The 72,089-nt window shown below is 36.9% G+C and overlaps 1 protein-coding gene across 8 annotated transcripts; it reads left to right on the forward strand.

Annotated features, from left to right (window-relative positions):
* Positions 1–13,107: 13,107 nt before the first annotated feature.
* On the forward strand, positions 13,108–51,589 carry MTX2 (metaxin 2). Of its 8 annotated transcripts, XM_087882042.1 has the most exons (12): positions 13,382–13,507; positions 14,809–14,899; positions 27,178–27,225; positions 28,216–28,262; positions 33,019–33,090; positions 41,451–41,523; positions 45,511–45,587; positions 47,961–48,053; positions 48,432–48,470; positions 48,867–48,992; positions 49,954–50,030; positions 51,100–51,589. In XM_087882042.1, the coding sequence occupies exons 5-12, from the start codon at positions 33,088–33,090 to the stop codon at positions 51,257–51,259; spliced, it is 648 nt and encodes a 215-aa protein (XP_087738168.1). In that variant the 5' UTR covers positions 13,382–13,507; positions 14,809–14,899; positions 27,178–27,225; positions 28,216–28,262; positions 33,019–33,087; the 3' UTR covers positions 51,260–51,589. The 8 variants fall into 8 exon arrangements, with proteins under 8 accessions (XP_087738173.1, XP_060544013.1, XP_087738170.1 ...); XM_087882044.1 differs by lacking the exon at positions 33,019–33,090 and having other exon boundaries at positions 13,345–13,507; XM_087882043.1 differs by lacking the exon at positions 14,809–14,899 and having other exon boundaries at positions 13,399–13,507.
* Positions 51,590–72,089: the final 20,500 nt, after the last annotated feature.

A 72,089-nucleotide genomic window follows, 5' to 3' on the forward strand; every position in this document is an offset into this window, starting at 1 on the left:
TAGGCACTCCTAGGTAACTTGAACCTCTTTTCCCAACCAATGGAGGTGGCCTCAAAATATCCTGGAAGAACTGTAGACAAATTATTCTTTTCACTCTGATAGAAGAGGTAAATTATTACATGAATATATATGTGTGTGTGTGTGTGTGTGCGCGTGTGTGTGTGTATGTAGGTCTTTGGTTATTCGGGTTTTCTCCCGCATAAAATTGGAAGTGTCTTGGCGATGTTTCGACGAAGTCTCATTCGTCATCTTCAGGCTGGTGTCTTCGGCTCCGTGCTTCTAGGAGCAATGTGTGATCGCAGCTGTTTCTTCCTTTTAACTGCTAGTAGGGGTGTGAACTAATTGGGTGAAGCTTGGCTGTGTTCTGATTGGGTGGAGTTGTGTTCTGATTGGTTGGGGGCTTGGCTGTGCTCTGATTGGATAGGGAGTTGGCTGTGCTCTGATTGGATGGGGGTGTGTTCTGTTTGGATGGGAGCTTGGTTGTGCTCAGGTTCGTCTGAGTTGCAGGGGGGTTTGAGCTGGTGAGCTGGTTTGCTGTTGTTTGGCTTCATGTTTGTGGTCGTGCCACATCTTCATGGTGGGTGTCAGTTTGCTTCATGTATGGATTGCAGGGGTTTAAAGTGGCTAACGATACAGTTGTGGTCTGGCTTCCAAGCCAGACCAAGCCCCCAACCAATCAGAACACCCCCCCAACCAATCAGAACACACCCCCACTGGCAGTTAAAAGGAAGAAACAGCTGCAATCACACATTGCTCCTAGAAGCACGAAGCCGAAGACACCAGCCTGAAGATGACGAATGAGACTTTGTCGAAACGTCGCCAAGACACTTCCAATTTTATGTGGGAGAAAACCCGAATAACCAAAGACCTACATACAAACACTCGCGATATATAGGGCACATAGAACTGCTCCCCAGGCAACTCTCAGGTCAGGTTTGGCCCTTGGCCCTCAAAGAATCTGTATCTGTGTTCTACAATAGGGGTCCCCAATCCCTGGGCCACAGCCTATTCGGAATTGGGCTGTGCGAATGGCTGGCTGGAATGTGCTTGCACGCACGCAAGTGCAGCTCAACTTCTGCGAGCAGCAGGCTAGCAGGCACTCACATGTGTGTGCGCTGACCTGCTGCTTATGCAAGTTGAGCTGCGTGCATGCTGGCCTGTCACCTGAGCAGGCCAATTCCCCTCCTTCCCCCAGCCAGGCCGCCAAGCCACAAAGATTGGGGAGCACTGTTCTACAGTACATTTTAAAAGAATACCCAAACATTCAAAACAATTGTGGATTAAAAGAGCATGAATATTTAGTTCCCTCAAAAGAATATAATGGAGTGAGTTTCCAAAAGTTGGAAAAATATTGACAGTAATAGAAGCAATCTAAGTGAGATATTTAGAATAAAATCTTTTTTCCCTAGGGAGAGAATTTTTAAATGAATGCAAAGAACAGAAATTAATCATTTTGCTGTTACCTTGGACAGGCAAGTGGGTAGATGGGAGTATATATACTATCACTCAGTCACAATTTAGCTGGTAGATTGGATTTCTCCACTATTTTATTATGGGCACATCTCACCTCTCCAAGGATTAGAACAGAAAATGTCAGACATGCCAACACAAACTGATCAACTTTTCTGATAAAACGACCAGATTAGACCAGATCATGCAGGAAAAACTGTTTTTTTATTCCAGCAAAGCATTTGACACCTAATAAAAATGATGGTAACATATGGGTTCAACTACCTTACCACTAGATGGATACAAAACCAATTGAACAATCATACTCAGTGACTCCGTGTCAAGCCTGAAGAAAGACTGGAGTGGGGTACCATAGGGCTCAGTTCTAGGCCCTCTGCTATTCTATATATTTATAAGTGACTTGGATGAAGGGCAAATTTTTTTGATTATCAGCTTCGCTAACAATATAGAGATAGAGTGATAACATATTTCTGAGAGGACAACTTCAGGAGGATCTTGGCAAGCTGGAACAATGGGCAGAAGCCAACAAAATGATTTCAACAGGGACATATTCACAGTTTTTCATTTGGAATATCAAATGAGTATACTGATAGCAATGGCATTGATGACGTTACCTACTTGGGTATTAAAATGTCTGCAAGCAAACAACCAAGCTCATAGCTGACTTCATAGTTCAACCCTGAGCTACAGATATTCTTGTCTTTTGGAATATGGGTATAAAATAAGGAGATTGCATGAGTCAGCAGCATGTGCAAAAATGCTGTGATTGATTGTTGAAATCCAACAGAAGCATGACTTTGCATTTTCTTATGTATAGTTTTTGATGTTAATGTTTATATTTGGGATTGTTATTTTTGTGGAGGCTATTTTTTATTTAATGATTTTGATTGTTAGCTACTCAAAGCTTTGAATCTGAGTGTCCTGGTGGATCTCAATACAGACACAGGACCTGGGCCCCTTGCCATCAAATCTCACAAATACCCTTTTCTTCCCTAGGAATAAAAATTCAAAATATATAAATAAAAACCTTTCTTGACACTCAACACCTTGCTGCCTGAGATAACTGCTTCACTCTTCCCAATGGTAGGTCTATTGGAAAGGAAAAGGTATTTTTGACATCTTTTACATTTCTCCCCAGCTACAATAAGCCCCTTTTGTTCCAATTTGGCAGCAACACACAAGATAATTCTCTTAGAGGGAGAAAGGTTTAATGCAAGGTCTATAATTGTATTAAAGTCTCTCTTTCTCATTCTCTCTGTATGATAAAAAGATAATTTAACATTCGACTCTGTCTGTTCATATATAGAAAACTGCTTATTTTTCCCATTATAGCATAGAAGTAAATGTCTATGGAGATTTGTAGACATCCAGGTCAGCTGGCTGAGGAATTCTGGGAGCTGAAGTCCACAAGTCTTAAAGTTGCCAAGGTTGGAGACCCCTGATCCAGGTCATAGTTGTCCCAAAGGTGCTTTTTCAAGAGGCAACTGGACTTTCTTATTTTTCTTTGAAGATGTTTTGTTTTTCACCCAAGAAGCTTCTTCGTTCTTCATTCTGAAGAAGCTTCTTGGATGAGAAGCAAAATGTCTTTGAAGAAAGTCCAGCTGCCTCTTGAAAAAGCACCTTTGAGACACAGGATTTAATAATATTTTACACAATAAGATGAAGCAGGTCATGGTCCTTCTCCCAAAACTACTAAAGATGCAATGTTGGATTAGAAACTTCGTTACTTCTTTGGACAAATAAGGTCTGTACCCTGAAATCATCTCATTTGCAAGAATAAGTTTCTGCCAAAGTTTGTAGTGGTAGACCAGAGCTAGAGAGAACAATCAAAAAGTAAGACTCATCCTGACACATAAGATAGAGGATAGGAAGTAGCAGAGATAGTGATATAACAAGTGGGATGGCTAGAAGCCCTAGTCTCTTTTGATACATGCTTTAACTTCTCCAGGATAGACTAGCACACAAATCACAAACCTCTACTTAGCATTATGCCTGAGTACTCTATAATGTAACATTGATTACAGAAATATCATTGCCTTAAAGATGCTTAAGTAATAAAATGGCAAAAGGATCTTTGTAGGGAGAAATAATTGCAAGATGATTGACATGTTTTCTTTTAATGCAGTCTATTACTTGAGTCCATCTCCTCATCTGGTGAAAATTGGTGTCTGCTTCCATGGAAGGAAGCCAACTGACCCGAGAGGAGAGTGCTCTGTTATACCTTTTTCGGAAATGATTGTCCTATGAATGAATCCTCCTCATAGAATTTGCTACGATGACAATTTGGCTCTAATCTTCCCTTCCATTCTTATAAACATTAGATGCTATCTTTATCTCAATCTACCTTCTCCAATCTGATATCCATCAAGTACGCTGTGATTCCATTCTCAGAGTTATGGTGCCTACATATTATCAAGCACGCCAAACTGGAGAAAGCTGAGCTAAAACAAACATGTCAGCTTTCCTTTATTTTTTAAAATTTAAAAATGTATTTATTTTAGAAATTTAGAATTTTGTAGATCATTTTCTAATCCCAAAAAAGAAATCTTAAACAAATCTCTTAACTATTATAAAACACGAATCTTCCAATCCATTTCAAGGCTTTTTATTTGAAAATGAGAATCCATCCAATTTTTAACCTGTGCTACAGAATGTATAACATATATAACACATTCTCTTGTTATGTTTTACCAGAATTTCCAGAAAATATCTCGACTGAAGACTATTGGAATTGTGGACAAATAAAGATGTACAGGTAGATGTAAATATATCTAAACTAATAGCATAACTACTTGTGATGCTAGGCAATAAGCACTCTGCAGAACACTATCCTTGTGCCAAATATTATGTCTCCCATTTCTTATTCTGTTTGTGGAAAGGACACATTGCATCTTTTCATCATTAGAAACTGATAACAACCTCCTAATGAACTGCTCTTTTACGTTTCTCTCTCCCTCCTTCTTTCCCTCTGCATTGTGGAATTAGCATGTGTCTATGTTTGCAACCTCTGTGACACTGTAATCTAACACCACTGTGTTATGGTTAGGTAGGGCTGTTATATTTCCATGATCAGGTTTTTTTTAACAGCTTATCTGCTGGGAGAGGCAGGATTTATACTTGGTGAGGCCTTAAATCAGGGGTGGACTTCAAAAATTTTAGCAAGGGGTTCTCTGCCTTGTTGCTGGGTGGGCATGGCCACAGTGGGCATGGCCTAGTTAGCCTCCTGCACCATGGGGTGGGGGCGTTTTTGCCCTCCCCGGGCTCTGGAGGTTTCCCTCGAGCCTCCAGGAGGGCGAAAACAGCCTCCCCAGGCTTCAGAGGCCCTCTGGAGGCTGGAAATGGCCCCGTTTTCGGCCTTCCCGAACTTCCGGTAGGCCCATTTTTTGCCCTCCCTGGACCTCCGTGAGTGGGGTTGGGTGAGTGGGGCCAGCCAGGAGTGGGATTTGGGGGTTCTCCAAACTGCACAGAATCTTAGCTAGAGGTTCTCCCGAACCCCTGTGAACCCCCAGCAACCCACCCCTGCCTTAAATTATATAAAATTTGGAGGCTCCTTGTTAAAAAGTTACACCAAAAAGTTTCATTAAGGTGTGTACCAAAACAGGGCCTTGGGTCGCCACAAAAAACCTGAAGACATAAATATGCCTTTAATGATTTAATAGCAAGATATTTAAAGTGAAAAAATACAAATTACTTTCAAATGCATTTTCTGATTACATATTTATCATTTGGCTGGCTTCATGTCTCTTATAGATTATAATATAGCATTATATTATAATAAAATATAGCATATCCTGGAAACAATACTTAATGCAATTTTTAAAATAATTTTAAGATTCAGTAATATATATAGAAAATGCTGACAAAATAAATAATCAAAATCACTTGTAATAATCAAACTTGTTTGCGAAGTCAGAAAACTGGTATAAGACACAACTTAAAACATTTTCTTTCTTGTTTCTCAAAAGAAAAATCATGATTATATTCTCAAATGATATGCTGCACAGCTGATAGTTTTCTATCCACATTAAATTAATTGCATATAAAGCCATTCTAAAACTACACATAAAAATTTGCTACACCAGATTTTCAAAAATACAGTACACATAAAAAGCCACATAAAATCTAACAGTTTTTTAAAAATATGATTTTTTGTGAGGCTCTGTGGATTGTAAGCCCCTAAAACTGTAGCTTCTTTAGTTTATGCCTAAATCTGGCACTGGGAAGATGCAACCACTAAGATCTGAGAAGGAAAATTCAGTTACCTTCTTCTCTCTTCTTCCGTGAAAAGAAAGCACTAGTTTATATAATGAGTTATGCACATGAGCCATACATTTCAGTAGTGGTATTCACTTAGCTTTGCTACTGGTTCAGAAATGTGAGCGCGTGCACCACCTCTGCACATGTGCAGAAACGTCTGCGCATGCACAGAACCTTTTGCGCATGCGCAGAGCGTCTGTGATGACGTCCGGGCAGGTGGGTGGAGCCTCCTACCGCCACTACCAGTTCGCCTGAACTGGGCAGAAGCGATAGAATCCCACCACTGATACATTTATTATAAAAACAGATAATTAAAATATAGTATATTTAATGGTTTCTTAAAAAGCAAGGTAGCTAAGGATTACTAGTAAGCAAATGGCATATATATGAAAAAATGAACTTGTGGAGGAGGCAAGGTCTGATATGACTCAAAGGGAAGAAGAAGAAGAGGATAGACCAAACCTCTGGAAAAAAGCAAGGAGTGGTTTCATGTAGATGTTAAATAATATAAGAGAAGCATAAAGGACCCAAAATATCTCATAAGACAACAACTGTTGTGTAGAACAAATTCTCCAAGCCATGAATGGGATATGGTAGAAGGAGAGTGTCTCCACCACTGTATAATTGTGTGTGATATTATGAGAGAAATCCAAAAGTACAAAAGGGTGGAAATTGTGTTATATTGTCATGAAGTAGATTGATCATTTGGCATTATTATGGTTAGAGACGGATGCCTATTTTGACTACTCCTTGTTCTGAAGTTTTCGCTCAGAAAGAATAAGAGCTACTGCAAAACATTGTCCCTGAAGCTCCATTGAGCAAGATGATTTAGAAGGATGCAATGGTTGGAAGTTATTAAAACTCATTAACAGTTCAAATGAATCAACAAGGTTGTCCATCCCCATTCAGTTCCCAGCATAAGTCATCTACCAGGCTGACCTTGACTGGTTCTCTTTCAAAGCCAAACAGAAATCTGAACTGGAATAAATCCAAAAATCAATATTCTCCAATGTCACCTGTGTACATTCTATGACCTTTTAAAAAGATTTATGATGTGCTATATTAATCGCACAAAAGTTATATGATGGCTCCTCCCCTACATATTCCATGTGTGTCAGCCTATAATCCCCACCAACCTCAACTAGCATTTCATTGGTTGTGGTAGCTGAGGGTAATGACAGATATAGTTCAATATTTCTAGAGAGTACCAGTTGTATTGGAAAACAAAATCCTGAAGATCCAATAATCACTTATAGACAGTCAGTCTTTTTATCTACTACTGTTACTAATTGTGAACCTGATGCAAGATAGATAAAAAAATATTTAAATATAACTTTTCATAGATGTGTATCAACTAGGTGCACATGTAAACATGCAATTTGGGGAAGCTGGAGTTGTATGTTCACAAAATTGTTGGCAAAAGGAAATATATTTAAATATATTTAAAGAGAAAGCATATTGGTTAGTATTCTATAAGACTGAGGAGGAAATTCTATGGCTGTTGATCTTCTGTCTAGCTTGTAACAGTCATACATAGACAACTTGTCTTATTACTAATGATGGGGACCTATAATTCAACTATCATCTAATAAATTCATAGTTCACCATCTATGTTTTATGACATACAAATGGATATATTAAACTGTCTTCATAACGGAGTTTGGAAGCCATTTTTATTTGACTTTGCTTATGATTGAAAGGTTCTGTCAACAGATATAAAGATTTAGATATTATACCTCAACTCTCTCTTTATAAAAAACAACTTTATATCCCTTCAAAAGGATTCATTCAATAATTAGTTAGCAAGATTTAAATTTATGTTTCTGTTGTTCAATACTACCCACTGTGCTTGCTGTTAGATTGATAGGTATAAAAGACTTGTTCAAACAACTTCAAATGAGATACACACAAATGCATATCTCTTTTCTAATCTGCTTCTTGTGGTTTCTAGGAAATTTCAGCATATGGAATGAATTGTTTGTGTGCAAAAAGTCCATTGATTAAAACCCCCAGAACCAGATTTTGATTTATGTGATAGGTTATCTTTTTTTTCTTGCTATGTGTATTCATTTAATTCTTTTCAGCAGTAAAATATGACAGTTAAATATTTGTTTCCTTCCTTTTGAGCTATTTTAATATACATTTGCATTATAGAACTGATTGTTTTGTTTTTCTATGGGAATCCTGGAAAAACCTACTTTTAATGAGGTAGATCAATCTGGTGCCTTCCAGGTGTGTGGAATTTCAGTTCTGAACAGGCTGAGAATTCTTGAAGTTTTACAGATTTGGATGTCATCAGTTTGAAGAGGACTTTACCAAACATTTTAAGTTTGGGTGGGGGGGGGTTATGTCAACATAAAAAAAAGGGAACATATATATATGCATAGACATGTTTACTTGCACACACATTTATCACCAATTAGGATTATTGTCTTAAAACACCAATTAAGCCAAATCATTTTAAACTGCCTATCCAAATATTGCATTATTCACGGGCCTTGCCATAGCTAAATATTCAGATCCCAAAGATGATTTGCCAAATGACTTTCAAGTACGTGTGCAGCGTCAGATAGTCTGTGAAAATAACTAGCAATATTTCAAAATCTTAGTGAAACCGTTCTCCCCCAAAGCAGATTTAGAATAGGTTGCAAATTTTCTGGATGTTTTATCCCCATCTTATTATATCAAACTTAAAGCAAAACAGTGAAGATGCTTCCGTCTTCTATACTGGGCCCAATCCCAACAATCATATGACTCATTGAGCAGCTTCTTCCACTTCTTCAATTTCATCTTTTTGGGCAATATGGAGAATCAGCCCTAATGTATATAACCTGTACTAATTTATCAGACATACAGTATCTATCTAGCTTGTTTTTCATGATAATGTTTAGTAGTAGTGTATCCATGAACTTTTAGAATTGAAAATATATTATGGTATAATAATTCTGTTTGCCATATCTACATAATCCCTGATATAAAACAATTCAGCATTGCCAAAAATGCCCGAGACTGAAATAAGGTGATGTCACATTAATTAGGTATCTGCAATATCAACTCTATCTACAATTTGCAAGAAGCTGTTGCAGCTATATAACTCGATTTCCAACTGATTCTTATCAAAGATTTAAATGACAAGAGCATTGAGCAGAAAAGACACTGACAATCCTGATACAAGGTTTCTGTCACGTGGAAAATACGAATTATTTTCTTATGCCTTTGTCCATTATTGCAGAAAGTCAGTCGCAAGATTTTATCAATTGAAGAAATGTCCTTTCTTTTTTTGTGGCTGATCTCAAAGGGCAAACATTTAATTCATGTGCCTGAAATCTTGAGAATTAGTTGGGAACTAAAGATTGGCCTTCAGGCTGTAGACTATATAAATAGCAAATAGGCAGAAATTGCACTGGATGAAGTTAGTGCTATCTACAGAAAAGATTGTGAACAACAGATCCTGCGGGGGCTCTGAAGGGGGAACAGGAACAGTTGAACTACAGGGCTGCTGTAAAAGATGTCTGATTACCAGAGCTTATAAAAAATCTTGCCAAAATACAAGTGGATGAGACTTGCCTCTTAGTTTTTCTAGAAGACAGCAAGGATATTTTTAATGGGAGCCAAACTAAGATCCATTTATCCACTGGTACATAGAGTATAAGAAACCCATAGTCTCTCTTTGTAATATAGTACTTAGCCAAGAGAATACACTAGTTTGGAAACTTCATCACAGTCAGCGCGAGCAATTTATTTTCTAATATCTGAAAGATTATGGCTAGCAATGGTGACTGAGAATATACTGGGATGTGATCAGCAACACTAGTTGTGCAGGAAGTGTTTAATCAGTGCATGATCCAGCACACTCCAGGTCTGAGTACAGTTACGGTAATATCTGATACCTAGAAACACTAAAGAAAAAAAAAGCTTAGAGTGCACAAACTAATTTTCTTGTCAAACAAAGCCTTCACTAGAGAGATTATGCGTTAGGCTCAGTATGGCATGCTTGTACCATAACTGTACAATTAGCAGGTTTAGTTTATGTTTTCTAACACATGGGTGGCCAACAGTCATTCATAAGTAATTTATTTCCCTTTCTAAAATGACTTCCAAAAATGACATTTTGTGATGGGGAAATTTTAAAATTATTCTCATCCTGGGCAAAAGTTCATTTTGGGACAACTATATTTTGCAACCACAAGTTTCCAGCTATGTCACAATTATGAGATTGAATTTAGCTAAACAAGGCCAAAAATATTTGCTTGGACAAGCTTTACTAGTTGGCTTTAACCACAAAATCCAGTACTACAGTTGTTTCTGGATGATGAGTGAACTTCTGTTGTATGAACATTTTGTAAAATGTATTTGTATATGCTGGAACTCTCAATGAACAACAGAGCCAACAGATAAAAGGCTGAAGACAAGTGTAATAAAGTATACATCTTACTTTATTCCAGTTCTTGTTTTTTTTTAATATAAAAGAGCTCAAAAAGCAGTAACAAAAGGAGAAAAACTTTTATTTTATATAATAAACAGTTATTCTTTTCAAGGTCAAACACCATTCTTCATGGTCCACACAACCTGATGTGAAAATCCCATGAAACCTTTCATTAGACTGCTCTCTCCTCCCTGCTTCATTGAGAATTGGAAGATTAGGCCAGAGATAATGAGTAGCTCACTGTGGAAATACAGTAAGGAAGAGCCACACTGAAATTAGATCTAGACAACGCGGTAATGAAAAGCATTGACCAATATTGCAGTATTATAACTGATGGGGATATTTATCATAATTTTGTTCATTATGATGGATTGTTGGTTTGAGGATTAGCCACATAACTATCCAGCAAATGGAGGCAAGGCATATGTTTGAAGGTGATGACATTTACTACGTAAGTCATGACGGATGTAAAACCGTTAGTAACATAAACAGTGTTGGCTTCTCAAATATTGCTGACAGTTTAATTCTGCTTCTGCTATTAAAATGAAATATGAAGTAAGAAAACAGAAAGCCTGGAGACATTGAAATTGTTCAAATATATACTGTCAGCTTTACTGTTAGTCAGTGCTGTTTAAAGTCATATCTATGAGAGAATTTGTATCTGGGTGAATGTGTGTAATATGTACTTATACCAAAATCATAGATCTCCAGTACTGCAGCTCCCTAATAATAAGGTAAAATACAAACATATAATTCCAAAGTATGTATTTTCATAAATATTCTGAACTTTGAAATTTATATATATTGATGTTGGTCAATATTTTGGCCTGGTGAGCATATTTGTAATTTTGAGACCATAATGTGGACACTTGCACAAATGGCTACCATGAAGTAGTTTTATTATTTACAAAATGGCTGCAACAATAGGTGTGGCCATTCACAAAACATTCCTTTACCAGAATATGGCATTTTAGGCAGTTCCATTGCACCAGTTCTTCCAGCTTCCAACAATGCTCCCTGTCATGATAGCTCAGCTTTCGGGTTATGTCCCCTTCCCCGCCCCTGTCAGTGGATACACTTTCCCCCCCACCCCCAAACATTTGGCTATAGCTGTTTACCATTTGTCTTTTACAGGAATGCCCATAAACATATGAAGGGCCAAAAGATATTATTGTAAATCAATATGATGCTGGAGACAATTATTTTGCTTTGCAGTATGCTAGTCTTTCATTTCTAATCAGTTCTGAATTAGAAGAAACCATCTTTAAAAATATGAAGTCAGATGAGGACAACCTGGTGGGATCCCAAGGGAGGCAGCCACTGCTCAGTCACAGGTGCCACTTAGATTTCCTTGAGCAGTATTTCTACTGTGGTTTGAAGGAAGACACCAATGAATAGTAAAACCTTATTTGTTACCATAGATCCAAATATTGTAAATTTTTTCTCCTTTGCAAATAAAGGTTAGAACAGACAGTATAAGGAAATTTAAAAGGGACAAATCACGCAGGACACAGCAACAGGACAGCTTTCTTCGGTACTAATGGGAGTTGCCCCACTTTTTGCTTTGCCTTCTGGGAAGTGGGGATGGTATCCATCTTCTGCTTCTTGGCCCAAATTCTGTCACTGCTCCTTCCATTTTCTAAGCATGTTGCCCAGCCTTCTGGCTTTTCAGGAAAATGTCAAGACCTGCCTCTTCCAATTGGCATGATATGAACCATGTGGTGGTTGGGGGCTTGAGGGCACTCCCTCCCCAGCCCCTTTACATTTTTAACCTTTAAATTTTTAGCCTCTAATTTCATATTTATATATTCTAGCCTCTAATTTCATAATTCTACTTTTAACTATTTTTAATTATGTTTTTTTACATTACTGTATATTTTTTATTTGTAAACCATTCAGTGTCACTGAGGTAAATAAAATGTCCTATTGAAGCCCTAGAAAAAATTTACAACTGTTAACATAATAACTGAGTTGAAAGGGACCTTGTAGGTAATCTAGGCCAACCCCCGCCCAAGTAGGAGACCCTACACCATTTCTGACAGATGGCAGTCCAGTCTCTTCTTGAAAGCTTCCAGTAATGAAGCTCTTCTGAAGGCAAGCTGTTCCATTGGTTGATTGTTCTTACTGTCAGAAAATTTCTCCTTATTTCTAGGTTGAATCTCTCCTTGATCAGTTTCCATCTGTTATTCCTTGTCTGGCTTCCAGGTGCTTGGGAAATAGGTTGACCTCCTCTCTGTGACAGCCCTTCAAATATTGGAACCCTGCTATCATGTCTCCCCTAGTCCTTCTCTTCATTAGACTAGCCATGTCCAGTTCCTGCAACCCTTTTTCATATAGTCTCCAGTCCCCTAATCATCTTTGTTGCTCTTCTCTCCACTCTTTCTAGAATCTCAACATCTATTTTATAGTATGGTGACCAAAACTGGACCAAAACTTAGAATGCCAGTATTCTAAGGCTTTATAAAGTGATATTAGTACCTCATGTGATCTTGATTGAATCCCTCTGTTAATGCAATTTAGGATTGCACTGGCTTTTTTGGCTGCCACTGCACATTATTGGCTCACATTTGGTCCATTAAGACTCCAAGATCTTTCTCACAATTACTGCTGTTAAGCCTGGTTTCTCCCAATATATATGTGTACTTTTGGTTTTTCTTGCCTAAGTTCTCACAAACTAAATCAAACTAAGTACCTCTGCTATGTGTAATTCTCCGGCTAATTACAAATTCTTTTTATTCCCTTGAAAAAAGCACACCTAAAACTTCCTATCTGTTGAGCTATCATTTGACAGGGACTGCATTCCTAGGTGGCCCCTAAAGGCTGCCCTCCCATGCAGGTGCCTGAATGGATCTGAGGGTTGGGGCAATCAACTTTGCGGGAATTTTTATTTCGGGATCGGTACCCACTCCCCACCTTTAGCCCTTCGTCAAAAATGCCGGGGGGGGGGGAAAGGCAAAAACAAATTGGCGCATTTCGCGATCAGCGAACCCATCAGAGGCTTGCACTTCGGCGGACTACAATGCACTTCACCCAACCACGAATCTAACACACCGGGGTGCGAGTCATGGGAGAACCGGGACCGCAACCCCTTCCTGGCTCAGACCCGCAGAGGCGGCAAAGCACGGCTTTCTCTTCGCTCTTCTTGCAAGCAGGCGCTTTGTCCTCCGAGGGGCGGAGCAGGCCCCGGATGCACTTTTCCCGCAGGCTGGTCGGCGCAGCCGCCGTGCTCTTCGTTGGGTGTCCTTAACCTTCGGCCGCTTGCGACACGGCCTGGTGGGGACGGGAGTGGAAGGGACTCTCCTGTCGTCGGAAGGATGTCACTGGTGGCGGAAGCCTTCGTGACTCAGATAGCAGGTGAGGGGGGGGGAAGCAGCGGCGGGAATGGGAGCGGAAGGGAAGCAGAGGCAAACGTCCCTCCTCCTCGCGGGGATTTTGCAAGCACGCGGAGTTTGGCCCGGGCTGCGTCTCCCGAAGGAGGAGGAGGAGAGCCGCACGACCTTTGGAGAGTTGCCTGGACTAGAGTGGGCGGCGGTGAGGCTGGGGTTGCCCAGGGAAACTGGAATTCCCTTCTGGGCCGGAAAGGTCGCCTTCTTCAGCGCGGACAAGCTTGCTGTCCCGTTCGCTTTTTTGCATTTTGGAGAAAACACCACCACCACCCATTCCGGATGGAGGCCTGTCAGTATTATTAGCGGAAGAGCCTTTTCTGCTTCCTTACCCTGCTAGCCCAGAAGTGTTTGGAGCTCTCAGTTCCTAGATGTCTTGGTCAGCCTGGTGTAAACGGGGAGACTGATTTGTAGGCATCCCTTTTAGGCAGGAAAGCTGGCTGGGTGACTTTGGGCCAGTTATTCTCTCTCTTTCTCAGCCGCAACCCACCTTACAGGGTTGTTGGGAAAATGGAAGGAGGGAGGAGGAGTATGTTATGTATGTTCACCATCTTATTTAAAAAAAAGTAGGATTTTTTTTAAAAAAACAGTAATAATGGCCTGCAGTTTTGAAAGCCCCAATTTTGTCATGAAGTTGCGCCACTGTCACTCTGCTGCTTGTCCCTTATTGATTGCCCCAACTTAACCCAATGAGGGATGCGGTGGCTCAGTGGCTAAGACGCTGAGCTTGTCGATTGAAAGGTCGGCAGTTCAGCAATTCGAATCCCTAGTGCCGCTTAATGGGGTGAGCTTCTGTTACTTGTCCTAGCTTCTACCAACCTAGCAGTTCGAAAGCACGTAAAAAATGCAAGTAGAAAAATAGGGACCACCTTTGGTGTTTAGTCATGCCGGCCATGGCGACGTCTTTGGACAGCGCTGGCTCTTCGGCTTTGAAATGGAGATGAGCACTGCCCCCTAGAGTTGGGAACGACTAGCACATATGTGCAAGGGAACCTTTAACTTTACCTTAAAGTTAAGTTAAACTTAACTTTTAACTTAACCCAACCCAGCCACACAAATAAAAGGCAGGCATAATGGCTTATCCTGAGTATTTTTGCTGCCATGCATTTTGTAGTTGCTGGGACTGTGGAGGTTTTCATGACTCAGTAGTCATAATAGTGTCAGTATCATTAACATGCAACGTGAAGAGTTATCTTCATTGTTACACTTGAATGACCCATTTCAGTTTTGTGTGTGTTTCAGATTTTTGAGATTCCCTTTATTCTTTGTTAGATCTGCCAATCCTAGCCATGTGCAAAAAGAGGTATAGAGGCAAATGCAAAGTGATGTTTTCCAGGGTGGAGCCAGTGCTTTTGTAAATTCTGTGAGTTATATTTTTGAGATTATCTGCATGTTGAGACATGTAAACTCTTGCTTATCTGTTTGAAGGGGATGCCAGTAGGTCGAGGTCTGTCTTCTGTGCATCTTTTAAACAGATGAGCTTAAGTAGGAAATGAGGCATTACTTAAAATGGAACATGATGGAAAATACAGGTAGTCCTTGGGTTACAACAGCAACTGGGACTGCCCTTGGTATGGTAAGTGACATTGGTAAGTGATGATGTAAAGCATGATGTCACATGATCACATTGTTAGTGATAGCAGTCCAGGCAGTTTAGGTTGCTGTTGTAATCCGAAAGTGGAAGTCAAGTGAGAAGTGAAAATTCCAGGTAAAGAGCACAAAAATGCCACAAGTGATGGGGGATGCCCAGTGCAGGCCACATATGAATTGGGGGAGGGGGAGCACAGGAAAGTCATGGGAAGGAGGGTGTGGATTGATATGAGCACAAGGAGGCCAAGGGAAGGAGGATATGGGTCAGTATGAGTGCAAGGGAAGAAAAGTGCAGCACGGTGCACAGGAAGGTGGGAGGGATACTCACCATAGCAGCTTGTGACATTTCCTGCCAGCTTCCCCATTGACTTTGCTTGTGAGAAGCTGGCAGGGAAGCTCACAAATGGCAGTCACGTGACTGCAGGATGCTGCAATGGTTGGAACGTCGAGGACCAGTCATAAGTAGGAGTCATTTAGTGCTATCACAATTTCTAACAGTTGAGCACCTAGCAACAGCGATCCTGGTTGCTGTTATTAAGTGAGGACCATATAAGTTGTTAAGCAAGGACTTCATGTGACCATCTTTTGACTTGCTGGCTTGAAAACCCTGTGTTCCTCTAGTAAGTAAGAGAGAGTGCTGAGGTTTTATATTCTTTTTAAAGAGTGATTGGACCATTTCATATTTTTATGATCAGTTATATACTTGGGACTATGATATAGTCATATCATATGACTATATCATGATATATTTTACATGTGCACTATGATATAGCCTGTAAGTTTGTTCATTTTCTTTTTATACACTTTCTTTTTATATTCTTAGCTTCTCAAAATTCCCGTAGTGCTTATGATCTAATTAATGATCTAAGATGTTTTGAGTCCTTAAGTGTAACAACCAAATAGTAACCTTAGATTCATAGATACATTCTACATACTGAATACATAAGAAAATTAAAATGCCTTGTATATTATGGAATTTATCTTCCTGAATTATAATACAGAAGTAGGACATACCCTTTAACTGCCAAGAAAACTATGTGATTTAGGTGAATGCTAGCAACCAAGAATTCTTCAGATTTTTTATTGCAATTCACAAATATTTTAACTACTTACCTGAGGTGGGCAGTGCCAAAATAAAAATAAATAAAAACTATTTTAACTATGACTACATTGGCACGAAGTCATGGGAACTGAAATCAAAAGCACTTAGTAGGCACCAGTTTAGTTCTTCCTGATCTATTATTTTGAAAGTTAATATCTTTAAAGAGATTTGCAATATTATGCCTGGTATAAAGCTGAAGCCCTCAGCTGTGAATCTCATGGTGTAGCATTGGGTTAATTAACTGCCTCTTAATATAATCTACTTTATAATTTGATGTAGGAAGTAATGGCAAATATTAGCTGATTCTGTATATGTTATCCTGTAGAAAGATAGGATGCATATATGAAAGATTTGGATATCTAGTAATCTTGCATTTATGCTGCCTATATATTTATAATATATAAGTAGTCCTTGCTTAGTGGCCATAATGGAGACCAGCAGCCCTATTGCTAAGTGAAAAATCATGTCATCCTTATGGACTTAAGACATTACTTCCCATTCAATTGTTAAAGGAGTTACCACAGTCATTAAGCAAAACATCACATGACTGTGACTTGATTTTACTTCCATGTTCTCTATAAACTCTGCTTGTTGTAGGCTAGTTGGGAAGCATGTAAATGGTGATCATGTATCCATCAAATGGTGCGACAATCAATCGTAATTGTCGATCATATGACTGTAGGATACCGTGATGGCTATAAAGGCAAGAATTGATTGTATATATATGGCTTTTGCAGTACACTGTGTTTTTACACTGTTACAATTTCAAACAATAATTGAACTCAGTTGGTAAGTAAGGATTACTTGTATATTAAGTTCATGCATTCATCAAGCTAACCCAGTGAGGTATCTTCTCCACACATTCACTTTTTAAAATAATCTATTTTCTGTCTCTGTTTTCTTTATTATCACCTTTTCTACCTTAGATGTATAGTAGCATAACACGGTCATAAATGTGAAATTTAATATCAAAAAATAAAAATGAAATTTGATTGACTACTAGTAGAAGTTCCTGTTCATGAAAACAGTCATTCCTTTATGCAGTTCCAGTTAACTATAACTGCTGTGGTGAGATGGCAGCAATAAAATATTGATCTTCATTGCATATGCAGTTAAATGGCTTAGGGTTATTATATTTAAAAAAAGAAAAGGAAGATTTTTCTTGGCCCCAAAATAGGTTGTGATTTTAGTTGAGATGTCAACTCTTTAAAAATGCCCTTTCTTTCTAGAGAAAGGATGTAGCTTGTGCCAGGCATAATTGCTTTTTTGCTTTCTATACTTGTTTATCTGTTGTACAAGAAATGTTGATTTTCTGAAATGATGCCCCTTTCACTTGGTAAGTTGCATTTGTTTGAACATGCTGAGCATAGTCTGTTGCTCTAATGCACTAATGATTAAATATAAAATGATGACCAAATCATTTATGAAGCGTTAAGAGGTTTTTTCGTGATGATGTTGGCCAGATAATGAAGAAGTCATTTTGCTTGCATTTTACTCTGCAAAATTTTACTGATTCAAATTGTGGTGGATCTGCTTGACATGGCTTCTCATGCTAAGAAAATTTTTTCCCCTTTAATGCTATAAATGGTAACCATATTTCAAACTGGTTTTCATACACTGCAGTACTTAAAATCTATTTTAGGTAGACATCCAGTAGAACCTATTCTTATTCATATTCAGACAAATATGAGGATTTATTGAGATTTATCATATGAATATCACAAATGAACTCTCAGGATAAGGAAATACATTTCCTATACTGCTTGAGAGTTAACATCTTGGTTTTCAGATGGTATCAAGGTTTAATCTTTCTTATTGCAGCAACTTAAATATCATCTGATAATGTTGGAAAAGAAAAGTGGTTGCAAGAATGATATGTTAGTGAGTCTGAAGAAAGAATTTTCCTAAACTGAATGAAAGATTCGTTCTATGGATATTGAGTGGAAAATATTTATTTACCAAAAATTGAGAGATGACCTTAAACTGGAAGAAAAGGCTACTCTGACAAGCAGACTTTCACCATTTGCTCATTAATATTTAGAAAACTTTATCACACAAAACAGTACCCTGAAGTTCATCTTCAGTAAATCCAAAAATATGCATTTTGATTTAGCAAGTTGAGCCATGACTGTTCTGTATTATAAATATACAGAATGCAGCACAAACTTAAGCTTTCTAAGAGTGTTCTTCTAATGAACAAGGAAAACAGGATAACAAATACCTGCGTATGTTAAAGTAGTATACTGGTGTACTGCAAAAGCACAATGAAAAGAGTTTAGATGCAGAATACATAAATAGGCTTTTTTTTCCTTCAAAAAAATTGAATGTGTAAGAGAGAGTAGACAGCAATGTATCCCAGATTGTAATGTGTGTTCAGTAATATATTTCTTCCGATATAGTTCAATAGCCCGACTTTAAGTAGAAGTTAACAAAATTTAGGAATGGGAATACTGTATGCTAGGATTCATGTCTGGAATGTAAGAGTGCCTTGTTACTGTGTATCTCAGTGTGTGTATAGGTTAATTTTAAACTAATTCATCAATAATTCAGATATCAATACATTAACTAGTGCTCTAACTTTAGAGTTATATTATCAGACATGTCTGACCAATATACTGTATTTTTCGGACTATAATACACACCGGAGTATAAGACGCACCAAGATTTCAAAGAGGTAAACAAAAAAAAAAGTTTTTGCCTTCCCCGGCCCCCAAAAGCACTCTGCAGGTCTCCCAAACCCTCTGCGCATCCCGTTTTTGTGAAAAACAGGCCCGTTTTTCGCAAAAATGGGATGCGCAAATGGTTTGAGAGTCCTGCAGAGTGCTCCTGGGGGCTGGGGAAGGCAAAAACAGGACGCATGGGTTTGGGAGGTCAAAAATGGGACACACGGGGCAGGGTTTCAGGAGGCCAAAAATGGCTGTATTTGGTGTATAAGATGCACCAACATTTCCACCCTCTTTTAGGAGGAGGGGAAGTGTGTCTTATACTCCAAAAAGTACAGTACTAGTTATTTTTGTGAGTGGAACAAAATAAGTTATGGTGAAATAATCTTAAGAATGATTTTCCATTGCATTTCTGTCAAATAGATAACAAGACATCTGGCTAATACAATTTAGCAACCCCCAGCAGACTTGAGATTGCTACTTCTACTACTGTCAACTATTATGTCAAAGTCTATTCTTGAAGGATTATAGTTCAAACCTGTTTCTAGCTTTTTCTTTACTATATTCATAACAATCTATATTGTTTAGCTAGATGGAATTATTTCTTATGGTTGGCAATTTCGTGAGAAAACACATTTTAAAGAATCCTGAACAAGAAATGTCATATCTGTAATTAATCTATTTCCCTCCCCTATTTCTTCATTTTCACATTTATCTATTTTGCAGCATCATGATGTGGAATTCCAAAAGAGTTCCCAGTACTCCTCTATCATCTATATGATAGAAGATAGATCAGAGTATATAACCACACATTTTTGGAGTATCAAAATACAAAGTCTTGTAAGAGTGTGTGGAACTTGTCCATGATGTGGGAGACTCAGTGTTCCAGATGTAGATTATAATCCCTGACTACCTTAAGTGTAAACCACCAGGAGGGTACCATCTTGCCCACTTTTCTTACAGATACACACATCTCTGTTAGCGAAGAGCAGGTTTTGGCATATTCCTTGAAGCATATTTTTCAGGAAGACAATATTTAGCTGGATTTCCTCTTGGAAGCATTTTCTAAATATGAATGCACTTATAGCTTAATAACCATTCCATGAATGTAAGCTTCATTCTATCTCTGGAACAGTCATTTAGGGTTTTAACTCAACTTTGTAATTAGAGTTATACCTATGTAATCCAAAGTCAGTACATTTAAAATTTATTTGCTTTAGTTTACTTCTTTCTTAACAAGTATGCATAGGATTGCAGTTTTAATTAATATAAAGAAAGATTATGGATGAATACATAATTTTGTACTCTAAAATGATGACTTAAAATAAATATTTGGGATTCTTTTTCTTTTTTCTTGTCGCTTCTCTCAAAATTCTTCAAACTGTTAACAAGTCTCTTTCATAAGTCCAATATAGGAAAATTATTCAAGTTACTTTTCTGGTTTGTTATCCAATGAACTTGTTTTCCTGACCCTTTTTATGAATAGTATAAGGTCAGTTTTATGAAAGGGCCTAAGTACATTTTGAAATTGATTATGTCTTCATGTAGTTATTTATGTTGGATGAAAGTGAGCAGCTAATTTATAAAGGGAAGTATTTGTGCATTCTTTATTGATCATTCCTAATGGATGAGAGATTATTTTAAACTGAAGCATCAGACTGGTTGCAGGTTTGTTGAAGTAATAAAGGTTTTATATATAGTTATTTTAAAACAAGAAAAATTCAAACTATCGGTAGAATCCTGCATCTATATGCCATTGGAAGTACATTTTAAAAATTATTTATGATGTATTACTACTTAGTACATTTGCTTAGAGAATTAGATTTTTATTTTCCAAATGTGTTTGAGAATTTTCTAGAATTTTTTCCATATTTTTTCCCTAGAATTTTCACTTCTATTAGACAAGATTGATTAGTAAATCAGATTTTTATTTTTCAAATGTGTTTCATAATTGTCTAGAAATACTCTAGTATTCTATAGAACGTTTTGTACAATTTTCACTGCTGTTATGCAGGATAAGTTGTAAGTGCAATCATCTCTAATTTTTATTTGTTTTATTACAGAGCACGAACTCATTGATGTTCTAAATAGTTTTAGTAAGCACATTTATAGTTTTTTTGGCAGATACCATGAATTGTACAGTGATAAAATTCATCACAGTGTCAAACCACATTTCATACAACTAGTTATCCATAAAGGTACTCGTAGGCATAAGGAGCTGGTGTTTGGCTGCACATCCTTTGAGTTGAGTTGGAGGGCAGGGAAATGTAAGAAGGTAGGGCCAGTTTGAAAGATCTTATTCACGCTTCTAACAGTATGGTCAGCATGCTAAATACTGTTATTGTATTAATACTTGCTACCTCATTTGAAAATGAGCTTGCTACTACATTTGGGAAATATGCCATGTCACAATTTCTATGGCAATTGTAGTGTGATCAGTAGAGTGAGGAAGGGGCCAGAATAAGGATTGCCTATCTATGTCTTGACTTGTTTGAACTTTAGATTACAGTTTATTATCTATATCAACAGATGGGGACGAAATTAACCCAATTTATTATATGTTATATATAACCCAATTTACTTATATTTACTATTTACTATATTCTTGATATATTTATTTGATTTATGCAATGCTCAGCCTATATGTTGATTTGCTTTTAAAATCAGAGAACATTTTCTTAATTGAGAAAATTATAGAGATGAAAAGAGGACAGACTCTTGAATTGTTCTGTGAGGTATTTATCATCCTTAATAATGGCACTGGCTAAGAATGATTGGTTATGGGAATTGATTCAGAGAAGTGTTTAGGTTGCTCCTGCAGTAACATCATCCTTTTTAAAGCAATCTCTTTCAAAGAATGATTAACAGTTGGAGCAAATATGATTGACCAGATTTTGGGATAGCTAAAGACAGTTCAGGATAGATTCATCTTTCATCACATCAGATTGCATATTTTTTTAACAATTCAAGTTGGCACTATTTATTATGCCGCCTGAGGGATGTATTCCTATCTGTCTGTTCTGTGGTTTGATGTAAGATGTTTCATTGGGCTAGGATGACAGGCTAATGTTCTTTAATGGGCAGTAGCCAAGTGAGCCAACCACATCTTTTATTAGGTTAGCTACAGGTAAATGATCTGGACTGTGAAGACATACTAGGAAACTACACTTAATGTTTTGAGAAGATGACCGATACTTGTCTCTCACCATATTTTAGCTGAAGGAAAGAGGTAATGTTTTTGCAGAGAAACAAGACATGAGGAAGAGAGCTAAATGGAAAGTATATTAAGATATTTTTGTATATTCTTAGATGGGGCACTTCTGCTTGTTAAATAAGCTTTGAACTATAAAATAGTGTGATTCTTTCTAGTGATTTCTCCTGCGGGATTCAAACCCAAGGCAGATTTCGTTGATGGGTTTTATGCTTGATTTTATCCCTAACCTCTTTTAGTGTAGCTTAAGTATTATGGACAAACATCATTTACAGATCAAAAGCATTTAGCAACCAAATAATAAATTTGGCTTGATTTCATTATTGAACAAATTATACCTTTGTTGTGTGATTTTATCTAGGATTGGAAGCTAAGCCAAATTGGCCTTGATAAAGGGCTGTGGAAAAATCACCAGAAAATTCCATGGCTATAAACTAATGTGGAAAGTCAACAAAAACATTATTGAAGAATGTAAGAAAACTATTTGGATGTGTCCATGAAGTCACTAGGAATCGAGGTTGACTTGAAGGAGACTTAAACATTAATCAACTTGATGGATTGGAAATATGACAGAGCTAAAGCAGCGTATAATATTAGCGCCTATTATTCTACAAATTATGCCTTCACCTATTGTTCTCAAGGCAAGAGACATGCTGTACATTAAAATGTGTTTATTTTTCTGCTCTCTTGTTGAGAAACCTGATCCTTCGTACTTCCCTCATTCTTTTGGTTTTACTGATTTGAAGTTACGGTTTAGTTCAGAAATACCATATATGAATAATTCTTTTTCTGTGCTGGTGAATTTTATATGTGTATGACTTGTTTACATTTATAGCAATATCATCTCCAGAACTCAGTAGGAACAACAAAGTAGTCTTTCTGGCTAGAACAATACAAAATTTAATGCAGTTCATTGATATTTATCTTGCTGAATTTTCATTTTTATACATCCAAAACTGTTCATAAAAGACTTCTAAAATCATAACTTTTATTTTAGGAATATAAGAAACTGTATTATATTGCCTCAGATTATTGCCCATTTAGGGAATGCTGTATTGTCTGTACCAATCTTTCCCAAACTAGGATTCCTTCAGGAGCATGAACCAATCCTATGCTGGTCCATAGGGACTAGTGATAACATTTCAGGTTTCTAGATGTGCATGTAGATATTGAGGTTTTAGTGCACCTTAATGTTAGCTCACTTTATCTTAAACAGCATATCATAGAAACACGTGTCATACTTGCCTTGCTTTGATTCTTCCCTATTTTTTTATTGATCACCTTGTATATTATTCAGTGGAAAGGTCTGTCAGCGGTCCCCAACTTTTTTGGCACCAGGGATTGGTTTTGTGGAAGACAATTTTTCCACAGACCAGAGGAATGGTTTTGGTTTCACTCCTCTCCCGCCACTTCCACTTGTGCTGTGGCCCAGTTCTGGGGGTTGGGGACTCTTGGTCTACACTGCATGAACAGATTAATATTAATGTTATAATGGAAAAAAGTATTCCATTATGACACTTGGATATAGTTAACTTCTCTATGTACTTTAGACTTTCTAGACAAAAAGTGCAGAGAAATCACACATGCAACAGAAGTACATATTTTGAAGGCTGTGGTTTTCCACTTACAACATATGGTAATGAAAGCTGGCCCAGCAGAATTTAATTGTGATCCTGGAGAAGATTCTGGAGAATACTTTGGATTGCAAGAAAAATAATTCAGTACTGTATGAAGTAAATATAGCTTGTTCACAGGGACCACCAATAACAAAGCTGAAGCTTAAATATTTTGGACACGCAATACAGAGGCAAGTATCACTGGAGGGGAACTGTGATGTTTCAAAGGATCAAAGGCAATCAACAAGCAGACAGATGGATAGGTGCTATCACTGATGATCCAAGTTTCAGCTTATGAGAACTCAAAACATTAACAGGCATTTACTATACATATTTATATGATTGTCCATCTTAATTGAATAACACAGATCAATGAACAAGCATAAAAACATAAACACATAAAAATAGTAGAAAAAGCAATAAAAGTTGCCAAGTAAAAACATTTAAAATATAAACACAATCAGCACAAGGTGAAAAATCCAAACTGGGCTCCAGTGATATCCTGATCTTGAAGCATCCGAATGACATGACACTGAATAGGTCACAAAGAATTGGAAATGACAGAACAACAGCAACATATCATTTACATATCTTACAGCCCCGTCTAGCTCCTGTGCAAAAATAATTTTAGTTCACTAGAAAAGTGGCATATAATTACAAAGCTGTCAAGCATTTTTGTTATTGTGGTTCCAAGGTCATGCAGAAAATCAGCATTCTTAATTTTTACTGAGGGAATTGTTGCAAAAAGCACCAGCTGTGGTAAATAGGCTTAGCAAATCATTTACATTTTATCAATTACAATAATTTTATATCTCTCCTGTCTATAGCTAGAATAAGCTGAACTGTATTTTGATTTATCTTTATGCAGATTCTTTCTGTGGGCAAGTCAATTAACATTGTCATGCCAAACTGCAAGAATGCTATGCCCAGCAGTGTTGCGATGTCAGTACTACGCATACCATGTTCAACCTTGTATATTCATACTTTGAACAATAAATCAGAGACGTATTCTCATCAGGAAAATCCTGGTCCTCACGTTTCCTCTTTAAATTTGCAGATAGCAACATTCTCTATCTTGATATTGTCCAGATGTTTGGGATTGGATTGCTGGAGATGATGAGAACTGTCAAAGTTCTGCAGATCTGGAAGGGTCCAGCATAAGAAGGTCGATAGATAGTAAAAACAATGTTGTTTGCAGTGATTTATAAACAGGACTGTTTTTTCATCAAAAGTATCTTCATCATTCTCCCTCCCTAGCAACTTTTGGTTATAGACCATATAACCCCAATAGCTTTCTCTTGTGGTGGAATATAAGTTGATAAATAAATAAAACCTTTGCTACCTGTTTGCTTACATAAGCATCCTAGCTTGCTGAATTTCTCGTCTGTATAAATTGCAGAACGGATCCTACAAAAAGTTTCCTTTCATCTCCAGGATTCCTTAGATAATCTTAAGTATTGCTTTCCCATCCACCCCTTTTCTTTCACACACCATAGACTATTCTAGCAAAGAGGCAAATTACACATTACAGATGTCACAAGTGTGCAGCATAGAAAAGCTTTATCGTGGTGAAATGCTCCTTACAGTTAGGGAAATTTTAGAGCAGGAGTGTGGCAGCTAAAATATATGGCAGTTTCTGGGATTTTTAACAAGCAGGCTTGTTGACTGGCTCGCAATTGCTATATTAGGTTTTTCTTTCCATCTATCTCTTTAGTGTTTTTTTTTTTTTTTTTTTTGGCAAAGAAAAAGATCCCTTTTTGAAAAGGGATACTGTTGCTTTAACATTTGTGGGGAATTTGTTACTCTTAGCATAGGTATGAAAATTGGAATGTTATTCTTACACAATTTTTCATTGCTTATTTTTGAGCCACTTTCAAAATGATATTCACATTAATATTATATATTTTTATTTACTGAAATATGTAATAGCTTGTGTTTTTTTTTAAAAAAATGAAACTTAGTTGTGCCAGTGCTTGTCTTAGTGACTCTCCATATGTATTCAACTACATCTCCATCATTCTTAGTTTATAATAGTGTGAATTGTAATCAAACATTGAGGGAACTAGGTTGGACCAGGGAAAGACTATTCAATCTAAAAACTGATACATATATTATTTATTCTTGCAGTTTCCATCCTTGCCTCTACATAGCAGCCTCTCTTTCTTTTTTTTCCTTTTCCCATTGTTTGATTAACCTCTTTTTCTGCTTGTTAATTTAAAAAGTATTTCTTCTAAATATTTATGCTTTATTACCCCTGATTTAACTTCCTTGTATCTTTATGCTCATTCTAGAGCTCTGCGGGTTTTTTGATTCAAATCTCTTGGTTAGCGTAAAGATTGCATCTATTGTCTCATACCTCCATCCATTTTCTTTGGCAGCACCTTATCTTTGAAGCTCTTCGCCTCCAGTTATTTGTATAGTTCAGTCCATCCTATCCTAAAAAAACATCACAACATCTTTATTTACCAATTCAGATTTCAACTTAGAACCAAAGTTTGCATTTAAGCTGCTGTTTTTTGCAAAAAGAAATTGCACGTGCCTGTAATAATTATAAGCATTGCAGCCATTTGAAGAGACAAATTAACTCTTCCCTTTGTGTTAGTTTCCTGAGTAAAGTCTCTCTTCCAAAGCTATTATGTACTGTGGGAAGGGAATCATCCGTTGACATCAACTTCAAGTTTTGTTAGTATTTTCCATTGGAAAAAAATTGTCTAAAATGTAAACATGCTTCAAATTTATACTGGAAATATGAACAAGAGGGAATTTTTTATCATGCTTGGTAAAAGCTAAAAAAAAAAAAAAAATTCAAATACATACATTAATTCCAAGGATTTAAAAGATTAATAGGCAAGTGAAGCCAGACTTTTTTCTTTGGGGATTGATTGACAAAAAGTTGGAAAAAACTCATAGAACTTTGTTTTTATATATGATAACAGTAGCGAGACTTCTATATATACAACGATGGAAAGATTTGGAAGAGTGGATGTTGAATATGATGCAGCTTGCTGAGATGGCAAAATTGACAGCTTTAATTAGAGAAAACACACTGGTTAATATTAATGGTGACTGGAAACTCTTGACTTTTGAAAGCAATTAAATTGTAATATATCGGTTTGATGATTAGAAAATAATAGATGGTAGAAACAATGAAAATTATGTTGCAATAGAGTAAGAGGTCAATTTAAATTTATGCTTATGATTGTAAAAGAAAAATCAGAACTCATTTTTATTTTTTTCTTTATTTTTTCTCTCTGTACTTTTGGCTTTGTATTTTTTTTCTTCTTTTTCTAACCTTAAATGTTCCTTTCTGTTTTTATCTTTCTTTAAAAAATAATAAATTAGGTAAAGCTATTAAGTAGAGGAAGCTGCCTTATCAATCTAAATCGAGAGAAAATCTGGTGTAAAAGCAATAACAAATGCTCACCTTATAAATTATGTTTTTTTTCACCCTTCCTATAGCTGCTGAACCTTGGCCTCAGAATGCTGTGCTCTATCAGCCATTGAAAGGTGTGTATTTTATTTTTCTCAATTAGCTAAATTTTCTTCATTAAATATGCATCCTTATAATTAAGTGAACCCTGGTGTGGGTGAAGGGCAGGAGAGGCCTTGTTGAAAAGGGAATCCTTTATGATACTTATCTGGTCAGAGGATTGTGCTAAACTTGTATTTGCCAATATAAACCTGCTATTCATGGCCTATAAGGTCCTTGGTTTATTATTGACTCATTATATTGGCTGCTGTAGGCAGTGTAAAATGATGTGGTTTGCAGGCCCAGTTGGCAGATTTACTGCACCAATAGCTGAGGCAGCAGATTTTTGAAGTCTTGTGGTAAAGTGGGCTCTCGATAAAAAGGAACTGTTAAAATGTATAGGCTAGGATGGTTCAGGCTCCCTTTAGCAGCTCTTCATATATCATCAGATCACATTATGGCCCCCATTTGGGGCTCAGCAGCCTGCTACAGTTGTCAGAAGACTGCAAAGTAATGAAGACTAATAGGTAGCAGCCCTAGTCTTCTAAGCATGGAATTTTTATTGCTGTGTACTTGTCATCTTTCTTTTGTGTGACAGACCTAGACACAGTCTGCAATATTAACTGCAAGCTGGGTTTTTTTTTATAGGTTTATGAATGCTTTTACTTTTTAGCAAGAAGAATTATGAAGTTGTGGGTTTTATTTCTATTAGAAAATGAGTGATTATTAATTTTTTTTGCCTATAATAAAGAAAACAAAAAAACCTGAGGACATATCTTTTGTTAGGGATTCTTTAACTGTTGGGGCAATGGTACAAATTATAGGACACATCAGGAGAAATGTTTATGGGACTTCTGGCCTCAGGTTTTGTAAAGTGGCATTAATGTAATGGGGCGTGTGATTTGTGTTAAAATAGTTTGTCTCTGTGTGTTTGTATACCATTTATGTTTGTACTCGTAATGATGTGCAATTATCAGCAGAGGGAAGAACTATTATTTTAAATAATTGTACTGCATTTTATTTTATAGAGGAACAGATTTTGCTTTCTGATAATGCTGCCTGTCTTGCTGTTCAGGTAACTATAATTATTTTCTTATTTTGTGGTTGCTAATATTTCCTGGAAGAACTGGAGCTCCCTCCTCCAACAGCTTTATTAACCCATGCTTTGTTGATATGAATTAAATTTTGTACCTTTTTGTTGCTCTGAGTTCCTGTCATTCCTGTTTGATAGACACCAGTATTTTTGTTCCAAATTGCTCTGGTATGTTATTTTCTAATAAGATAATAGAAATATAAAACATTTTTTCAAGACCGTTTCTATCCCCTAGTCTTGTCAATTTCTTTCAAATTTTAATAATGCACAATAATATATATTGGTTTTAGACTAGATGCAAGATGCAAGATAGTCCAGTGCAATATTATGCCTGATGTACTGCAGGTTATATCTTCCATCCGTTAGAATGTGAGAAGAATAGGTCTGGCACCCTTTGAAAAAGATTCAGAAGAAGTGCTTTGGACTTCATGTGAGGGCAGCTCCTCTCTCTTGTTCATTAAAGCATAAACAACTTTCTAACTAAGCCCGAGAAAGGATATATTGTTGGCTTAAAAGGTGCATTAAAGAATGTGTTGCTTTAATTATTTGATTCATCAAACCATAGTATCCTTCTTTAGACTTATATTGTTCCTTGAAAAAAGTCATGCATACATCAAAAAATATGTCTCATACTTTTTTTGAATAATTTTAAAGTGAGTTCATCTCTAAAGCAGAGTTCTCTGGAATTGGAGTCTGATCCAAATTTGCTTCCATAACTGCCCATGTCAAATGTAATCAGATGCCAAACCAGAAGCCTATCTTGACACTCATATAGAATCATCTAGTTTAATAGCTGTTGTTAGCTTTATTTTTTATGAATTTTAAAGCTGTTGGAATTGGTGGGCATTACTGTATTGTTTTGTAACATTTTTTTGTAACATTTTTTAGAGAATTGCTTACATGCTGTATGTAGAAGAATGTATGTAGAAGTATATATGTAGAACTTTTAACCTCCTAAATCTTTCACCATACAGCTTTATTGGATGAGTAACAGTAGAAAGATTTCCTCTTTCATTTTCATTTGCTACCATTTGAATACCGTGATTAGAAGCTACCTCAAAAGAAGGGTTAGCTTCTAATCACAGTACTCAAATGGTAGCAAATGTGGCTGCCATCATTTATTTTAAAACTGATCTTAAAGTTGAAATCATTTAAATAAAACCAGGGGACTTGAAATGCCTCCTTGTATTTATGAATTTGGGCTTCTTTTTGTCCCCTGTATCATACCTGTGGTTTAGTATTTTAAGAAGAAAGAAAAAACTTCCAATACATGTTTTATATATTATCCATAATTTTCTAAATTTCTATTAACTTTTTCTTTTTCTATTTACATTTAAAATATAGCACACAAAAAGCTACACATATAATTCTTTCATACAGAGTACTGTTTCTCTTTTATCATTATCATTGTTCTTTCTCTGCCCTTTTCTATACCCTATTTGTGATGTTGTGACTGAAAATGCACATATACGTTGTATGCAAATATAACAATGTTTGCAGAAGGGCATTTTTGCAATTCAGTTTTGCATTTCTTTCTTAAATCCCTTTATCATGTTTACCTTTGTCATTGCATTGAGTAGGTTATTTACCACTGCAACATCTATTTTTTGGTCACTCTTTATATACGGGAAGTCAGGATCTTTTTTCTCAATGTGCAGTGCTTTGCATTTATATTAAGATAATGGGCATTACATTAATTAAGAAATTCAAAATCATGCTAATTAAAATAAGTAGTTTGCTTGAGAGGCCATTAAAATCCAATACTGTGTTCTACCTTTTAAGGGGTACCAATAATAATGCCAATATTGCATTATTTACAAGAATATGTGAAGTCATGCATCAAAAACAAATTGCCTGTTCTAAGGACTATGGAATAAAGAATGGTGGATGTCATTTCTTGTGAATAAATGAAGAATGCTTGTTTGAAGAACAGGTAGTCTTCACAGACAATATTTAGAACAAGTAACTCCATTCTTAAGTGACACAGTTGAAAGTAAAAAACAAAACAAAACAAAACAAATCATGTGACTGCCTGATTTACAAAGCCAATTAGTTCTGGATGCATTTGTTAAGTGAGTCACAGTGGGTCGTTGAGCACAATGTCGTATGACTGCAACTTGTGACTTCCTGCTGGCTTTCCCATTGACTTTGCTTGTTAGAAGTTGGCTTGAAGGTCACACTGTGGGAATATGATGGTGATCTCTGTGGGACACGGCGACAAGTTTGATCTAGTGGTTAAAGCACCAGTCTAAAAATCAGGAGATTGTGAGTTCTAGTCCTGCCTTAGGTATGAAAGCTAACTGGGTGCCTTTGGGCCACTCGTTCTATCTTAGCCCAATTCATCTCACAAAGTTCTTGTGGGGAAGACCTTTGTGAGGATGGTGTATTAGGTATGCTGCCTTATTTGTAAAAATAATAAAGAGATAAAATAAATCATTAAAAATGCTCGCTGGTTGCCAGCTGTCTCAGTTGCAATCACATAACTGCAATGACCGCAACATTGAGGACTCGTTGTAAGTTTCTTCATTCAGCACAATTGTATAGTCATTGAATAAATGGTCAGCAAGTGAGGACTATAGCAGTTAGGGCTGCTAAAGGAAGTCATATTTAGAAAAATGGAGAATTAGAAACCTATAGAACTTGAATCCTCTAGTTTCTTGGATATTTCTGAGAGAACTTCAACCGTGTGCTTAAGGGCTACTGAAACCAACTATCTGTACATTAGAGTGACAACTTTCTTCTGATGGTACAAGAAAAAAGAGATACGAACAGTATCCAACAGGATCAGTGAGAGTTTAGGATTGCTTTGAATAATCTTTAGCATGTTAAATACCTTTTCCTATTTACTAAGAACAAAAGATATTATAGGATTAAATCATACCGAAAAACAATATGCATAAGTATTTTTCAGGATGTGTACAAATTTGACAAGAGCAACTTGGAATTCAAAACTGATTTATTGGAATGTACAAGAAAACCAACTTTAAATCTTCAAAGTTGTGCAGAGCCATTATAAAGGAGTTTAGGACATAGTTGTATACCACATACTGGGAATAAGTTTACCTAACTTACTATCTTACCTAACCTAACCTAACTGAATAAGTTTAAAATAAATTTACTTAATTCCAGTGGGATTTGCCATTGAATATGAGTAGGCTTATGTTAAAAAATAATAATTGAAGCTTTCATGGAATAATATTCCAGGATAGAAAAAAAATACTTCCAAGTTAACATTTTATTCTGGTTCTTGAATGTTTGCATTTGCTATATTAATAAAGGATGAAATATGTTTAAGAAACCAAATGAAAACTGAAAAGTCCAAAAGAGTGTTATAAAAGATAAATTTATAACTGTTAGCACTCTAATCCTATTCAGAAGCTAGTTTGTATACAATGGAGCTCATTTTGACTACAAGATTGTAACAGATTGCACTATAAATAATATACACAGCACTGATTTAAATAATGCTTGTAATCCATGATGTTGCCCCATCATTAGAAATGATGTTCTTTCTGCATCTGAAGAAAGTATTATGTAGTGAACAATAATAATTCAGTTTCCTATTTTGATAGTCCCACATGTCTGAGAGACGATCCCTGGAAATTCCTAAATTTTTGGGACAATTTCTCAGTGGATAGTAGGAAGGGGGTAAATGGGGAAATACCAGAGCAGGTGAGTAGAAGTAGCCCCTGTAGTAGAAATGAGCCCATGTGTATTTTGTTATAGAATGGTTTTTTAAAAATCCTTGATAAAGAACCGATAGTACTAATATATTTGATATGATTCCTGCATTTCTACCAAGAAACCTTTAATCATCATAATCACAAATAGTTAAAATCAAAGTTCCTTTTGGAGGAGAATTTTGTGTATTTCAATTCTGTTTTACACATGTCACTTAAATGATAAATTAACCATAATATATTAAAATCTTCTTTTTTCAATATTCTTTGTGTGACAGCAGATAGTGGCCATGACTATAAATATGACTTCAAAAGATATCTGATTTCAAACTTTATGGAACAATTTTCTTTGATGTAAGGTGATGTTATCAGTTTAGAATAATCTGTAATAAGAAATATAGAAGTTATGCCTACTTGTACAGTTACTACAATAGCTACTATTAAACAATACTTAATAATACTTAGGTTGTTTTATGAATATGAATTCCTTGTTTTTTGTAATTTTTCGTAGTGGTTCTCTGCTTTATAAAGATTTTGTTTGTACAGTAAACTATTTTTTTTATATTGTTGAAACTATTTAATTATTTAAAGATGGTTTAGTAATTGGATAAAAATATGGCCCACAGGATTCTGATTGAGATATATAACAGAAAACTTATTTCTGCAAATTGAGGAGACTTTCACCAGTTATCAATTTATTTCCAAGCCCAAAATGGTGGTTTAGACATTTGCAGCCTTTCATGGCTTGTAATTCTCAGGGACATCAAACACCTGCACCTATTGTAATGTCAGCATCCACTGAGTCCCGCAGCCATTGGGGATCCATCATAACATGGGGAGCTAGAATTGAGAGAACCTTTTTTTTTTTTTTTGCCTCCTATATCCGGAATATCTTCCACTTACAAATTTTGCCTGGTAACTACAGATCTTTTGTGTTAATTGTTCTCTTAGCCATTTAAAGTTACCATCTTCTATGCCTTGGATTGTTAGGAATCTTTTCTGCTTCAATTTCTGTATTATATTGTTTTACAATTATATTGTAAGCATTGTGGTTTCAGATGGTTAAATCAGCACCGATCACTATCAAGTTGGAAGGCTGCATGAATTAATAGAATATCTATAGAAATATGGTGAGTAATAGAAGAATCAGTAAAGATTCTAACCTTTACTCCAACAAATCTAGAGAATGAATGATGCAGTGGCCAACAGATTGGAAGAGTTGAGTCTACATACCAATGCCAAAGAAAGGAGACTTAACTGGCATGCAAGCTGTTGTATGATAGCTTTAATTTCACACATTTGTTGGCAAAATATAGCAGAGGCTTATATGAAAAGGGAAATGCCGCTGTTCAAGCTGGCTTGGGGAAAGGCTGAGAAACAAGAAACATTATTCCTGATGCATGCTTTATAATTGAGAAAATGAAAGAATATCAAAAGTAAATGATCATGGACAGTACTTCCTTTATTATGGAAAGATCTTCATGGTATCGACTATATTAGTCTGTGGAATGTCCTTAGGAAAATGGAAATCCCCAAACATCTCATTGTCCACACGTGAAACATACACATAGGAAAGGAAGCTATAAGTCTAGGTAGAACTTGGTTAAAAGACTGATTCCAGATCAGCAGACCAATAAGAGAAGACTCTATGCTCTCATTCATTCATTCAAGTTAATGTGCTGAATATATATTGAAGGAATCTGGGTTGGAAAAAGATTGGTGTGATTTTAAAACTGGAGAAAGAAACAACTGTTGACGCTGTTCTGATAGCTGAAAATGCAAATGATTTGCAAGCTCTAGCAATGAAAGTCAAAGGGCACAATGAAAAATACTGCTCTATAATTCAATGCAGAGAAGATCAAACTAAGAACTGACAAGATATTGAAATAGTGGATAGCTTCTGTATTTTGTAATTGACTATCAACAGTAAAGGAATTGCCAGTCAAGAAATAAGTTGCAGAGTAGTATTTGGCAGACTATCAATGAAATCTTTGGAAAAGATGTTGCGATGTATTACGACCCACAAAGTTTAAAATTGTATAGGCAATTTTAAGCCTACACAGGTAAGTACATAAAGGATTGTAACTAATTATCAGTGTGAGAAATGCTGCTTTAATCTACTTACATTAGACAATTAAAAAAATAATACATATTCTTTGGTAATGTTTTGTTTTTTGCTACCTACAGTTGCAAGAAAAAGTATATGAACCCCTTGGGTTTACATGGAGTTTTGCATGAATTGGTCATAAAATGTGCTCTGAACTTCATCTAAGTCACAACAATAGAAAAACACAGTCTGCTTAAAATAATACTACACAAACATTAGATGTTGCCATGGTTTAATTGAACATAACATGTAAACATTCACAGTGCAGGGAGGAAAAAGTATGTGAACCTTTGGACTTAATAACTGGTTGACCCTCCTTTGGCAGCAATAACCTCAACCAAACGTTTCCTGTAGTTGCAGATCAGACCTGCACAACGATCTGGAGTAATTTTGGACCACTCCTCTTCACAAAACTGTTTCAGTGTAGCAATATTCTTGGGATGTCTGGTGTGAATCGCTCTCTTAAGGTCATGCCACAGCATTTCAATCGGGTTGAGGTCAGGACTCTGACTGGGCCACTCCAGAAGGCGTATTCTGTCCTGTTGAAACCATTTTTTTGTTGAATTACTTGTATGCTTTGGGTCATTGTCCTGTTGCATCACCCATCCTCTGCGGAACTTCAGTTGGCGGACAGATGGTCGTACGTTTTCCTGCAAAATGTCTTGATAAACTCTGGAATTCATTTTCCCATCAATGACAACAATCCGTCCAGGCTCTGAGGCAGCAAAGCAGGCCCAAACCATGATGCTCCCTCCGCCATGTTTTACAGTGGGGATGAGGTTTTGATGTTGGTGTGCTGTGCCTTTTTTTTCTCCACACATAGTGTTGTGTGTTCTTCCCAAACAACTCAATTTTGGTTTCATCTGTCCACAGTATATTTTGCCAGTAGTGCTGTGGAACATCCAGGTGCTCTTTTGCAAACTTCAAACGTGCTGCAATATTTTTTTTGAATAGCAATGGCTTCCTCCGTGGTGTCCTCCCATGTACTCCATTCTTGTTTAATGTTTTCCTTATTGTAGATGTGTCAACAAAAATGTTAGCATGTGCCACAGATTTCTGTAGGTCTTTAGCTGACACTCTAGGATTCTTCTTTACCTCATGAAGCATTCTGCGCTGTGCTCTTGCAGTCATTTTTACAGGACGACCACGCCTAGGGAGAGTAGCAACAGTGCTAAACTTTCTCCATTTGTAGACAGTCTTTCTTACCCTGGACACATGAACATCAAGGCTTTTGGAGATACTTTTGTAACCCTTTCCAGCTTCATGCAAGTCAACAATTCTTGATCGTGGGTCTTCTGAGAGCTCTTTTCTGCGAAGCATGGTTCACATCAGACAGTGCTTCTTGAAACCAGTAAACCCAAAACAGCTGTGTGTTTTTAAAGGGCAGGACAGCTGTCAGCAACACATCCAATATCATCACACTAATTGGAGTCAAGGTTGGCTCACTCCTGGCTCCAATTAGCTCTTGGAGAAGTCATTAGGCTAGGGGCTCACATACTTTTTCCTCCCTGTACTGTGAATGTTTACATGTTATGTTCAATTAAACCATGGCAACATCTAATGTTTGTGTAGTATTATTTTAAGCAGACTGTGTTTTTCTATTGTTGTGACTTAGATGAAGTTCAGAGCACGTTTTATGACCAATTCATGCAAAACTTCATGTAATCTTAAGAGGTTCACATACTTTTTCTTGCAACTGTATACTGAGCCTGTCTATATTTGTTATTGAGAGAAAGCCAATAGTTGCAGAAAAACACAGGATGGATTGAAATGTTCATGTTTGTGATATAAATAGAAGGAAGTAAATTGAGTATATAGTTACTATAGATTAACAGAAGGCATCTATATCATGGATAGTACAGATTTCCAAGGCTAATGTTGTAGATGTTCTAAAACACAATATGCAATAACAATATCTTATTCATCTTAATGAAGGCCAGATTACTATCAGTGCTCTGAATTTACAATACAAAAAGAAAGAACCATGATAATTAGTTACAATCCTTTATGTGCTTACCTGAAAGCTTGCTTTCAGTTAGAACTGTATGAGATTGCAGTGTTAATGGTTTTGAAGATAAGTAAGTGGAGTTGAACTTGCAAATTATTTCTCCTTTAGTCCCTTCTGTGCCTGTCCCCCGCCAACCCCCCCCCCTTCAGAGAATATTCAGCCTCTCTGGAGGAGATTTATGGTTATACAGAGGTGCAAGTGGAAAGAAAATCTTTTCTGCCATATGTTACTGATTGGCAGAAAGAGAGTATTGTACCTTTTTAGATAGTTTGAAGGAGAGAGTTCTGAGAGTTCTGAAAATTCATACTAACAAAATTTTGGGCTTATCCTTATTCTTAGTATGTTCTTCTGTAAATTAGCAGTGTGCCTTCTTTCTCCTCAGTGAGGCACAGAAGTAAATTATAATTTAATGAGTTGACTCTTAAATAATAGTTTTCTCTGAAAGAAGAAGCATTTTGAATTTTTCACTTTTATTGGAGGACATTACATTTTTATGTCATTTGATTTTGGTTCAGTGTAGTCTTTTCCTTTACAAGTGTGTAGGCACATTACATGAATGATGACATCTAATCTAATAATTAAATATAATATAGGTTTCTAAAGATGCCTTGAAGATGTCCTAGATGAAAGCTAGTTTAGATGATACATCGAATTGGAAGAAGGCATACTGATATGGAGTGTCTTTGGTCTCAGCACTAGAAAATTACTTGCACACTTACTACCTGGACCAATGTTGGTCTGGGAACATTTAAGATGACGAAATCTGAAAAATATGAGGCTGAGGGATTGATAGATTTCTGTTTTTCTGTTGGCTGGTGTTCCAAATTCATGATTTTGCTTGAGACAGTGAAATAAAGTTTCTCAAGAGCTACCCAAAATTTTTGAATAGAAGATTGTTTTCTTTAAAAAAAATTCTTAAAACAACTTTTAAGCATCATAAGTACAAACTTGGTGATATTAGAAATATGGTCAAAACTAATGGCAGTTCAATTACAATTGACAAGTATTGGTAAAAAAAAATGTTAGGTCATCGGGAAATTCAAAGAATCATTTCACTGTGATTCTTTCATGTTTAACAAGTGGAACTAAGATCTATCCAGATACTATTTTTAAGTGGAAAAAGCTCCCAAAGCATGGAAGCAAAAATTCTGTGTGTGTGTGTGTGTGTGAGAGAGACAGAGAGGGGGGGGGGCTTTCAAGAAGAAACTTTCCCTTCTCATCTGGGACATGTTTTAGAGTGCATGTTGCAGACAATATTTGGCATGGCCAAGTTAAGGAAGAGGGACATTTTAAAGAACCAAATATAGAGCTGATAGCAAAATCAGCTGATGTAGCTGATCAGCTGATGGATGAATGATACATGGGAAAATATTTCTTTGGATATGGTTCACTATTCATGTTTGAAGTGTGGCATCAACAATGCCCTGGATGGAACAAAAGATGATGCAATATATGCAGATGCCAGAGCAGATGCCAGTGAAAAAGATGAAGGTGAGGAAGATAGAGATGGTGCTTTATTACAAGAATCTGAAAATCTTTTTGCATAATCAGATAATGAAGATGGGGATTTTTAAAAATTTTGATAATTTTTGTATGGTTTCCCAGCAAATTCTGAAGAACTTCATTTGTTTTCATATTTTCTATCAAAGTTTGCTTTCTAAAATGGATTCCATTTTAAATATGACAGTTGGGTAGTTCTGGATGACATATTTTTCATGGTAGATATATTTTGGTTGCAATTTTGAGGATTAGATTATCCTCAGATAGGTTTATCTGTGATGTATATGGTATGAAAAAACCAAGGATTTTTTGGGGCAACAATGTGTGCATTCTGAGATGTGGTTTTTAACAGAATTTACAATTTGCTGCAGAAATAAAATTGAAGAAACTTAAGACAGGAGCAGTGAGACAGAAATCTGCTACATTAAATTCTCTCTGAATGTATCCGGAAAGAAGACTAATGAGAGTCAATGAGATGATCAACATGAAGAGAAGTCTCCGGTTCCTGTTTTTTGAATATGCTCTGTAGATTCTTTCTTCACTCCATTTTTTAAATAGGATTGTTAATACTTTACCCTTCCTTTTGTTTGTGTCTTCCTGTTGAGAAGTAAAGGGGGAAAAAATCCTGTAAAGTAATTCCTGATATTTTTCTAGACAGGATATGCAGGTATAGGTTTCAAACACTTGGAATTTTAGGATTTGTTGTTTGGTATCTTCTATTTCCTATTTTTTGGGACTGGAATGGTAATTTTATGTGATAAATATTCTCAGGATTGTAGAGATTATAAAGACATGCTGATTGCTTTATTATGAATCTGACTCGGATCACTATTCGGGCAGAAATTATTTTCTTCCCTTTAGATAAATTATTTTTTTGCAGAATATCTGTGTGTGTACACACACACACACACACACATACATACATACATACACATACTTACTTACGTATTTATTTACTTTATCTCAATTGCTTTCCAGCTTTCAGTGAAATGAATATCCAGAAAGAAGCTTCACAGCTTCATCTTTGGAAAAAATGGAAAAGTAATATACCATATTTTTCGGAGAATAAGATGCACCTTTCCCCCCCTAAAAGGGGGCAAAAATTTAGGTGTGTCTTATACACCGAATGTAGTCCTGCCCACCCACTGGCCCCCACCCTTTGGCCTCTGCCTCGCAGCAGGTACCTCCTTGCAAGCAAACAGCAAGAAAAAAACAGCTCCTTTCAGCTTTAGCTCAGCCTAATTAGCACAAGTTGATTGGATCGGCCTCCCGACTCTCAGCTGATTTGCTGTCAGCTGTTTTGCGCAGGGCTCTGCTGCTTGCTGCAAAGAAGTGAATTGCTGGAGCAGATTTTTTTTTTCCTTGTGCTAATCAAACTATGCTGAAAACGAAAATGAAAGTAAAGCAGGCTGTTTGCTGTTTGCTGCAACGAGGCAAAATTGCTCAGAGGCAGAGGGAGATTTCTTTTTCTTTTCCTCACCAAAAAAGATAGGTGCGTCTTATACTCCAGTGTGACTTATACTCTGAAAAGTATGGTAATGTATATAAAAAGTAACAATGTCAGTTGCTTTGTAAACTTAGTGTTTTAATGGAAGGATGCTAAACTTTTTGGGGAGTTAAGGATGTAACATCCTTAGTATATGCCAGCACTAAGTCAATATATTGAAATGTATTTAATTAGCAGTAAGGGTAGTATGATAACTTACAGTCCTGGAATGTCTGAATCTGTACCCTTGTTAAAATTGAATAGGGAGCAGCACACAGTCTTCCCTCATGGTTTGGTGATGTAAATATATTAATTAAAGTAAGCGATAATATATCCCATATAGCTCTCCAAGTTGTAGTATGTATGTATATGAAGAAAGATGATGGAGTTTGGTTACCAAGCATAAGCATAACACAGAAACATAAACACAATTGGAGTAAAACCTAAAAGAAACTCTCATGATGCATTGGAAGCTCATTAGTTCTTTATAGTGAGAAGAACAATCATTTTTCTCTAAATTATTAAAAAAAAAGGCTGCTGATTTTCATTTTACTGATTTGTGTTTCTTTTAGTGTGAATTTATAATTTCAGTTTGTGATTTGAAACTGTAATTGTGTTGTAAACTGGAGAGAGACCGAACAGTATAATGCAAGTCTGACAATCCATCCTTTAAGTAGAATAATAGCTGAAATTCTTCATGATTAGAAATACAGTATCAACATAATCGATTTAACAACATTACACCGAAGCTGAAAATAGACTGAAATCCCAAGCCAGGCATCTACCGTGTCTGAGTGAAACATCTTTCATATGGTTCTAAGATGAAATTACTCCTGAATGAATAGCATCTTCATTTATCTTCAAAGCCTCCTCTGTGGTACCAGTGGATGTACTCTTCACACATTCTGCAGCAGGAATTACATTACAGCAGCATTCCAGGGTAGTATAAAACTGATTGTTCTGGAAAATGAACCTGGTTTTGCAATAAATTACATTTGCAGGTACAAAAGAACGTGTTACTTTGTTTAAAGTAGTCACAAATACAATTAAACTCTTAATTTATGTTAAACTACAAATGTGACTATTATCATAACTGCATTAGGCATATACTCTATCATTCCAAGAATGATATTGGACCATTTTCATTTATAATTTTAGACAGACGTTGCAATTTACAGCATCTGCCACCGCTTGATAGGAAAACTGGAATATTTTGTGCATTAGTTCATGTTGTATAATTTCCACTTTTTTCCACTTGTCATTTTTTAATGAAAGAAAATGCAGATCCCTTTCAGTGTCTGCATATTGACATTCTCTACAGCCGTATTTTAAATATTAATCATTACAATACTACTAGGACTGGCTTTGATTTATTTATAAGATTAATAATATGCAATTCCAGAAAAGCCTTGGTATTACACAAAATATCTGAGCTTGGAATCTTTCTTCATACTTTATGGAAATCTCCTTTCTTCATGTTGTTTTGTGGGAATAGGTTTATGGAAATTCTGCTTGTCTCGAATGTGTATTCTGTTGTGGTGGAAGAACCTGAATATCAAAGCAAAAGGTTTATCAGGGAGCAATGCTTTTGTCATTGCTGCCCACTTTTCCTCATTTTCAGGTATAGCCACAAAGCCTATTTGACTGGTCTAGCTTTGATATGTTTTGAAAGTTAACCACTCTTGTCTGTTTACAGAGCTGACCTGTTTAGGGGCCCGAACCCCTTAAGACTTTTGCTTTTTTAGGAGTGAGAAATTTCTAAACAGAGATGTCTTCTAGGGGATCCTTACCCACAGTTTACGTTCCTAAGCTTCTAGTCCATTAGGAAAGCCAAGATTTATTTTTCAGTGAGCTCAGGTCTGTATAATGCAAGGTACAAATATGGCAGCTTTACGTGCTATGGATTGGGCACTTTTAATAGTTGATTAAAGTTAACAAAAGGACAAAAGAATGGCATCTTTTTATAAATGTGAAGTGGGCTACACTTTAATTTGTGGGCTAAGCTCCATGAACAATTGGAATTGTAGCAGAAAGTTTCATCAATTCATTTTAAAACTACAATAATCATTATTGCCAAAACGAAATGTAAAGGTTTTTTTGGTGCAGTTTCTTTTTTTAGAGAGAGTTTATCACAATAAAGTACAAGAAAATGGAGATGCTGTATATTTCAGATTGCTGTAATTCTCTGTTCATTTATAATTGCATCTGAATTTGTGATAAGTGCAGTGTTAGAAGCCAGTACCTAGAAATATAGTTCTCCTAGTTATCTGTTTTGGAAAATAATTATAAATAAAGGAATATTTCTTGTGGCTTAAAATTATAAATACTAAAAAAATGTTTTGCCTTTGTATAATGTGGAAATGTTTAATTTACTCTTCTTTATTTTCAGGCTTTTTTACAAATGTGCAATCTGCCAGTCCAGGTGGTTTGTAGGGCAAATGCAGAATATATGTCCCCATCTGGTAAGTGTACCAATCATTTACACTACACCTGTGCTTGGAAACTATGGCAACAGTATCTCATCTTGGAGATCAGTTGGAGTTACTGTATGCTGCACGATGCAGTAGCTTGTTTCTTGTTATGCTACAGATTTTTTTTCTTGCAAGAAACAGAAATAATACCTTTTCATCATTAAACTGTATTAAACAGCAGTGTTGTAAGGCCAAGGTAAACATACCGCTAACAATTCTGTGTGTTTAAATGTGAACTGCCTCGGTCATGATGGAAGTAGATGGAATAGTCTGGTTTTAACATTAGATGAGAAGAGATGACCTGTCTTCTTTCTTACATTCTACCTTTGAGCAGCTTTTTCCTTTAATACCCTAACAAAGATTACTTTACAGAATTGAGCTCTCAGAATGATTGAAGAGAGAGGGCCCAGATGGAGGTAACCAATCATTGTATATGTCCTCATGTAGCCCTTTCAGGTTTTACAAGCAGGTCCTCTTCAACATCCTCTTCTAATTTGGGGCAATTCTATATGCAAATATACAGGGCTGCTGCTGTGCTCTCTCATTTGGTCTCATCATGAACGAAAGTAGCATTTTTTTTTGGTTATTCTTACATTTGATCCTTATTATCTATTGAAGGGGGCATGTTCAGAAAGGAGTTTCCCACACTTCATTGTACGTGAAGAGTATGACTACTGTATCTGGCACGCAAAACCCAAGCAACCATTGAATGTCAACAAAGAGATAATGAAAAATATAACTCTTTGCTTCCATCTAGAAGTCACCCAGATCTTTGCAGAGCAAATAAGGTAGCATACCTGCATATTCACATGTAGACATAACTTTCCTCATTGCAGGAAACAAGATTTGTCTGCAGTGGGCACAGCTGAACTTGTTAACAATGAAATCCATGCAGGCAAAAAGATGCTTCGATTGAGTATTGTGGGGCTGAATTCACTGAGACTTACTCTCCTAAATTTCATCATCTAGGCATGTCCCCTTATGGCCTAGAGAACTATTGGGAATATGTACATTGCTTTCTATGAACATAGCCTGCTAATTAGCCAATAATGTGGTGTGTTCTTATTCCCCATTAGCTGTGGTAAAAGGAAATATCTAAATAAAGCAAAATTCAATGTTAATGGGAATTTTTTTTTCCAGTTTTTGAGTTGGCAGGTTGAAAGCATTTCCTGCTGCCTACCGCAAAAGACTTTTCATCATGCATTATCATATGGATGCTTGCCTATAAATTAGAGCTTGGATAAACGGAGCTTCTGTGAACACAACAGTGTGGCAGAAATGGTGGTGCTAATTCTACAAGGTTAAAATTCAGAACCACAAACGCATTTTTCTCTTTTTATGAGATTCCACATTTGAGAACCACTTGCTTGGCTCTGCTCTCTTTCTCTCCATCTGTTAATAAGAGAGCACTTAAACTCGCACCTTGTGAGAGCACTGATTATGCTGACTCTTGCTGTAGGAACACCAAAAGCTCATTCTGTATACAGTATAGTAGTTCCGTAGAAGCAAAAGCTTGATTGATAGGACCATAGAGAGGTCTAGAAGTTCAAAAGGCCCTGCATTCCTTTTGCAGTGTATGTCATTGTGCAGAGGCTGGCTTGCAGTTCTTTTTTTGAGACAGTGTAACTGTCAGTGACCAAGATCTTCCCTCCTCCCCTTTTCTAAGTAAAAGCAAAAGCAAGAATAGTCCAAATATTCATTGGACAGTATTTAACTTTCACAGTTATTTGTGTAGTCCAGAGGTCTTCAAACTTGGCAGCTTTAAGACTTGTGGACTTCAACTCCCAGAATTGTCCAGCCAGCTGGCTGGAGAATTCTGGGAGTTGAAGTCCACAAGTCTTAAAGCTGCCAAGTTTGAAGACCTCTGGTGTAGTCCTTCATTGAAGAGACTGACATTACAGGTAGTTCTTGACTTACCACAGTTCATTTAGTGAATGTTCAAAGTTACAATGGCACTGAAAAAAGTAGCTTATCTCCATGATCATGTGATAAAAATTCAGATGTTTGGCAGCTGGTTCATATTTATGACTGTTGCAGTGTCCCGGGGTCATACTTTTTGCAACTTTCTCACAAAGTCAGTGGGGAAGCCAGATTCACTTAACAACCAGGTTACTAATTTATCAACTGCAGTGATTGATTTAACAACAACTGTGGTGAGAAACGTCATATAATGGGGCAAGCCACTTAACAAGTTCTCATTTAACGACATAAATTTTGAGGCAGGGGTGAAATCCAGCAGGTTCTGACAGGTTCTGGAGAACCGGTAGTGGAAATTTTGAGTAGTTCGGAGAACTGGCAAATACCACCTCTGGCTGGCCCCAGAGTGGGGTGGAAATGGAGATTTTGCAATAGCCTTCCCCCAGGAGTGGGGAGGGAATGGGGATTTTGCAATATCCTTCCCCTGGCAGGCCCACCAAGCCATACCACGTCCACTAAGCCACACCCACAGAACCGGTAGTAAAAAAAATTGGATTTCTTCACTGTTTTGAGGTCAATTGTGGTCGTAAGTTGCGGACTACCTATATTTCACAGCAAGGATGTGCTGTGAAATATGGATTATAGCCTTTCAATGTCAACAAAAGGAACACCAGGCCTTTTAGTTCACTGCTTGCTCAATTTCTGATGAGGTATCACTAAGATATGAGCACAGAGTTATTACAGATAACTATTTTTATTAGAATTATAGTAGGGTGGCAGTTTTATTATAGGTAGGTCAAATAAAATCACTAATGGATATCAGATTATATCTAGTAGTTTTTGAATAAAGAGTAATGGACACCTGTCTCCCCCTTTTTGAAAACACAAAGACTGGCTGGATCACCAGTGCATCTCTTACCAGAAGTTACCCTGAATGCTGTTCCTGGATATTATTTTTTAAAACTCTGTATCTTGTATATTTTACATAATTTCTGTGAAACTGACACAGTACTATATATTAAAGTCCAGCAACTTTAGCATTTACTTTAGTATTTGGAACAAATATTAAGTGGCGGTATTTTGTGACATTTGTTTCAACAATCTTTGATTTGTTATTAATGTACTGCGTGGAGGCTAGTGGATTTTACAATTGCATACTTCCTGCACCTCTGGAAGAAATATGATCAATTTTTCAGTCAATTGATGGTGCAGATTCATACCAAAACAAAATACACATGTTTGTGCAGATGTATGCATGTGCAGTAGCCTTTCTGTTAATAACTGGTGCTCAGGGTAGTTATATTCTTGATTATGAATCCTCAAACAGGAGAAGATTCTTGTCATTTGGGGGCTTTGGTTTACAAGAGAATCAGAAGTAACTCTGTAGAAGCTTTTACAAAGAAATGTGGCCTGATGTAAACTGTCCAACCCCAATAATGCTTCTGTGTGAATAAGAAGCACTTGTGTGTCACCAGAATTCCCTGGATGCAGAAGGTCAGATTTTTAGGAGGCGCTGAGGTCTTCGTATCATTGAATGACAACCAAGCCACACAACTGTGTGAATTTTTTAAAAATTACACATGTTGTTTTATTGTTCCATTACTTTTTCCCAGCCCCTAACAACTAATTGTTGCGTTAAACTATTCTTTTACTATAATTTTGATGATGATGATGATCATTGGTCAAAAATACTTGATTTTTTTTTTATAAGGACAGTAGTATTTGGGTTTCACAGAGATTCGTATTCAGGAAAGGATCAACTACTTTTGCCTAGAACAAATGCTACCATGTTTTCCTGAAAATTAGACCCTGTCTTATATTTTTTTTGAACCCTGAAATAAGTGCTTGGCCTTATTGCCATGAGCTCAAAAGCCCGATTGGGCTTATTATCAGGGGATGTCTTATTTTGGGGGAAACAGAGTATCAACCTATGTTTTCATACATCTTTCAAAACAGATACTCAAACACAAAACTGAAATCTCAGTTTCACTGGATCCCTGTTCTTATCATTCTGGTTTATTCTGAATGCTATGTTGAATATACTCTTCTTTTCACCCACAGGAAAAGTGCCCTTTATTCATGTAGGAAATCAAGTAGTTTCAGAACTTGGGCCCATTGTCCAGTTTGTAAAAGCCAAGGTAATGTGTATATATATATTTTAAAAAACGATAAATACCTATTCAGCAGTTGTTTTAATTATTTGTTTATGAAATTATCCTGGTGATTTGCTAAAATTGTAACTTTGAAAATTAAATACTTTATTCTTTCAGAAAACACTGCATTAATAAGCTTTTAAGATGTTATCCAGTTCAGTGGGTTACTTTTCTGCTGAGTGCTTATGTGTAAAAAGACTTGTACATTTCTATCTATTATTATTGGGCTCAACTCTTTTTTTTTTTGTACAAACGATATTCTGTGCAATATTTATCTTTCTCTCTATACGTGTCCATACTGAAGAAACCCTGTTATTTATCCAGATAGCACACAAATCTGTATTACCCAAGAATTTCAGAAAGAGGTCCTACAGCCGCCTTGCTCATCCTGATGTCTTTTAGTTGTATTTAAATTGCAGCTCCAAGACCTCCCCAGTTAGCACATATGAGATCCTTAAACTGAAACAAGTTTAAATGATAATTATTGTAAAGTCTCATTTGAATAGAATTCAACTGGTGAGGTAATGTGCTTGCAGTTTTCCTTGCAACAATACAAGACGGAGCATGAAATTGTCTTTTGGATTTTTATTTTTAATACTACCCAATGCAACCTATAGAATTGGTATTTCTTGGTTATTTCCCACCAAGGACTGACCAGATCCAATCCTGATTGGATCATTTGATTCAGGATAACAAACTGGTGTTATTGGGCCATCTTCTGAAGATGAAATTTGTGTAATGTAGGTTTCTGGCTGCATTATAATTGCTGATGTTTAGGTCTTCACGTTGGCAGGAGAAAGAAAGGAATTTTCTCTTTCTTTAGCTACTTGCATGCTCTGAAACTATCTTGGGAGTGTGATCAAGTTTCAAGAGAATAAGGGAGATGGCAAGATATCTGTAAGGAAGAGGGAATGAAGATATGCTTCTTCCAGTAGGACCTTTCAACCAAATCCATATTTGTCTTGGATACAGCATTAATTCCATTTTGAAGCAAATGATATGAACCCAAATATTCTGGGCTTCATCTATGGTGATATGCATCATTTGGCTATCTTAAGTATTTTCTGTTGCTTAAAGTTCTCATACATTTAGGATGTATATGTGTAGATATAATTTTGCTTTTAGGTGAGCAACTTTTCCTTCCTTCTTTCCATCCTCCAAATTTACTAATTCATGTGGCCTTAAAAGCCAATTCCATAACTGAACTGATTAATAAATAGACTTTTATTTTTACCCTTTTCTCCAATATTTTTCTCAGGAGTTTTTAGTTTATTCTGTAATACGGTACCTTGATGCAACGTTATAATATCAACTTGTCTGTTGATTGTTTTCAGATGATATACAGTAGATAGAAATTTATAAACTAATTACATGGTAATTAAATGGGATAAAGCTAAATTATAGGTTGAATCTTAGCATTTGTCTAGTGTAAACAAATTTCTGATTATATATTCAAATACAACAAGGCTTCAACAATAAATACCTAAAGAATTCTCAGTTGATTCAGCTGAGGCAAATTCTTTTTAGATGAACTTTTTCCCCCCCCCCACCAATTATAGTGGTTTAGATGTCTCTTTGAAAGGGCTTCCATTTTTCAAATTGTTTCTCTGTATGTCTTGGCTCTATAGGAAGAGGCCTGAGCTGTCCAAAAGCCCTTTGGATCCTGTCCTACATCTAAGATAGGGTAGGCATCACCCCAGTGCGCTCCAGAGGGTTTGGATTGTAACTTTGGTCGTTTCAGCACCTTGGCCATGCTTGCTGTGGCTTTTGAAATTAAGATATATTTTTTTTTAAAAAAGAAATGCACAACCGAGTTGGCTATTCCCGATTGCTGCATGCTCTGTTTGCTATCTTGGCTGTTGCCAAGAAATAATGTTGCACTTAGTTCTTGGCTTCTGCAATCTACTGCATAGAGAACACTTTGTTTAAATCTTAAAAAATTCCAAATAATCAATATTTATGCTTACTCTTGCTTCTTTCTTTAGTCTTGTAAATCAATACCCATGCATCGTATTTTAATAAGGTATTTACATCACCATAACTCACTTCAGTTTATTTACAAAGATGTTGTATTTATAAAAACCACTCAGCAGAAAAGCAAAAGAAAGGTCTATAGCTGGAAAGTTCTGTTTACTGATCACTCTGTACTTTTCTATTTAAAAGATTTCACTTCAATATCCCCCCCCCACCTCCGAGCCTTTAATAGTCTTTGAGGTCTACAAAGCTGCCTCTTATGTGTAATGTTGCAAGGGATTGTTTTGAATGAGAGAAAGGCCTGGACTTCAATAAAGTTTGGAAAGGACCCAAACGGATAATTTTTGCTCTCCTTTCTCTTTCCTTCCTTCTCTCCTGCCTTAGGGCCATTCACTTAGTGATGGGTTGGATGAAGTCCAAAAAGCTGAGATGAAAGCCTACATGGAATTAGTCAATAATATGCTTTTGACAGCGGAGGTATGGCAAAACACTAGTAATTTGTCAGTCTTGGGAAATGAATTATATCGAAGAGGGGGAGTAAAATGCTATTTTCTTTGTAACATTGCAAGCCACAGCTACCATTTGTGTATAAAACAAAAAAGGTGGATTTATGATTAACAGTGCTTCTCAAAAAGCAGCTTTTATGTACACTTTTATGTACACTTCGCAATCCTTTTCAGATTATTTTTGGTGCACTGAAATATTGTATTTGCTTCATGATAGATCTAGTAGCCGTATTTATGTGTTTTAAATGTTATTAATGGCTTGTTTGGTAGAGCTAGGAGAGAAAGCTGCAAGGAATAAATGACTGTGTAACCTTCTCCGTTATGAAGTTTAGTATTCTTTGGTTTCTAGCTGTATCTTCAGTGGTGTGATGATGCTACAGTCCAGGAGGTGAGTGATTCTGCAGCATACATCTTAATTAAATTTTAATGAGAAAACACTTTTGCTCACAATTGCAAGTCCCTACTCATAAATGAAACATAGAGGTTTATACCACTAATGATACCATTTTTTTTTTTTGCTTTAATTTTGCTTGCATATACATTTTGGATTACTCTATGTCATTATTGGATGTGCTGGTTTTAAAGTGAAAATTTTTTTAATATAATTTTAAAGGCTTGCTTTTTTAGCTGCAAGTTAAATAAATAATTGCACAGAATCAGGTTCTGAGGCAGAGCCACGGCAATAAAATCATAGTTAGACTAGTCTTTCTTAGACACAGACATAGTTAGACACAGCTTTCTTATTTATATAAGAACACAAAAATCTTTTTTCCCTCCTTTAAAGATCACTCATCCAAGATATGGTTCTCCTTATCCTTGGCCTCTGAATCGTGTTTTGGCCTATCAGAAGCAATGGGAGATCCAGCGTAAAATGAAGGCTATTGGCTGGGGCAATAAGTCACTTGATCAGGTCAGTCTTTAGTTTCCTAGTCTGATTTTTCCCCCTACAAAATGTAAAATGTAAAGTTTCAGGGAGGCACTGATTTCTTTGTATCTTCTTAGTAAATTAAATAAAAATTAGCCTCTGCTGTCTATGATCTGAGATATTGGTTTTACTGTGTGATATATTTTGATTTGCTAGATACATTTTTAATTTCTGTTTTTATAATACAGTATGTTTATAATAAAACAGGACACTTAAATATCCAGAATATAAGCTGTTTAGAGCTTTAAAATTTAAGATCAATGTGTTGAAAAAAATGGCATCCAGTGTAAACCTTTCAATATTTGAGTAATAGGATCATAGTACTGGGCATTAGATGGTTAGCTATCAGTAGAAGTTAGTATTAGGTGAAGTTCCCAAATGCTCTCAGGTATGTACATCAGGGTTAATTTTTAACAGCAACTGCTATCAGATGTTATTCTAGAGGTCCTTTTAATCTTTGAATGAAGGCTTCTTGAAGGAAGTTGGGGGGGGTGCCCAAGTGTTCACAAAAATTATATATGAGGTTATTTGTATAGGTTTGTCTCTGGACTGAATCTAAATACTTGGTCTGGAAACATGTTAAGGACTAATCCTGTTTGATTTTTAACAGGTGCAAATACATCACTGTTGCATTTAAAGCAGGGGTGTCAAACTCGCGGGCCATGGGCCGGATGGGTCATGCGCTGGCCATGCCCATTCCTGTTTTAGTGAAGGTGGGAAAAGTTGTGATATGTCACGTGATGACAATGTGACACCACGAGTTTGACACCCCTGATTTAAAGGATAAAGAATAAAAGATCATATGGGAAGGACAAGAACTTTGTAGGACAAATATTGTTAAAAAACTTACGTATGCAATTACGTATTTTTAATTAAATATTTTGTTTCTCTAGCACTTCATTAAAAAAAAAATTCTGCTCTTCTGTGATATCTATATTCTTTTTAGGTACTTGAAGAGGTAGATCAGTGTTGTCAAGCACTTTCTCAAAGGCTTGGGACACAACTGTATTTCTTCAATAAGAAGTAAGTTATTTAATTTAAGAGTTCTTCCAAGAAGACATTCTTCAAATGATGGGGAAATGTTTCTCCTGCTGTATTTCTTTTTTTAATAGATGAAATAAAAATTTCTTCTATTTTCTAACTTTTGGTAAAAAGGGCATCACAGTAGCTGCCTATTGGTCCAGGAACTAAGAAGCAGGAAATAACTTATTTCTATATTTCTTAATTTATGAGTGAAGAAATGGCTAGATTACCTCTGGGCAACTTGAGAGAACTACGGAAGGAGGCAAGGAGGAACATCTAGGAAGGTTAATGGGATCAAGTTACAAAGCACTGTGTGAAGAATTTCAGTGAAAAGAGTTTCCAAAAAAGTTTTTAAAAATTTGATTTTTGTCTAAATCTGTAACACACTCTAAAATCTAGGTTAGATTAAAGAAACACTACCACCGCAAGTTTATTTCCATTCCAAATTATTCTTTGTTTATATCCCTAAATAATATGTTTTAAAAACAGTATTTATTTCATATTTTCAATGCTTTGATCGTTTGAATTGATACCAATTCCATTCTTTCAGAATATCTCATTTGATGGTGTGTGTGTGTGTGTGTGTGAGAGAGAGAGAGAGAGAGAGACTTTTTACATTCACTTATATTAACATTAAGCTTGAATGCAGTCTAACTCTTGATCCTCAGATTAAAAGGGCAGAACTCAGAAAACAAAAACTCAAGATCATTGATGCTTTGCAGTGACAGGGAGTTAAGTGCCAAATCCAGTCTTTTTTTCCCCCCCCCTTTATTAACGTCCCTGCGGCCCACCAATTTCTTCATCATTAAGGCAGGCATGGCTGTAACTCGGTGAAGCATTTGCATGCTTCTTCATCATTGTTGTAGTTTTCAAGCCTTAAACTGGCAACCTTCTGTCACCACCTTAAGGAGAAGAGGTGGAATAAAGGCAGTTGATAGCATTTTCTCCTCAAAATGGAAGGATCAAGATAGTATGTCCTGGTCTGGATATACAACTGGTACTAATGCCTAATGTGACTTGCAATGGTTGTGTTCTCTCATCCAACATACTAATTTTATTTTGTTCATAGGCCAACTGAATTAGATGCTTTGGTATTTGGACATCTGTTCACAATCCTTACTACCCAGTTGATCAGCGATGAACTGTCAGAAAAAGTAAAAGGCTACAGTAACCTCACTGCATTTTGCAGAAGAATAGAACAACACTACTTTGAAGTTAAGACGGCCTAGTCCTTCTTTCTCCAAACTGTCTTTGATAAACAGAATGCTTATGATGATAGTAATAATAAAAATAATATTTTGACTATGCTTGTTTTATTTTAAAAAGATAGTAGCACAGATTTGAAAATTGGGCTTAGCTCACAATTTGAGTCAGCTGCGCCAAAACTGTTGTAGCCCAAGAGAATCTATCTGTGGTGAGTTCAAGAAACCCAATGCATTTAAAGCAAAATTGAGTTTTGCATTATACGTGTCTGTGTGCCATTTTAATATTCTTTTGAAGTGACCTTGAAACAATATTGTGACAAGATGTAAAACAATAAAGTTTAGACAATTCTATAAGTATTTTTCTTAATTTTTTTAAAACTGCCTATACATGCTACATTTTTACAATTATTTGCATTACATCTATTAAACTACTAAATTGGGATTGGTTAAAGGTATCTATGTAAAATGTTTACATAAATAAAAATTACATTTTTATCTTGCTATTAAGCAGAATTCTCTTATCTGGTAATTTAAAATATTAACAGTAAATACCAAGAAAAATTATACATAATGCAGAACCTCTAAAATGCATTAATGTATAATAAAATGTAAAAATAATATATAAAAGATGAAATTATTCAGTTTTTTAATCATTCATAATTCTGGAGATCAAGAAAGGCAGTCTGAATAAATCCCCTGTTTTTGAGTTGGTTATTTCTTTTTTTAAATTACATTTCTTTGAGTGTTTGCTAGGTCATCCGAAGGTATTTGTCCCACCTTATCTTTTTATATCCTGTGAAGACAGAAATTTGGTAATTTATTTTAAAAGTTATTAATTAGAAACTGTATTTAAATTATTTTTCACTAAACAGCAAAGATGGAACCATCATATTGAATTCAAAATTGACTATTCTCTAGCTTTTTAATCAGTTTTTTCAGTTGAAAACAAAGGCTATGAAAAAGGAATATTCTTGCTCTTTAAAATGCTTCTGTTCAGGGAATAAATGGAAAACCAGTTCTTTGAAGATGGCTTGGCTGCTGCACATGTTTATCTAGGTTCCCATTTACAAAAATATTTTATTCTGAATTATGGAATAAAGGATTATTGTTCTTTGTGATGTCAGTAGTCAAATTTGTTTCCTGCTTGAATCATCAGTAATCTAAATACCAATTTACAAGACAAAATGACTGCAAGTCTTGTTCAGCAGCATCCAGTCAACCTTTTAACTTCTTAAAGCCTGACACCATGCATTAACTCAGTTTGAAAGTGTCTCTTGGACTATAAATCCCCACTATCTTGAAGTGACGTCGCAAGAGATATGATCTATTATAAGCAAATAAAGTGTGCATAAATCTATTTGAGCCACTTAGACTGCACTTAAGGATATGGAGATGAGTGAATTACATTGCAAACTCAATAAGTAAAGTAAGATGAGCTGCAAAGCTATTTCATATAAATATTTTTTGTAAAGTAGGTATATTCTTTGTCAGTCTCCCAATCAACATCACTCCCTTCTAATCATTTGAGTTATCAGAATTCTCTATTTAAATTAGGTTAAGCACAAGAAATATTTGTTTGACTGACAAAGCTAAGAGGCTACTGCACTTTCAAAGTATTCATTTGGGTAAAGTGCCTTTTTAAGAACTAAAACAATGGTGGCTTAAGTGTGGGATGAAAAAGGCTTGGTTTCTAAGATTGGAAAATTTTTTAAAACAGTCTAGTAGCTAACATCAAGAGAAACTCAACTCATACTTACTGTCCATAATACAAATTGTAATTGTGAATCATTGTAATTAATAATAGATGGAAGTTATTCTGGCAGTACATGGTTAGAATACATGTTACCCGTGTTTCCGTGTACATCATCTAATTTTAAAACAGTAGCACATTTAATAATACCGATGAGTGTCACGTAAGAAATATTGTCCTTAAAATTGCCAAGAGGTTTTTGTTGAAAATGAGAAGTTCAAGTTTCTTTCCTTATGAAGGGAGAATCAGTTTGTATTGCAGCAATCGTGCATTGCTGGTATTTGTATTGAGTAACTTCAAAAACACACTTGGATGTATTTCTCCGAGAGTATGTAGCTGACCACATTCTTCTTCCAACAGGGCCAATCTAACAGAAAAGCTGCTAGACCTGAAAAGATATATATAATCCTCATGCAACTGGATATAACAAGAATGGGTCTTATTTATTTTATTACATGTCACAACTATCCTTTGTGAAGTAGGATCATTTGGTTATTTATATTCTGCCTTTATTATTTTTATGAATAATTCAAGGTGGGGAACATGCACAATATTACTTCTTCCTATTTTCCCCACAACTCTGAGGTAAGTTAGGCTGAGAAGAGAGAATGACTGGCCCACAATCACCCAGTTTTTTTTATGTCTAAGGCAGGACTAGAACCCAGTCTCCTGGCTTCTAATTTGGTGCCTTAACCACTAGACCAAACTGGCATCATGTATTTTCTAAAATAGCACTAATTGTAAACAAATAATGGCAGTGTGAATATAAACATAACTGGCTCCTCAGTGGTTCTAAAATATACTGAGAGAGACTTAAATTTTTTGCTAAAATTTCAAAGCACTAGTTCTGGCCATCTGAGGAGGCAGCGGAGGAAGATTTTGCATATTATGACCCTATTTGGACAATTGTTAGCCACTGAGCTAAAGCTTGAATTGCTTTGAAATTACCAGCATTTGGTGAGCATTCATCAGAATGTGTGTGTGTGTGTATTATGCTTTGCATAACACCTATGGCAGCTCACTCTGAGTTTGCTAAAATAACTCCATATAAAACAAGTCAAGAGATCTTGTTTTATGAATCTGTAACTATATGGCATCCACACCTTTTCCATCCACCATTTCCATTTTGCTACTGATTGTAATTCACAGATGTAATTAGGCTGAATGATTTGTACTGAAAAAATTTCACTGCAGACTGTTTTCATAAAAGAGAATTTAAACTAAGTAGGAATGCTGATTGTACTAAGCGTTTTCACAAAAGACAGTGTGACACTGTGTTTTGTATTTGTCTGACAAAATTTTATTTTAGTGTTTCCTTAAAGAACAATCCTACACATCTCTTAAAAAGTTTCAACAATTACCCCCCCTTCCCCTCCACAATGAAGACCAAGGAACTCTTGATTGGAGAGAAACAGCTGAAGAAAAGCACAGAAGATAGGGATAAGAGTACGAAAGGTTCCCTCTCTTACCTATCTCCTGTACTTTACAGGGTTTTGGCCTGAGATATGGCTCCATCTTGTCTACTTTGCCCTGTAAACATCACCAGAAGGAAACACTTGTGTGGGTAGAAATTCCCTTGGTAGCAAACCACATAATGATTAATAGTTAATTAAGGGGCATCTGAGCAACTGTCTTGAATAAATGGATGGTGTCTAAAAGCAATGAATGGGCCTCTATAAGTATGTAATTAAATATTTGCATATTATTCCAAAGGACTTAATAAAGCTTTGTACCTGTTTGGGAGCCTAAATCTGAGGCTACATTTGCCCCTAAGTCATGTTCTGTTATGGTTTTTCATTCCTCTTTTATTATCCAGGCACCAGTTCCCACATTTTTATAGTTAGGTACAGACAAAGGGAGGTAACAGGCATTGTTACACTTGCTCAAGTGAATACACTTATATGGCAGCAAGGAATTTCTTGAAAAATGCTCACACTTGGCAGAGTAGCAATAGCGATGTTTTAATATGTGTACTTATGAGAAATCAGTTGACGGGAAGAAGAGTGCTTTGAATGTAAAGGCATGGTAATGCTTTGGGTGTAGGTTTCTAATCAGGTTTGGAAAGATGTGTGGGTGGGTGTACCTCTTCACCTGATGGCCCAACGAGTTGCATTCAATACTTACTGTCAATACAACAGAACTTGCTGGAACAACAGATTTTCTTTTCTTTCTTTCCCTCCATAGCAGAGGTGGTCAGGAGGTTCTGACCAGTTCTAGAGAACCGGTAGTGGAAATTTTGAGTAGTTCGGAGAACCGGTAAATACTACCTCTGACTGGCCCTGCCCCCATCTGTTCTCTGCCTCTTCAGTCCCAGCTAATTAGGAGGAAATGGGGATTTTGCAGTATCCTTCCCTTGGAGTGGGAAGGGAATGGTGATTTTACAGTATCCTTCCCCTGGAGTGGGGTGGAAATGGAGATTTTACAGTATTCTTCCCCTGCCACGCCCACCAAACCATGCCAAACCAAGCCATGACACGCCCACCAAGCCACGCCCACAGAACCGGTAGTAAAAAAAAAATAATCCCACCACTGCTCCACAGGGTACATTTTCCAGAGCAAAGAGTATAAGACTGGGCATACAAATTCACAGCAGCCCCCAGATTTTAGACTCCTGGGCGCTTGGTTGGATTTTCAGTTTAATCTACAGTATGGAATTCTTCCTATGCAACCCCAAAGCAATTTTGTTACAGTTAGAATGATTGCTTTTGCCAGCATTTGCATCACAATACTAATGGGGGTCTTGATTGTGGTGGCTATGCTGCTGAAAATGTTTTATTTTGGAAGTATGCTGGACATTTCATTTAATTACTTATTAAACTGATATTCTTAGAGGCAACTCTAAGTGGCTTATGATCAATTAAAAACAGCAGGATAAAACATTTAAAATATTTTAAAAAACATTAACAGTAAAATTGAGTTGCAATTGACAAAGATGGGAAGAATAGGAGCAAGATGCATAAGGGGAGGAGGTGGGGTTTTATCTTAGTCCATTAGCCACTTCCAGAACAAAACACCCCATTGAGGCCCCAGACCAGCTGGCAGAGCCTGGTATTCAGGTTCTTTCTGGAGGCCAGAATTCAATAATCATCTTCCATAAACTGCTTAAAATGCCTTTAGCTTTTTCTTCTGAATTTGCTCTTTACTTTTGAAAAGGAGTTAATTGCACTGGTACTGGTATTGTTTTTTATTCCTGCTAATTATTTTGTTCTCTGCAATAACGATAATTGACAACTGAAAAAAATTATCATGTACCTGTAATGAAAAACTGGTGGGAATACGGAGTTGAAAAAGTAATTGAAAATGAAGCAGGTTAAAATACTGTGGGATTTTTGAATACAGACTGGTTAAAGTATTGGCCCATAACACCCCAGATATAACAGTGACTGAAAAGAAGAAACTATGGATAACTGATGTGGCAATACCAGGGAATAGATAATAGAATTCAAAGCATTGGAGAAAATCACAAAGTATTAAGATCTGAAAATTGAAATTGAAAGATTATGGCATAAACCAGTCGTGATGGTCCCAGTAGTTATTGGCATATACCAAAACATCTTGGACAATGCTTGAAAAATCTTCACATTGACAAAATTTCCAAATGTCAACTGCAAAAGGCCACACTGCTTAGATCTGCATATATTCTATGCCAATATATTACAAAAATCCTTATTCTTGGGAAAACTTCATTGTGTATGAAGGCCAACAGCAGCTAAAGAACTGGCAGCTGTGACTTCACAATTAGTTGCTGCAAGATCACCCAGGCTGACTACAAACAACAGCATGACAAAAAAGCAACAACACTGATTGGAATATCTGCAAAAAACCCCTCACCAAACCAGGGGTGAAATGCTTCCAGTTCGGACCGGATCACGTGATCCGGTAGTGATGGAGGTGGGTGGTTCGGAGAACCGGTAGCAAAAATCCCTGCCCCCCCACCCATTGCCCAGCTGAGCCGCGCAATCATCAGAGGCTTTTTTTTATTTTTAAAAGCATTTTTTCTATAACCTCTTTGGCCGAAAAAATGCTTTTAAAAGTAAAAAAAAAAGCCTCTGATGATCACGCGGCTCAGCTGGGATCATCAGAGGCTTTTAAAAGCATTTTTTCTACAACCTCTTCAGCCGAAGAGGTTATAGAAAAAATGTTTTTAAAAAGAAAAAAAGCCTCTGCTGATTAGGCAAGTCAGCTGGGATCGTCAGAGGCTTTTTTTTAAAAAAAGAAAGCCTCTGCCATCAGGCAAGTCAGCTTTGGATCGTCAGAGGTTTTAAAAGCATTTTTTTACAACCTCTTCAGCCGAAGAGGTTGTAGAAAAAATGGTTTTAAAAGTAAAAAAAAAAAAGGTTGGCCATGCCTACTCAGTCATATTACCCCCGCCCACCAAGCCACGCCCACAGAACCGGTAGTAACAAATTTTACATTTCACCACTGCACCAAACCCACACAATTTACCTGCAAGACAGAACTTGTGGATCTCAAAACAGACAAAGTAATAGAAAAGAAAGAAGCTAAAGAGCTTTGAGACTTTAACTTCAAACAGATAAGTATCTGCCACATAATACCTCAGACTTCACTGTCAATAAGAAAGACAAAAAAAAGACTGGATAGTGGACACTGCAATACCTGAAGACAGCAGAACAGAATAGAAACAACTGGAGAAAAATAACAAAAAAGCGATAGCAACAAGACTTATATACTGCTTCACAGTGCTTTACATCCCTCTCTAAGCGATTCACAGTCAGCATATTTCCCCCAACAATCTGGGTCCTCATTTTACTGACTTCAGAAGGATAGAAGGCTGAGTCAACCTTGAGCTGGCTAGGATTGAATTGTCGAACTGCAGTCAAGTGGCAGTCAGCGGAAGTAGCCTGCAGTACTGCATTTTAACCACTGGATCATACAAAGACTTACAACTAGAAATAGAATAACTGTGGCCAAAGAAAGCAAAGATAGTACAAATAGTGATAGGTGCTTTGGGTGCAATCCCAAAATATCTGGAGCAACATTTGAACACCATTAGCAAAAGGCAGCTTTACTTGGAACTGATTACATCCTGCGATGATACCATTAACACCATCAAACAACAACATCTCCTGATCCTAGGTCCTAAAGGACTTGATAGGGAGATAAAAATGCCAAATACAGTCTAAACATTGGGCTGACTATGCAATCAACCATCATCATAATAAATGGAAAGAAAGGGACCAGACTTTTGATGCCTCCAAAAGAACACAATACAAGCAAATCAGGTATTCAAGCCAAAAGCAATTATCCATTAGTAAAATCAGGTATTGAAGTCAAACACAATTGAAACACTACAGTTTTGTATGACACATAAACAGAAGAGAAAGGGCACTAGGTTTTCCAGGATTAAGCCTAAGCATGCTGCATGAAAACAGACCAATCCATCATTCATACTTTTTCAGATACAATGTACACATTGTAGAAGACCAAGGAAATGGCAGAGATAGGAGAAGGCAAAGTATCTTCATCTTCATCTATCTGAATTAATGTGAATTATTTCTTAGTGTTAGTCCCTAACTCAGAAGCTCTTCACAACACAAAGGTGCAGGCATCACATCAGTTGAGGAAAGCAATGATACTGCAATAGTGTTTTTTTTACTTCTTGGTAGATTGAATGTGTTCCTGAATAACTATTAACGATTCAGATAATTTTATACTTGGATCTTATTCTTTTCTCCTTGAAGAAAAATAAAAGACACAAGGGGCCTATCATTTAACCAGTGTGATTTTCTCCTTTTTCAAATTTGTTTATATAGCACTCCAATCTTTGACCAACTTAAGTAGCTTGCAGTCAAAACCAACCCCACAATGTAGCCCTTAAAAAAAAAAAAGATAATATCTTTTTTGTTAAAAAAGATAATAACAAATTAGCAGTAAAATATTCCTATGCCAAGGAACCACAAAAATGAAAATAATCAGTGCACACATGCAGGAGGAATTTCTCTCATTTTACTTCTCCCTCAGAAATCAAATTACAACCAATAATTATGAACAAAAAAATTCCCAGACTTTCAAGCATAAAACTTGGCATTTCATTTTTGTCTGAGTCGTATGATTTGAAGAGGAATTTAAAACTTCTTTGTCTACCAAACTACCTGTATTCCTCGACTTACGACCACAATTGAGCCCAAAATTTCTGTTGCTAAGAGAGACATTTGTTAAGTAAGTTCTGCCTCAATATACGACCTTTCTTGCTGCAATTGTTAAATTAGTACCACAGTTGTTAAGTGAAGCTAGTTTCCCCATTGACTGCTTGTCAGAAGGTTGCAAAAGGTGATCACGACCCTGGGACATGGCAACCGTCATAAATATGAGTCAGTTGCCAAGCATCTGAATAGTAATCACTTGACCACAAGGATGCAATGATAGTAAGTGTGAAAAACGGTCATAAATCACTTTTTCCAGTGCCATTGTAATTTCAAATGGTCACTAAACAAACTGTTGTAAGTCGAGGACTATTGGCATTCTTAACTGGGTACTTGTTATTTCTTGAAATGTTGTAGATCTGCAGCGATTGAGACATAATTGAAATGTAGCAGTGACTCTTGTGTTGATTACACAATCCAAAGTTATCACATTGGGTTGTTTAAAATGTAAGCATAAGTATGAGAGTGTAGGTGTATGTGGCCCAGTCTTCACTCCTTGCCACAGAAGAATACAAAAAGCAAACAGATTGCAGATTGGTGTCAGCTGGTATCATTCAACATATGCTGTGATATTTTAAAAGTGTTTTGGGTTCAGAAGACCAAAATGAGAATCGCCTGATGGCAGCCAGGTTGATCCTCCCCCCACCCGCTTTCATACGTCCCTCTGCTTTTTAAAAGTTCTGTATCATTCTGGATTAATCTTCCTTTTCTCTTTATCACGTTAAAGGGCTTTTAAGAGGTGTCAGGCAACTCCTAATGCCCTCTGCTCCCCTTTCTTCCAAATAAATTCATTCTGGCTTTGGAGCCGCCATTTCTCCCCGTGCGCGCACAGGCCCGCACCTGCACCCGCACACACACTAATTTCAGCAGGTCAGACTCTGACCTCAGTTGGAAGAAAACGTGAAGTCATCTATTCCCAGCAGAATGCCTCTGCCTGGCTACATGTCAGAAGCCATCTTGCGGCAAATGCTTCACCCACCTTGGAGTGCAGCTTGTGGAACTGATGAGGTGAAGAGCAGCGCGCAGCTTCTCTGTGCTGGTAATCACAGGCCTGAAGAAACACATACATCATCTGCCACATGGGCTGGCGTCTCAAGTATTTTTATTTTTTTATTTTTATTTTTTTTAAAAAAAAGCCTTCACATTGTGTAAAGTGCTGGACAAATGACAGCCATATGTATGTTTGTCTGCGCAGATGGCTCTGCAGACTTGGCCTGGTAGAAGAGGAGGGGAAAGAGAAGGAAAAGCTGAGCCAGGTTTCTGAAGGGAGGGAGTGTGTTTAATATTAGTGACACCATTGATGTCCTCTGAAAAATAGTAACGCTTGGTGGGGGGAGGGAGATGACATACTTTATTTTGCAAAGTAGTTGACATATCCAGGGCCGTTGTCCTTGCAATAATCCACATCATCCTGTCAGTTGAAGAGATGAACCATGCCACTGCCATTTTGTTTCATCGCTAAGCGTTCAGAGGGGGTGGATAGTTGTATGTATTCGTTGCATGGAACACCCATCAAAGCTGATTAAATTTAGTCATAACACTGCTTTGGTGCATTGCCAAGACCAGGAGATGGTGAATGGGTGGTTGTCCTATTGCACATCTCAGGCTTTCTGCGGTAGTACAAATGTAAAATTGGAACCACTTTCGTAATTACTTAATTATCATCACTCCCTACCGGGAGAAAATTGCAAGCTGTAATTTCAGACAGGGATTCCGGTTTTCTAAGAAAGACCTGTGCCAACCATACTAGATTGTAAGGAAGCCTGGGACAGTGAAACCAGTGGGGAATTAATTGGAAACCGGTTGCAGAGTGGGTTACATTTGTAACATCAAGCTCATTTTCTTCTTGAGATTGGTTTGCAGGATAATCCCATTAAAAAAAAAATGTATGTAACTGCTTTTTTAGATATCATCAAAATTCTCACTTAAAGGTCATATTCATTCTGTTCAGGCCTCTCATTTTCCTCTCCTTAATACTCATTTATCATGCATTTTGGCACTGATTAGTGAAACTTGGATTCTTTTGTAAGAAAGTTTTCAAGCCACTTGTCCAAGTGGACCATAAAAGCTCTTCAGGCTTTCACCCAGGATTACAGGGTATATAGAGACCTTCCTATAAACCTGTCCATAGCAAGTGATCTAATTATGAGATTTTTAAAAATTTAAGTTTTGCGAATGTATTGACTTGAAAATAAGTACCATTAAGCTCTCTGGTATTTTTAGCCCCTGTAAGGGTCCCAAGGACATTCAGAGATTTTGAAGACTAGTTATTTATTCATGCATTTGTCATGTATTTGTAAGACAGCACAACTTAAAAAATAAAAATAAAACCATATAACTCTACAGGTTATTGAGAAGAATGCCATAACAATATTCACTGGCTTATCATGCTTGCGACTCAAGCTGGATTGCTATCCCATCAACAATGCATAGCCCATTTTTTCTGAGCATTGGTTTGTACTTTTAGTATGCCTCTAGGTCAGTGGTGGGTTGCCCCCGGTTCGGACCGGTTCACAAGAACCGGTAGTAAAACTGGCGGGAGGCTCCGCCCACTGACCCGGACGTCATCATAGGTGATCTGTGCATGCACAGAAGAGCGTGCACGGGCGCACTGCAAACCAGTAGTAAAAGTAAGTAGAACCCACCCCTGTTCTAGATGGGCAAAAGTGGAATAGCTTTGGATTATCCATCCCTTCCATAGAATAAGCACAATATGATGTGAGAGTAATCAATGAACTTCCTTAGCCAAGGGTGCCAGTGTTTTCTGAAGACATTTCCGTGGCTAGCATGACTATGTGCCAAGGCATATAGAACCGCTGTTACCTTCTCACTGAAGTGGTACCTATTTATCTACTTGCATTTGCATGCTTTCAAAATGCTAGGTGACAGGACTGGGGCAAGTAACAGGAGTTCACCCCTCATACAGCACTCAGGTCTCAAACCCAGACTGTTGGCTTTTTAGCTGACTAGCTCAGCACCTTTAACAGCTGAGCCATCATGCGCCCCCCCACCCCCATATTATAGCTTATACAAAAATATAAGAATGAGTCATATTTTTTTGCCTCTGGACTATAGCTCTTCCCAAAACGTGCACATCAGAGAGAACATTTTTGCCTCAGATGGGGCAGGGCTGCCTGCAATAGCACTTAGACATATATACCACTTCACAGTGCTTTTATAGCCCACTCTAAGTGGTTTACAGAGTCAGCAACAATCTGTGTCTTCATTTTATTGACCTCGGAAGGATGGAGCCAGTGAGAATCAAACTGCCGAACTGCTGGCAGTTGACAGTCAGCAGAATTAGCCTGCAATACTGCAATCTAACCACTGCATCACCGCGGCTCAGTGGTATCAGTATTTATTTATTTATTTTATTTATTAGTTCGATTTATATATGCCGCCCTTCTTCGGAGATTCAGGGCGGCTTACAATGCATTAAGCAATAGCCTTCATACTTTTGTATATACCTGCTTAGTAGGGCTTTTTGGCCCCCCCAAGCGGTGTTCTATTTTATACAAAGTCAGCTTATTGCCCCCACAAACCGGGTCCTCATTTTACCTACCTCGAAAGGATGGAAGGCTGAGTCAACCCTGAGCCTGGTGAGAATTGAACTCGCAGTAATTGCAGGCAGCTGGCAGCTAAGTACTACTTTAACAGCAGTAGTTTAGTCCACTGCACCACCAAGGCTCTCAGCTGTCTTCAGCTGAGTCCTTCAGCTGTCTGTTTGCACACACATCACCCAAGATTGCATCTCTGGACATATTTGCTACACCTAAAGTGAGCAAAGGAGAGCCAGTTTGGCTGGGCTCAAAGCCAACTGGGTGTCTTTGGGCTAGTTGTTCTTGCTCAGCTTTAGAAAGAAGGCAAGGATAAACTATTTCCAAAAATATCTTGCTAAGAAAACAGCATGGATTTATCTAGGTAGTCAACAGACGTCAAGGCTTACTTGAAGGCAGACACACACACATACAGAGAAAAAACAAAGACCACATCTTCCTGAAATACAACACACTTTGTACAAATGGCCTTGCCCAGTTGAGCAATAGAGTAGTAAATGTCTGGAACACTCTACCTGATCCTGTTGTTAGTCTCTCTAATACCCATACCTTTTACCTTAAACTGTCTACCGTGGACCTTTCATGTTTCTTAAGAGGTCCCTAAGGGGCTGTGCATAAGTGCACCAGCGTGCCTATTGTCCCTGTCCTACTGTCCCCATTTATATGTAATCATTCTATGTGTTTATGGCTATGTTTTGCCTATTTATATCCTTTTATTTGTGTCAATTTTTTTCATGTGTCCATGTCTATGTTTATAATGTTACTTGTTTCCTTATAAACAAATAAACAAATAATAACATTGCTACATCTCTCCAGGATCACCAAAGGATGGACTGACCAGAATGAACATAACAGGAATCAAGGTAGGGTCTCTGGCAATAAGAATAAATTTCTTTACATATCTGGCTAAAGGAGTTAATGACCTGATCGTCTGAATCAGGTACTAATTACTAATTACAACTTATTAGAAATAAGATGAGAAATTTGGCAATGTTCAAAGCTTTTCCTTTCCCAGAAATGTTGCTTATTGCCTGATGGTGATAAGTTTGCCAAGTTTCATATGTAGTTGGCCAATATCAAAGCAGTCAAGAGGTGCCTAAAAATAAAACAAAAAAATAAAACAAAAAAAAATAAAACAAAACAACACTATCTGAAGTGTGTGTGTTTTAATGAACAAAGAGAACATTGTCATTTGGAAACCCAAGTGCTTCTGCTTCAGGCTTTCTTGCCTGCAATGTTTCTTTTCCAATAACAGCAGTTTTACCTGCTCTCTTCCCTGAGCGTTATTGTAACTTTTAGGCTAAATGATTCAGTACAGTCTTGTTTTCTTTTCTCCACAAAGATATATATCCTTTATCTGAAACTTTTAGCAATCTGGCAAGAAAAATTCCTCCCTGGACTGAGTGATTTATAAAGAGTACACACTGATCTGACAACACAGGATGGATTATTAAATGTAATTCACTGTAGCTTTAGTGTCCCTTCTGCAGTGCTTCATCCCTAGATGCTGAAAAATATCTTTGCTCAGGTTAGATGGTCTCTTCCTTTTAATATCTCTCAGCACACCAAAGCCCCCTGCTTGAATAGGAATATATACATTGGATTCCAAAGCCAGGATTCATATTAATAGCTTTGAATTCAAGGGCTGTCACCTGCACACTTGCAAAATTACAAGAGACTGCACGCTGGTCAACAAGCCAAACTTTAGCACAGTGGTGGGATTTGGTTAACTCATTTTATCCTTGACAAATGGTTATCCAAGTTCTAATAATCACATGGAAATAGTTTCCACACATTTTTAGAGATAGGAAACTTTTCCTTTATTTAAATGACAGGGTCATTCTTCCTCTTTCAGAAGCTTGGTGGTGGTGGTTTTATAGCAGTAGATGGAAGCACCAAGCTGACCTTGCCTGGCCTTAGGGACTAAGCATAGGCAGCCCTGGCCTTGGAAAGGGGCCCTCCAATGAATATTAAGGTAGTAGGTTAGATTGGGAAGTTGAAGAACAAACTGGAAAAAAAATCTTGTCTGTGCTGCTGTCAAGAAAACTGCATGGTCCATGAAGACATTGTTCAGAGTTGAACAATTTAAAGTTTACTTTAAATTTACACTCCTATGCATATCTATTAGTAGTAGTTCAATGAGATTTCAAGGTAATTGATACAAGGCTACCAATTTAAATGTTAGCTATTTTTAAAACTCTAGAATCTCTTTCCATCAAGATTATCCTTCAAATTTACTTTGAGTTTGTTTAAAAGAAAACAAACAGACAGAGTCTAAAATCCACATAATAATAAACAGGAGGGACAACATATTATTTGCCATCCAGCACTCCAGTGAATGGGATATGTATAATAAATCTGACTTGCTCCTGTCCATATTAAGGACTGTGCAGAGAGGTGGAAAAGGGCACACTCACACGGTCTCTCTAACCTTGGCTGAAAGATGCCTCATGGAGCATTTGTGAAGGATATATCCTCATGATACAGCCTTTCTAGTCCCCTCAGTCTATAACCAAGTCTTTCTAGTTTTGTATTTATTTGAGCTGATGTGGAAGCAGTGTTTTCCATCTTAAATGCACAAGCTGTATCATTTGGTCACAATCATGGTGCTGACCCAGTCAGGGGCTGGAATCTGCCCAATTCTTACCGGCCATTTTGGGCTACATTATATATGCCCATCTACTCTACTTCAGTGCCTCCTTGTTTTCTTTGACTGGTATTTGGACCACGACACTGACTGGCAGCTAGAGTGGGGATGGAAATCTTGTTGCCCCCAAAACTTTGGCTTTTTCTGTTTCCCAGCCATGGTGGTGCAGCTTCTGTATATTCTGTCACTCTCCCTAGCATATCTACCACTATGATGGACAGTCTCCAGATATGTCTATCTCTTTCTAGTTCACTGTCCAAGCTTGTAACAATATCACATTTGGAATTTGATTGATGTATCAGAACATATCCACATCAGTGGTGGGTTGTCCCCGGTTTGGACTGGTTCTATAGAACCGGTAGTAAAACCAGCGGGAGGCTCCGCCCACCGACCCCAACATCATCAGGAAGCTTCTGCGCATGTATGCACAACCCCGGTATTAAAGGTAAGTAGAACCCATCCCTGATCCACATACCTGCAAGTTATATTGATGATGGTGAAGAGACACCCTACAACAGGGTTAAATGAACTGGCTGTATTGATTTGGGTACTATTGTTATCTTCAATAAATTTTATTTGTTTGTTTGGCTTATGCACTACACACTCAACAAAATCCTTCTTTTGCAGGTATAAATAATAATCCATTGAATAAACAGAATGCATAAACAAGGAGTTAAACAATAAAATAATCAAAACCTGTTGGCCTCTCCCCAAGGTCTCCCTAAAATCCTTTTTAATGCCTTGCAAACAAATTTTTAGATTTAACTTTGACAGTAATATGAGTTTTAGGATTAGATATGGTTGTTTATTTGTTTATTTGATTTGATTTCTATAGCCGCCCATCTCAACAAGTGATTCTGGCCGATATACATCATAAAAATATAAAACAATACAGAAATATTTGTTGATGAACTTCAGTATATTGTGAACATAGATGCTAAGATTTGAGATCACTGGCTTATGTTACAGAATGTAAAGATTCCGTTTTAAGAGAGAGCCCATGAGGTAAAGTCAGCTGAGACAGCTGCATGTGTATGTTTCCTTTGTACAACCAACTTTGTTTTATCATTAATAGTCTTGGGGATCAAACGGTAGATTATCATATCAGAATATATTGAAAGATTTTTTAGGATTATTTGAGATAGTCTGACATGGATTTCAAGATCACAACAGAATAAGAACAGCAATAGAAAAATTGAAAATAAATTACCAGAGATGGCTGTGGTTAGTTGGCAGGTCTCTGAGTTCTAATAAAAAACAAAACAAAGCAACTACTTCAGACTTGCCTATCTGATGCAGATCACCTTTTCATCTCACTATTCTCTTAAAATGTAAGAATATTGTAGTCTTGCTGGATCAGAGCAGCATTCTGTGTCACACGGTGGCCATTAATTACATAGAAGGCATCTAACATTCTTCTATTTATAGTGGCCAATTAGATGTATCCAGGAAGCTTCTACACAAATATATAAGAATAATAGTCCTCTCTGACTATATTCCTTTGATGTGCCTCTTTTGATTCTGGAGATAGCAGTCAGCTAGGGGATTGATCCAAAGGCCTGGAGGCAGGAAGCCAGATATCGTTATTAAGAATTGGAGGTTCTTACTCCCCCCTCTCCTTTCTCCTTCAGACTTTATTTGATGGCATACAGTAGCTAGAGATGCTTCCAAGCAAGCTTATTGTAGAATGATATAGCAGCCTGATTCTCTCCAGGTGATTGCAGGTATAATGCTAAATTATACCAATTGGAGCTTGTGGAATTGTTTCCTATTGTGTAAACTTTTGCTTTTGTTTTTATATGGTATCTGTTCCAATATTGATACTTGAATTTCATTCCACTAGGACTTAGCAGAAAGATTAAGCTAACTTCTACCATGTCACAAAAGTAGTGAGTTACCCAAACAGAATCTCTTCAAACAATGAATATATTTGTGTACTCTTCAATTCAATCTCCCTCCCCCACTCCTTCTAGTTCAAGGCCCAACAGCAAGAAGAATATGAAGAACCTTAAAGCTTACTTATCATTTTGCAATATTTTGATTTGTCTTTGCAAAGGCATTGCGTTTGTGGATTTGATTATTTTTTTGGTTTTTATTTTATGAAATCTTTAAAAACACAAGCAAAAAAACAACAACAAAAACCCAGAAGGAACAGTAGGAAAAGCAAAAAGGAAATAGATTTACAAGTATTAAATTCAATAAAAAATTCAAAGTAACATTAGTTCTTCATATTAAAATAACTTAGGTCATTTTATAATTTCAAATCATTACTAAAATCAAGCTAATATAAAATAATTAACCATAATTACCAGTATAGTATACATTAGGGATCAAGATGAAATAGTGTAATAATTTCTACCTAGATTAAAAATTATTTCCTTATTTTGCTTGGCATAAAATAATTTAAAATGTTAAAGTGCTATTGTTAGAAGGAACCCAAACACTGGGCGCAGAACAAGCTTTTATGTGGAATTATAATCCAGGAAATGTTCACACGTTGAACTGAATTTTATATCAGATTTGCTTTTCAAATATGTGGTTATTTCTGACATTGATGCATACTCCCACATCTGAGTTTGCCATTCTTCTACAGAAGGGATTAGACATAATTTCCAGTGAAAAGCAGAGAGACTCTAGCAGCTGTAACTGCAGATAAAGCCTATCTGGTAGAGTTTGAAAGAATATGAGGTTTGCTAAAAGTAATAGAAAAAAACAGTAGGTTGGGGAGAAAATTTAATGTTGATGCTGCTGGTGGTTTTAATGGACCTTTGAAATCATCAAGGGTTTCTGCTTGGTTTTGACAGAAGGAATAAAATTAGAAAGCCAGCCTTCCACTGAGATCTGAGGCCTTTCCCCACAGCTACAGCTCTTAAAGCTTCTTTACCCATCCTCAAGTTTGCACAAACAACACTGGCATGATACCTGCTGCCCTGTTTCTGAACTCTAGCTTGCTTCTCTTGCCTCTGTTTGCAATCTTTCTGAGGGGGGTTGGAGCAACTAGGGAAGCCTTGCCTTCTGGAGAACATCCATTTCCATTTATGCACAATATGCCCTCCTCTGTCTTCAGTGGGGCTCCCATTCCAGCTGTCTCTGTATCCGAGATTGATGCCAAGGAGTTCAGGCACTATGATAGATGGTCACTGGCAAAGTGAGCTTGACCATAGGTTATCGCAGGCTCTAATTAAGGAAAGACATGGGCTGCTGAGTCAAGGGTCCCTGGCACTGGTGACAATAGGGCAGCAGCCTCCAAGATCGCAGCAAAGGAAAATGGATTCCTTTGAGTGATTGCATGAGGCCTGGATTAATGATCAGGAAATGAGCTATTATGGTATCCTCACTAGCAGGCGGCTTCATAATGCTCTCACTGTGTTGTGCTTTTCTTTGGCATGAGCAATTTTTTAAAAGGCTCAGCCTACTGCTATATGTTGCTATATTTCTGCCCAAGAAGCATGGTGGCACTAGCTTTATTTTGTGCCTCCTCTTTAATTTTCACTGATTCGGTATTGTGCAAGTAAGTTTCACTATCTGCCGGTTGCTAGATTGGAAAGCGCCATTGGGAATCAGATTCATCATATTTAGATGCACAGACCCACTGCGTCACAGTGAGGGCACAATCTGTCTGCCAAAGTCCTGCTTTAAATGAGAAAGTTCTTCCAATCTGCATTCCATGTTGCAGTTTACTCAAATTGTTGCACAATGTCATTCAGTTCCTTGTATTTATGTATGTATATATTGAGATTCAAATATATATTGAGACTCTCCATTCAAAAAAACTCAGATTAAACCCTTAAAAATAATTTTTTAAAAAAGCTTAAAAACAACAGGCTAGAGAGACTAAATGGAAGGAAGCGTAAAATTTAAACCTGAAAGAGATATCAGCATGTTTACTTGGTATGGATACTGTCAACTACAATTCATTTGTAAAAGCATCAGTTGATCCTTTCCCTCCAAAACCACTCATCTGTGATATACTTTTGAGAAGGACGTGTTATGCAGGATTGGTGCAGAGGGAGCCAATAAAAGGAATTATTTTACAAATCAATGTAATACAATATCATAGAAACAGAATAAAATTAGAGCTGATGATTTGCAAATATATGAGGTGTGTGTGTTATATGTGTGAAGTCACATATAAGTAAGGAAATGGTGTACAAAGCTGACCTTTTTTGTTCTTTTTAAAAAATAATATGCTCCTTTTTCTCAACACTTACTTCCTAGGAATAAATACAATTATTTTCACTATATATGTGCATGCTTATTCATGAAATATTTAAACTATATGGAAAGCAGCTATGTGTTTCATATTCATGAGTCTTTGTATTTCGATCAAAAATACCTCTTTCAACAGGAGAAATTTATCTCCCTCACAGAAAAAAATAAAATAAAATGCTGCTGCCCTGATGGCACTTCCCGCATCCTGTTCCAGCTGCTGCATCCCTTTCCTGAATGTCATGTGAGCGGTCTTACCCTATCACGGAGAGAGCAGGATGAGGTCATGAGCCACATCTCATCGGATGCTGCCAGTAAATAAAAAGATAACTTATCAGATGCGACTGTATATGATGACATCAGTGAGGAAGAGCAAGCGATAGCAATTTAACTGAACAAGCCAGTGCTGTTGGAGAAAATTCTGCAAAATTAATGGAAAAGCAAGCATTTTTAAACACTGTCAAAATAATAACAAAGCAGAATTAGCTTCATTGGAAGCAGTTTCACTGCTGTTACTTGATATGTAGTAAGAATGTTGTAACAACATCAGCTACTTATGCAAAATAATAATAATAATAATAATAATAATAATAATAATAATAATAATAATATCGCGGTTGTCGAGGGCCAAGCATACAGTTTATTTATATTGCTGTACCAGGAGACGCCAGAGTCGAAGAAAAAGAACTGGAAAAAATCACGAAATATCATGACCTGGCCATCGAAACTACATGGCTATGGATGAAACATGTAACAGTGATACCCATTGTCATCGGGGCACTTGGTACCATGGCCAAGAATTTTACAAAACACATCAAGAAATTGCAGCTTCTTGCAGTAACACCAGCAGAACTGCAAAAAACTGCGCTACTCGGAACATCATACATTTTAAGAAGATACTTGGTCGATAATTAGGAAGCTGGCAGCAACCCATATCAGCCATCAGTGCCAGTCAATGATATTTGTGATACATTTTAAAATGTTCAGATGTATAATAACAACAACAACAATAATAACAACAACAGCAACAACTCTCTCCTTCTTCTCCTTTGTCTTAGACATTATCTTAGACACTTTAGCAAGCAAAACTATATGAGTATTTTAAAGACACTTGATGGGTTATGGCCCATCGAATCAATATTGATTCTTGGTGGTCATATAGATAGACTTTGTCCAGAAGGATCTTTCCGCAACCTCATCCTTCAGATCTTTCAAAGGTGCACTCCCTGATGCCATAATTGAGCCCATCCATCTTGCTGCCAGTGGTCCTCTTCTTCCCTTCCCTTTTACCTTTCTCAGCAGCATTATAGATTTGTCTAGAGCAGGGGTGTCAAACTCGATTTCATTGAGGGCCACATCAGGGTTGTGTTTGACCTTGGGGGGCCAGGGTGAGCATGGCCAGTGTGGGAGTGGCCAATGTGGGCATGGCCAACTCAACATCACTTGTGTCAGGGGCGCCTGTGGTGACTCAAGCATTCTGCCAGTGAAAATGGGCTCCCACGCTCCGTTTTCACCTGCGATGGCCTCCTGCAATCCTCTGCCAGCAAAAACAGAGCTCAGGAGGGCTGCCTGCAGCCCTCACAAACTCCATTTTCGCTGGCAGAGGCACCGTGGGCTAGTCTTTCACAGTTTCCAGGGCGGCCCCCCGGGCCTTCAGTTTGATACCCCTGTTCTAGAGAGCTAGGTCTTCCCATAAAGTGTAATACATGTGAACCTGATAATAACAGAATAATAGAATAATCCTGGCGGTCTTCTAGTCCACCCCCCTGCTCAGGCAGTAAACCCAATACCATTTCAGGTCCATAATTTGTACCTCAAGTGAGAACTCTGGATGGAGCTGTTTGATGATCCACTCCTTCCTTTGTTTTCTTTGCTGTCCATGGTACTCCCAGGAGTTTACTCCAACACCAATGCTCAAAAGTGCCAATGTTCTTTCTATTCTGCTTCTTCACAGTCCAACTTTCACTTCAATAGAATATCACATGGAAAACTATTGCCTGCACTTAAGAAACTTGGATCTATTAAAAACAGCACATCAGGGTCTACAGAATATACCATTTATATATGGGTGGAATTACTAGAGGTGGATTAAAATGGCCTGTTGGTTATGTTGTACCTTTAAGGAGCTTTTAAGAATGTCAGTGATTTTGATTTTCATGCTAATAAAAGTTTTAGAAACATCAAATTTCTAGATTATCAGTGTATTATCCAGAAACACCAATGTACCCAGTGGCACTATTCTTGGCACCTGCTGGTTTCTCCATACCACCTGATTTAGTTTCCTTTATTCAATAAGCCAGAGAATTAGTATTTTATGAGACATCAGTGTTAAACAACATTTATATTTCCCATTGTGCCTTTTGTTCCTTTATAAAATTGAGCAGCAGTCTTCAATCAGGGAGGACTGAAATTTGGTTTTTAGAACGATGCCTATTTGCCCTGTCTTCCTTCAAGTAAAAAATAAAGTGACATTAAAAAGAATCCAGTGAGGAAATGGCAAGGAGGAGTCTCACCAGTTGGCTATGAC

Source organism: Pantherophis guttatus, chromosome 1 (assembly GCF_059756535.1).
Source record: "Pantherophis guttatus breed Tessera chromosome 1, ASM5975653v1, whole genome shotgun sequence".
NCBI classification, from domain to species: domain Eukaryota; kingdom Metazoa; phylum Chordata; class Lepidosauria; order Squamata; family Colubridae; genus Pantherophis; species Pantherophis guttatus.

Bases quoted from the DNA above. Each gene is read 5' to 3' on its own strand.
- MTX2 (XM_060688030.2), top strand. From the start codon at position 13,468: ATGTCACTGGTGGCGGAAGCCTTCGTGACTCAGATAGCAG. The intron at 13,508-27,177 runs GTGAGGGGGGGG...CCCTTCCTATAG, and splicing joins CTTCGTGACTCAGATAGCAG to CTGCTGAACCTTGGCCTCAG. The intron at 45,588-47,960 runs GTAATGTGTATA...CTCCTGCCTTAG, and splicing joins TCCAGTTTGTAAAAGCCAAG to GGCCATTCACTTAGTGATGG.